The sequence below is a fragment of the Dermacentor variabilis genome, chromosome 3 (genome assembly GCF_050947875.1).
Source record: "Dermacentor variabilis isolate Ectoservices chromosome 3, ASM5094787v1, whole genome shotgun sequence".
Taxonomy (NCBI): domain Eukaryota; kingdom Metazoa; phylum Arthropoda; class Arachnida; order Ixodida; family Ixodidae; genus Dermacentor; species Dermacentor variabilis.
In genome coordinates, this window is record NC_134570.1 from 129,681,926 (window position 1) to 129,754,014 (window position 72,089).

The window sequence follows — 72,089 nt, forward strand, 5'->3', positions numbered from 1 at the left end:
AAAGATCTAGGCGTCGCGCACCGAAGGAGCAACTGGGAGCATGTGCTGCGCGGCGTTACTATGGGAACTGTTCGCAAAGTGTTCTGCCAGGGTGTGAGAACGGCCACTGCTGTGAAGAGTTTCCTTCGTTTTTTTATTTGCTCTCACTACATCTAGTCAACAATACCAGCCAACTTACAATTTTTTCTCTCTTAGTCCTCACTATTTCTTTTGCCTCGTGCACTCTCATTTATTTCTAGATAAATATTTACCCCTTCATAAATATGTAATACAAGCGATGCACACTTTTAAAGGAATATTAGCGTCCTCCGTCATTCACTTATGACCAGGTATTCATTTTCGTTCAAGCAGCAGGTCGCCATGCCGTGTTATAGATTTCAAGGCGTTCGAGCAGCTCCATGCACATGCTTCGCCTGCAGCCCAATTATTTCCGATTCAGCATGCTAAAAAAGGAAAAGCGAAGATAAAAAGAGCACTTTAGAAAGTGCGCTTTTACCAAGATAGCTTGTAAAGGTTGCTGCGAAGAAATTGGAGCGTATGTCTGGTTTATCAACCACAACTGTACTCAGTCATCCCGCCGCGTACTTTATTAGCGTGTCTGGGACTATTTCAGATCAGCCAACTGCCCCTTGTACTTGTCTATGGCTGGCTTGTAAATTTCCTCAAAGTAAGGGTCCTCGCGCTTGACTCGGTCGTAGTAGCTTGCCAGCTTGGGAAACTTCGAAATGTTGACAAACTTGTTCTGAAATGTAAAGCAATCAGACAATGAATAACTTGTCAGATCAACTGTATGGGCAGCAAAACTTGGCAACTCACACACGCAGCTCACAGGCACTGCTATCAATATTCAGTTGATGACAACCACGGCCAAACAAAGGCAAAGTAAATTATGTGCGACGTAAAAGAATTGCAGGCAAGAAAGACCGCAGTGTTGTGTCTGCTGAGGACAGCATTTTTTTAGCTACACAATAAATGACAAAACAGGCTGACTCGCTAAACAAGGTGGCATTGCCGTTTCATGGATTACAATCTGCAAGTAGCTAGGGCAATAGCAGGCACCTAAAACAAGCGAGGCAGCTATTAAACTGGAAAGGCTTGAGGATCAAGGGCGAATGTCTCTACAACCTTCGGTTTGCAGACGGCATTGTTCTGTTCAGCAACACAGCGGACGAGTTACAACAAATGATTGAGGACCTTAACAGCGTAAGTGTAAAAGTGAGGTTGAAGAAAAATATGCAGAAGAGAAATACAATGATCAATGGCCTGGCAAGGTGAGATGAGTTCAGGATCGCCTGGCAACCTCTAGGCTCTTTGAAGGAGTACGTTCCCCAATGTCAAAAGGTAAAGTAACAGGGCACTCTTATCAAGAGAAGGAAATTTACAATAGAATATATATATGGGTTGGAGTTCACACGGAAGACATCGTCAGATCCTGACAGGGAGCCTACCGCTATCTTTGAAAAGATAGATGTGCAATCAATGCATTGTGCTGGTGCTGACATTTGGGCAGAAACTTGGAGGTTGACAAAAAAGCTTGAGAACAAGTTAAGGACCGCGCGAAGAGCAGTGGAAGGAAGTCTGTTAGGCGTAACGTTGAAAGACAGGAAGTGAGCGGTTTGGGTCAGAGAACAAAAGGGGACAGCCAATATTGTAATTGACTAGAAGGGGGGAAAATGAAGCTGGATCAGGTGACGTATTCTGTAGTTTAGATAACCGGTCGACTATTAGGGCTACAGAACATGTGCCAAGAGTAGGGAAGCGGAGTCGAGGATGGCGCAATTCGCTGGCGCAATTTCGAATCTGTTGCCCAGGACAGGGGTAATCGGAGATCCCAGGAAGAGGCTTTCGTCCTGCAATGGACATAAAATAGGCTGACGTAGATGACAAAGATGATGGTAACGGGAATGGTAGATGCAGATTTCGCTGCCTCTTGATCCTAAGTGTTAGGGAAAACGCAGGCGCCAAACCACAGTCGAAGTGTCGAGATTGTGGCCTACGGCACAGACCAATCTCATTCTCTGGGGACAAAGTTTAGCATAGTTCTTACCGCAGAAGTGGGTTTTCTGGATGTTTCTGGCTGAATTCGGTTTCAAGGAAAATACGTCATCACCCGGCATGTCTTATTGCAGGACTAGTGTTGCCAAAAGCATGGCATTGGAACTGCACAAAGGTCCCGTAATTTTCCTCGCCATGTTAACATGCTGCGAAGTGGATGTCGTAAAATTGAGGCCCCCTTTGAGTAGTGCCAAGACGCAGAAAATATGCAGATAGAATGTGAACTATGTCGTTTTGCGTGATGGAAAGATCAGATTACTCGTGTTCTCTTGGATCGTCCTGCATTCGTAAACTCACAATATAAAGGTAAAACGCAGTATTTCAGTTGTTCTTATTCATTGTAAGTATATTAGCAAAGTAAAAACCTAATCGACAATGACAGTAAGTTCACTCTTATTTCTAACCAATATCGACCCTGAAAAAACATGAGATGTTAAGGGAAATGATTTCCGCTAGATTTGTTCATAATATAGCATTAAAAATTGCCTACGTTATCTAAAATTTACTCCCAAGCTGTAGCGACAATTTTAGCGATATGCCAAGTAAGTTGGCGTAAATTACCGACTTTTATCTCACCGTAGCGAGATGTTTCAAAGAATGTGGTAATACTGCACAGGATGGCACAGATATATTGAGTTCGTGTATGAGTGTAACCATCTGTACTACCCTTGCAGATGTGCCGGTCACCAGCTGCCTTTTCTACAAGCCTAAACAAGAAAACAACAAAGACTACCTAAATATCTTCACTGTAAGAAAGGCTATAGGCCTTCAAGTTCGTCATTGTTTTACTAAACCTAATTTATTTATTACATTGCTCCTGCCGTTTCAAAGCAAGTAGCCAGTTTTGGCTCTTTCCTATCGCTCGTTTTTGGTAACTGAAGAGACGCGCTCGTCGCCGAACGCTAATTCTGGCTCCCAAGTACCTGGCAGCATTGCCGAAGGCGCGATGCGTATACAAAGGTAACATGCTTACGCAGCGGCATATAGTTCCGGGCGTGATTTTCTGATTATTGCCGGGGTTAGATAGCTTACTTTTATTGTGAAAGCAATACTGCTCGCACTTTCGGCCCATCGGTGCTCGTGGCGCCTCCTTACACAGCTGCGCGTCACGTGACCGTGTGACGTCACGCCAGACCGAGAGACGGGGCCCCAGCTCGCGGCATCGATAATGGAGGCGAAGCCTTGCGCGCCGCTTCTGCGGCGCTACCGAGAGAGGGTGGTCGCTGGTGTGACGTCACGCTAGGAGGATAAATGGGGCTACAGCTCGGCTCCTTGCAGTGGTCGTCGCGCTGCCTTGCGCTATGTCGGATGATTTATAGCCATAAGTTTACCAAAGGGCAACCATGTCCACACCATCAGCCGAACCAAGGCCCAGCCAAGGGTATTGCTTTCGCAACCTTCCTGGCTTAACCAAGCTAAGCCTTCAGCCAATTTTTTTGTTTGGTAAATGATAGGTTACAGCAACACATGACACGTTAGGTCATTTGCGCACGCAAGTCATTTACTGCGCGTTAATATATAGGGCTATTTTTATCTGCGCTTTTTTGAAGCGTGGGAGACGAGTGTAGTGCAGGACAGAGTCTATGACGTAATGTGTGGAACTTGGCTGATTTGGCTGTAGCAAATCAGAACGTACTGCGCGTCGACTTCTGCACAGGGAAACGGAAAGCACCCGAATTCGTACTTTGCCTGACTTCTCACTTGCTGGCTGTGCATGTGCCCCTGCCTGTTGTTGCAAGTGCCGTTTCAGTCATTTAGATCGTTATGATGAGTATGTTCTCGCAATGGCACAGGATTGAGCCGACTCGGAGAAAGAAGAGCCTCCGGAGATATGTGTGGTACAAGGAATGAACCCGGGAGTGGCGTCATTGTGAGAAGAGAGGCGAAGAGAAGGCAGCAGCGGTGGAAGGAGCAGCCTGTTGGACGATAGGATAAGACACTCGCCTATGGCTGGTATTCCTAAAATTACGACTCTAGGCCTGAGGTGATGTATGTCTGCAGGGCTTCCAGCGAAGCATCAACCACAACATCTATGCTCGTGGCCTACCTACCTGGCCTACACTCATACCCAGTACTCCCACGTTTTCTGGCTCCCTGTCATGGCCTCCCTAACCTTGAGTACTTATCAACATGACAGCACTGACACAGCACAGACCACCCACTTCGATCCGTTTTCGCGCTTGTTACTGGCTCTCCGCGCTGGCCGCAAGAAATTAAAATCCGCCATGGTTTAGTCTCATCTCACGCTATGGGCAATGCATTGGCTGTGTTTTGTCGTAAATATTGAAATCAGCATTTTTGTTTTGATGCAGCTAGGACTACAGAGGAGCCGCTGAGCCATAAAGTTGTTTGACTTCCACTTCGCAGATGGCGCCACAGCATTAGCACTGGTGATGTGTTGGCAATGCGAAACGCTATGAAGGCCTAAATATTCACTGCATCGTTAATTTTGTACTCCACTCTAGTATGGTAAGCAAGGCGCCGCTGCTGCATTCATGCAAGCGCAACTTAGGGTTACAGCACCAGAACATTTCTCACGGAAATCCACGGACTTTGGAGTATGTACCGACAGGATGGCAAGCAGACGCTGGGCAGACGACGCCATGAAAATAAACACATCTTGAGGAGAATTCACCCTTCCTATTGGCTAAGGAGTCCTGCAGCTTAAATAGCGCTGCAAGAACACACTGAGAATATAGCTCCTTAAGACTCATGTGCTGTTGCATGAGAGCTTTGTGGTTACTCGCAGTGAGATGCTGCGCTTTTCGCGTTTTTCAAAATCTAAATATTTTTTTGCCTTCTTATCCGCGCTCTCGAAATGTATTCTTCTTCCGTGGCTAATAAATATTTGATTGTAATTATTTTCTACGCGATCTCTTACTACTTTCAGTATTTCCATGACATTCAGCCACGGCAGCTTCTACTGCGGCTGCAACAGACGCCGTGGAAACCTCGGCTGGTTCAAAAGAGCAAATGTTGGTTCTTTTTTTCCGTGGAGGCATAATGAATGCAAGAACTTTAACACTCTATATTCACACGAACAATGATAAAATAGAATTTAAAAACAAGGTTCAGCTCAATAGGTTGTTGTGTAATAGAGAAATTTGAATTTGATGTGAAGTTCAATTTGTCGCTAGCAATACGTTTGGTACGCAGACCTGCATTCCTTTAGCAGTTTGATCCTGTTAGACTGTTCAGAACTACACGCATTCAACATATTTGACAGCAGTTGTCTGCTGTAAGGAATTAACACGGCACGAATTAATAAGAAAGCCGCACTGTTATTTAGTCCTGTAAAGATTACGTGAGATACGGAAATTTCAGAGAATTACTGGAAAAAAATCCCGAACTTTCTATACTTGCATGCGCCCGTTCCTTAAAACTTACTTTCTTTGAATGAAATTGAGACATAGCAAAGCTATAAACTACGTTATAAGAACGCCTAAAGCTGGAAACGCTGGCCAGCCTTTCTGAGTCACCTTAACCCTGTTTATAACCATTATACCAAAGCTCCTAAAGTAACTTATGCGTACTTGAAACTTGAACACATAGGCTTTCAGAAAATATATATATATATATATATATATATATATATATATATATATATATATATATATATATATATATATATATATATATATATATATATATATATATATATATATATATATATATATGCCTAGAAATATCTATGTGTTTCTCAGTTTGCCTTTTTACATGTCTATTACGATAGTCGATCGTAATACCTACAGTTATTTCTCAATCCTATAGTCGGACGGTTGATGGCTCAATTCCACGCTGGTCTTTCATATATCGATAATCGTAAAATAAGCTACTGACTACGTTAACCTGAAATACGGCACGTGACATTTCCAACAACTGATTACCTCTAGTGCAAGAAATCCCTTTGAAATTTCGATTCGTCGGTTGCCAACGTAAATCGTTTCTGTATTAAGCAGCTCTGTATCAACAGGGTCCTAGAGATTGCTTTCGATTGAGGTGGTCATGACCCGGCGAAGCATTACCTCGAGTACCAGAGGGATGCGTCCGGCCAATGCCATATCGGCGACGGTGAAAGTGTCGCCAACCGCGAACTTGTCATCACCAATAAGGTGTTCCAGCCCTCTGGCGAAATTCTCTTCCAATGCTGTAATCTCTTCGGTCGTCGGCTTCGTCTTCCGACGTATTATAGGGTGCTGCACAAAAAAAAAAGTGGCAGTTTCGCCCGCAAGATGAAGCATCGATTGCGAGATCAAATTAGTGCACAGCTATAAGAAGTAAGAATAGTAGTTACATCGGCTATATAAACTCGAAAGCGCTCACTTACTGAGTTAACTAGCACATGGTATGAGCACGCGAGCAAACACGAACAGATCACATTGAAGGAGCGCGCACACTCGTTGTCAAAACGCTGGTGTGAGAAACGTGATAGGACCAGCAAGCGAAGTAACCTTCGTGTGGTCTATCGCTTCAACACAAGAGCGGCGAGCACACAGTGCGCACAAAACTATGAGCCGTCTGCAGACAATCTTCAAAATACGGCGGGCGTGGCCGCCCCTTCCCTTCCTCCCACGCTGCCTTCCCACTTGCCTCCATATTCGAGGCCAGCTCCAGCGCTGGAAAGCTGGCGCCACCGTCGGTGTGACGTAGCATGAGGGATCGCGTGGACACAGCGGCCGCGTCGGCTGCTTCGGAAGCGCCGAAGCCAGCTGAAAACGACAGTTTAATATCCCACCTGCGCGGCAGTTCTGATCAAATGGTGAGACTTTCAAGGCTTGTGTGCCCGCTTGACAACAATTGAAAGCACTATAATAGGTAGTGACTGCCTTTGGAAGCGTGCAGCATGGCAGGCTAACGTTTGGTGGCGCAGTGCCGGACGTACGCAAAAGAGACCGGTGCCAGCCCTATTCACACCTGGCAGCAGGACAGGAAGAACCGGCGTGAAGCTTGGCTCGTGAAACAGAACCGGCAAGCAGCCGTCGTCTACAACTCGGTTATGCAGCAAGCACAGACGCTAGGAAGATTTCTGCTACGGCGCCGGGACTGCCATGTTCTGTGAATAGGAGAAAACGCGCAGTGAGATGCTCGCCCATGCTCGCAACCCGGCTAATGTCATAACTGATGCTAGATACTGGCAAATTCACTGTGTGGCGAAGAGGAAGTTGAAGAAGGCGCTCTTGAGTCGGCTGTGCGCGCGATCAGCGTTCGCCTACTGCCAGTGCGACTAGACTGTGCCTATTACCTTATAATAAATAATCTTATTACATTTGGTGGAAGGTGCTGCACTCCCCGACCTCACCCTGGAGCTTCGCAGCCGAACTTTAACATCTGCTCCAACCGCTACTATGAACGACGCTCCCAACAATCCGCTTGGCGCATCTGCCGCTCCTGTCATGTGCGGCGCCGTGCAACGGCAGCGGGACCCTCCTGTTTTTAGCGGATCAGGTGAGACTGACGTAGAAGAATGGCTCTCTACCTACTAGCGCGTCGGTGAACACAAGTGGGATGACCCGACGAAGCTCCGTAGCGTCATCTTCTATCTTGCTGACGTTGCGAACCTCTGGTTCCACAATCACGAACGGCAACTGCAAACCTGGTCCGCTTTCAAAACTGCATTCGCGGAAGTCTTCGGTCGCCCAGCCTTGCGAAAACTCCGTGCTGAACAGCGCCTCCGCCAGCGCGCTCAACAGCCCGGCGAGACTTATACTAGTTACATAGAGGATGTCGTTGATATTTGCGCCTGCGTCGATTCCACCTTGACTGAAGAGGACAAGGTGAAGCACATCCTCAAGGGCATCGAGGACGACGTATTTCAAATGCTCCTGGAGCGGAACCCTACTTCTGTCGCAGCTGTCGTCACTCTTTGCCAGAGCTTCGATGAGCTGCGTCGACAAAGGGTCCTTGCGCGCAGCGCTCTCGCACCTGGCGACTCTTTCGCGGGCCTCACGCTTCGCTCAAACACCACGCCAGCAGCATCGCTCCCTGTTGCGATTAAGGATTTCATTCGTGAGAAGGTGGCGCGCCAATTGTCTATGCTACCTCTCGACGATGGACCTCCCCAGCCTGACACATCTCTAGCTGCTCCCATTAGGCGGGCCATTCGCGAGGAACTTGCTGGGTCTTTACCTTTCGCCCAACCCGGCCCTCGCGTGGCTGCACCTCTGACCTATGCAGAAGTCGCCGCGCGACCTGCGCCGCCGACGTTCTCGTTTCCGGCGCCAATGCGACTTCAAGCTGCACCTCCTCCTCCGTCGCCTCCCATTCCATCTCGACGCCCAGTTCAGACCCCTTGGCGCACCCGCGACAACCGGCCCATATGCTTCGCTTGCGGTGTCGCCGGCCACGTTGCGCGCTTCTGCCATCGTCGCATGCCACCTGCTAACGCTACTGTCGCACCGCCTGGATATGCCTATTCCCACGATACTACCGGGCATGCGATGCTTCCCGACCACGAGTTTTCGCCGCCTCCTCGACGCCCTGACGGCACCCATCGTTCGCCATCACCACGTCGTCGCTCACTTTCCCCCTTACGTCGCCGCCAGTCACCTAGCGAGGGAAACTAGTTGCTGCAGTTCCGCAGGCACGAACTGCAAGCTTCGCGACTTCTACAAGGCCTGCACAGTCGCCACGCAATCTATTGGACGTTTTGGTCGAAGGAACCGCCGCAATTGTCCTTATTGATACTGGGGCTGCAGTTTCTGTTATCGACGAAAAGCTTTGTCGCAGCCTCCATAAGGTCACAACGCCGTTAGCTGGTATGCTTCTAAGCACCGCGACTGCGCAGCATATCGCCCCGCTTGCTCAATGTACTGCCAGGGTGGTCATCGACGGCATTGTCTATGTTGTTGAATTTCTCGTGTTGTCATCATGTTCGCATGACGTTATTCTCTGCTGGGACTTCTTGTCTCACCATCGTACCATCATCGACTGTGCCCGGGCCGAAGTGGCGCTCTTCCCGCTTGCCGATGCCCCGCTTCCTGACCCCTCTGAACAAAAAGCCTCCAAGCTCACTATTGTGTCCGATACGGACATACCACCCGACATGTGTGTGCTTGTGCCCGTCTCTTGCTCTACCGCGCCAGACGCTACAGTACTTTTTACACCATCGCCGATTTTTCTACGTCGCAAGGCCCTACCTCTCCCAATTGCCATCCTCACCACTGTGTCTCGATTATCCTCAACGCTTCTGTGTAACCCGTCTCACTACCATGTGACGTTACTGCGCGGCGAATCACTCGGTCGTGTTCAGCCCCTTGACCCGCTTCAGATTCTCGATGTTTCCGACGACACGGCCTGTTATGAACTCGACGCCCTCACTTCTCCCGTGCCGTGCACATCATCATCATCATTGCCGTCGTCGTCGTCAGACGTTCTTGAATCTGTCGTAGACGCCGATCTGCCGCCTCCATATCGCCAACAATTCCTCGCGCTTCTTCAGAATTTTCGCTCGTCGTTTGACTGTGACCAACTACCTCTGGGGCGTACGGCAACCGTCACTCACAGCGTACACACTGGTTCCCATCCTCCTTTACGCCAGCGACCATACCGCGTGTCGGCAGCCGAGCGAGAGATCATTAACGAGCAGGTCGACGACATGCTGCACCGTGGCGTCATTCGCCCTTCCCACAGTCCTTGGGCGTCTCCTGTAGTATTAGTTCGCAAGAAGGACGGGTGAATACGCTTCTGTGTGGATTACCGTCGACTCAATAAGATCACTCGTAAAGATGTCTATCCGCTGCCTCGGATAGATGACGCCCTCGACTCCTTGCAAGGCGCGGAGTACTTCTCATCTTTGGATCTTCGCTCCGGCTATTGGCAAGTGCCGATGGCAGATGATGACTGTGAGAAGACAGCTTTCATCACGCCCGATGGCTTGTACGAATTTACCGTAATGCTATTCGGGCTCTGCAACGCGCCCGCTACTTTCGAACGTATGATGGGCACCATCCTTCGCAACTACAAGTGGAAAACATGTCTGTGCTACCTTGATGATATCGTGGTGTTTTCGCCAGATTTCCCGACGCACCTCGTTCGCTTGCGTGAGATACTGACCTGCCTTACCTCTGCTGGCCTCCAACTTAACATCAAAAAGGGTCGTTTTGCGGCTCGCAAGTTAACAATATTAGGTCACGTTGTATCGAAGGACGGTGTGCTTCCTGACCCAGCCAAGCTTCGCGCGGTCGCAGAACTTCCGACGCCCTCTAATCTTAAGGCGCTCCGCAGCTTTATAGGGCTCTTCTCTTACTTTCGGCGTTTTGTGCGCAATTTTGCGACTATCATCGCACCACTGACCAATTTGCTTACCGCTACCACCGGCATCTCCGCGTGGTCAACTTCCTGTGACGAAGCCTTCCAGCAAGTACGTCGCCTACTTACTTCGCCACCGATTCTTCGATACTACGATCCCACAGCGCCTACTGAGGTACATACGGACGCCAGCGGGATCGGACTTGGTGCAGTCCTCGCACAACGGAAAGACGGCTATGACGAGTACGTCGTCGCATATGCGAGCCGCACTTTAAAGAAGGCAGAAGCCAACTACTCAGTAACAGAAAAGGAGTGCTTGGCCATTATTTGGGCGCTCGTCAAATTTCGTCCATACCTATATGGTCGCCCTTTTGACATTGTCACCGACCACCATTCACTTTGCTGGCTGTCGTCGTTGAAGGATGTGTCAGGTCGCCTAGGCCGATGGGCACTCCGCTTACAAGAATATGATATCCGCGTTGTCTACCGATCGGGCAGAAAGCACTCTGACGCCGATGCGCTTTCCCGATCGCCGCTACCTTGTGATGTGGCTTCAGTGTCTCCGCTCTTCGCATCCATGTCAGCCTTCAACGTCGCTGATACGCCGGACGAGCAGCGTAAGGATCCCCTGCTTTCAACTATGCTGAATTTCCTCCACGACCCATCCGCCACACCCTCTTCTCGAACACTTCGTCGCCAAGCCGCTCACTTTACTGTCCGCGACAACGTTCTTTACCGCAGAAATTATTTGCCTGATGGTCGCAAATGGCTCCTGGTGATACCACGACACATGCGTTCTGACATATGCACTTATTTTCATGCTGCTCCTCAAATGGTCACGCCGGTGTTCTGAAAACGTATACTCGGCTAAGGCAGCGGTTCTACTGGCACGGCATGTATCACTTCGTGCGCCAGTACGTACGCGCTTGAACGGCGTGCCAACGGCGTAAAATTTCACAGCGCCCTCCTGGTGAGCTACAGCCGCTGCCCTGCCCGGCTCGGCCCTTCGATCGCGTCGGCATAGACCTATATGGGCCACTTCCCTGCAGCTCCTCGGGTAACCGATGGATAATTGTAGGTGTCGACCACTTGACGCGCTACGCCGAGACTGCCGCACTCCCGGCGGCCTCTGCGCGCGAAGTTGCGTTCTTCATCTTGCGGAACTTCGTTCTTCGACATGGAGCACCACGCGAAGTGCTCAGCGAGAGGGGACGTGTCTACTCGTCCGAAGTCATCCAAGCGCTTCTCGCTGCATGCAGCATCGTTCACCGCAAGTCTACAACCTACCACCCGCAAACGAACGGCTTGACAGAGAGGTTCAACCACATGCTCGGTGACATGTTGACTATGTACATCGCCTCGGATGACAGTAACTGGGACACTGTTTTGCCGTTCGTCACGTATGCCTATAATACGGCCACACAAGCTACCACTGGCTTTTCGCGCTTTTTTCTGCTGTATGGACGAGAGCCCCCGTGTACTATGGACACAATGCTCCCATACCGACCCGACGCTTCCGAATGCACGCCTGTGTCTGAAGCCGCCAAATACGCCGAGGACTGTAGGCAGCTCGCGCGAACCCTTACGACGGCTGCTAAAGGTCGTCAAAAGCTGCGGCGTGACAGTGGCGCGCTTACACCAGTTTTCCCGGCTGCTTCCCTTGTTTGGTTGTGGGTCCCGCCTCACAGCCCTGGCCTTTCGACCAAACTCCTTGCACGCTATGATGGCCCCTACCGCGTCATAGACCGTACTTCCGCTGTCACCTATGTTGTAGAACCTGTGACACCTTCACCAGACCATAGGCATCGCGGGCGTGACACGGTTCATGTCAACCGACTTAAGCCGTACTATGACCCCCTCATCCTGCCTACGCCGTAAGTCGCCAGGATGGCTCCTCTTCTCTCCCGCGGGCCATTGTGGTGAAGAGGAAGACGAAGCAGCCGCTCTTGTGTCGGCTGTGCGCGCGATCAGCGTTCGCCTACTGCCAGTGCGACTAGACTGTGCCTAGTGCCTTATAATAAATAATCTTATTACAACTGGAATTGAAAGGAAGCGGTAACAAGCACATTAAAAGAGCATCGCATATGGTCATGTTTGTGTTATGAATTAAAGCACTAGATTACGATACAGAAGCCGCGAGAAATCGCGCGCTGCAGAATACCGGTAAACATTCAGTGCGACGCAACTTGAGAAATAATATTGAAACGTCCTAGAATTCAGAAAAAATAAATAAAAATTGCGACGTCGCGAGAGCACATCACAACCGCGGTAGGCATCAAAGTCTCTAAACGAAATAATTTTTGAACAGCTCTGATAACATCCACGCAACAATGGTCGCTTGTGTACTCTCAAATGCTCATGTTCTGCGGCCTAAACCTCACGGCACGGTGCAACAACGGGCTCGCAGCCAAAGCGAAGCAATGTTCGCGGACATGCATGCCCGGTCGGTCCCTAAGAGACCTCTCTAAGAGTAAGAGACTTCCCCCGTTTTGATAGTACTTACAGAAATGTCCAGGAGGCCTGCCACTTGGTAGTTTTACTGAGCGTCGTAAGCCAAACCTATCAGGAGCATGCCGCGTGATCCCTCCTACTACGCAAAAGAGGCGCTTCCGACAGATGGCGACTCCGTAAGCTCTCGCCCCCAATATGGCGTGAGAGAGAGAGAGAGAATCAACTTTTGTGCTGAGCCCTTAGTGACGGTTGGTGCGCGCTGGCACCAGATGGGGTGGAACCTTCTTCACAGGTCCCATATGCGTCCAGCAGTTCCTGGCCCCTAGCCGCCAGCGCGAGCTGGGTCGGTAGGTCGGGGCTGGACAACAAGCTCTCCCATCGCTCGGGGGGGTTGGGACTGGGGGGCGTGAGAGATTGAGCTGCAATCATCAGTTCCCCTTGCGCCCGGTCGCGAAATGTTCATTTGCAACCGTTGCACATGCCCGCCCCCATCTCTCTACTCCCACCCCCATGGCCTTTCGCGCGAAGGAAAACGGCACGGTTGCTCTCTGCTTCCTTCGTTCGCGCAAGCCAGATTGAGCCTCAATCGGCAGCTTCCCTCGCATGTTTCACTCGCATACCGCATACAACGCGCGGCGACAGTTTTATCACCCTTGGACTTCATACAGAACATCACGGCGATGGCGACAGCAAAATTGCGCTTGGAGCGTCTATATTGAATCTTGTGCTTGTTTGTCTTTATCCGCTGGCCGTGTTTCCCCGTCTTACAAAAGCTATCGCTCAGCGCAGGCCGCGCCTGCATGTATCGGAAGTTTCTCGAATGTTATCTATGGATCTATACGCTGTCTGTTGTCACTGAACCTTGTGTAATCTGATAGCATGTGTGCGCGACGCGAATTGCATAGTACTTCCTTGAAGACACGCGGGCACCAGCGATTGCTCTGGAACCTTCAATGACTCATGTATGAAAGCCGACGTGCTTGACCCACTGAACACATTTTCGACAACCGCCGACTGTGTTCGCCGCTGTCATTGTTTGAGCGGCGCATGTTTTGGATGGCACAGGTTCGTCGGAAAAAACGCAGATTTCGTAACTTGCAGTTTGCTGCTTTCTTCACCACCACTAATATGCGACAACATAACTGCTATCACAATAACAATGAATGCTAATTTCGCTTTATTTACAAGAAATTATATTATAGGCGAGGGAACAGAGCGCCGGCTGCCGTAAGCTCCAGCAGAGAGAAACGTTCGATACTCGCACTTGTATAATCCACTGCGGATTATTCCTTAAGTGAAACGACTAGGTTAGAATTATTTATGGCTAACTTCCTTCGGAGTAGAGTAATTTTGAAATTTAGGATGTGTTTCTGACGCATTTCTTGCCCATGTAAAGAAGACACCTCGTGAGCAACGCAATATACGCATGAAGATATGCACTTGTCCAAATCTTCTTTCTGCCTCAATTCAATGAGAAAGAAATATTATAATTCTAGCAATCTTTATTTCCGCAACAGTCTCCAGATGGCTATAAACGAAGAAGCGGTAACTTATCGAGCTCCTGAACCTTACACTGTTCGACAATTGTGCCAATAAGGACAAGGAGAATATGAAAATTAACAATAAAGACTACACACAGGATTGCAACTACTCATAACGAGTTAGCAGAAAGACAACGTGCTTTAAGCAGAAAGCACGACACAATAAAATAAAATAATTAAATAAATAAATATACACACCATAGAATCAGGAAAATTACAACCACGAGTGGGGATTCAACGTCCAAACACCCTTGCTGTGCAATTACTGTGTCTGACAATATTGAATATGGGCGCATTCGTTAGACAAGCAGCTTCCGTTCACCACTTTATTAATTTCAGGTTGCTAGTGGGCGTTATGTGTGAAACATACACCGTAGAGAATTTAGGGTAATCGCGCACTTCAACATTTCAGGCAAGTAAAAAGTCATAAGTGTCTATTTCCCAGCGGTTTGCACGAAGTAATTGCTAGAGCACGTCATGTGGTCGCAGTAGGCTACGGCTGTCAACCTACTACTTCATGTACTATCACGTTCAATATGACTTGCAACACGAGAATCCATTTTGCGTATTTTATTTATAGTCACCCCAATAGTGCCATACAGTGCCCGTATGGCATTATGGCAGCGCTTAAACGAAAAATTGCTAAACTACGTTCCGATTATTGGTAGCACACTGTTTAAGCGAGAAATGGCACTGGCCATTTTTTGTTGATGCGAAAGCGTCAAATGCCTCATTGAGTGAAAAAATGAATGCAATTCTCCTCATCGAGAAAGCTGTCGGAAGAGCGGAGCAGTGATTCTCCAGTGTATCCTATGTGTGGAGCTCGGGGTTTTTTCTCTTCGTTGACGCTTGGCTTCAGCTTCACGTTCTCGCACAGACGAATTGGTTCTCCGGCGTCGCTGTTTTTTATGAGCAAACGCCCGCCATGGCCAAACGCCAAAGGCGGTAAAGACCGGCTTTTTGTTCGCAGGTTCTATTCAGAGAGGCTGTAGCGCCCTCTCTTGACTAGTTTCGGTATTAGCCTGGCTGCTGTGGCGCCTCTCTTGATTAGTTTTGGTATCAGCCTGAGTGCGTGAGGCCCAACGACATTTGACGGACGGCATCCTGGGCGCCTAAAGTTCTCCGCCCTTAAGAGTCGTCTTTTGTCGTCTGTAGCAGCGAAATTTCACTAAAACTTACACTGCCATTGGCTACAACGCCACGGCATGAGCACGCCTCGATGTAGTTCCCGTTGGCTGCGACGCTGCATCAAAAACTCGCCTCGGCGGAAAGTGTACGACACCTTTCTTGCTTTTCAACGCTTTGTGGAGGTCTGATTCTGGCAGAAGGACTGATAATTCAAGGCCGAATCGCTGCTTTTGGGTAATCGAAAATCAATACCTTCTTGAAGCGGCAAGCTCCTCTGAGGTTAGGTGTTCTTTAGCGGTGGGCAGACCGCGTCAGGCTGCGACAAACCTCAGTTTCCATGCTGTGACCCTTCGCACCCACAACCAGCTACTGTGTCTTGAGAAGTCGAAGGGAGCGTGCACCAATGCAGCTCAATCATGTAGCGTAATGATGTCCACTTCTAAGCACTCGTCTTGTGCAAGGGGGAGATTGGAAGCCTAGTGCTTGGGCCATTCTTCCCGTCTGGGTAAGCCAACCGCTCCTAAGCACTAAATTTCACTGTCGATCATGGACCAGACTGAAGTGCCCTGAGAAACTAGGCCGTCTAGATTTTCTTTTACATAACAGTGGTTGCACTGAGAAAGAGTGCGTACTATCTGCTGCTCGTTGCTAGGCTGCTGATTTCTGTGACCCTGTTTATGACAAACTATTGCCACCTTGTAGCAACATCTCGGATCCAACCAAGAGCCACCGTTTAATCGGTCCGAAACTAGCATTTCAATCAATGGATTGCCTGAGTGACAGCTATGTACTCCGCAAGTCAGGTTCCAAATAAAGCTTTGGTAACCGGTAAAGCCATGGAAGTGCTAGCTGTTTTGGTGGAGCGATTCCGGCTTTCGCCGTGAGAACCTTTACAGCTACCTCTTCATGGTTGTTACTCAGGTAAGTCACAGCACCATAAGCTGCGTTGCTTGCGTCCATAAAATCGTGAAGCTCATATGAGTGCAAGGCGCTAGTTAGTAAACAAAGCACGGGCACATAAAGAGTCCTAATATCACGCACTTTTTGCACCACGTATGCTCCACTCCAGGTCAAGTTGTGTCAGAATTTTGCGACTCCAATTCTCTCCCAATTGCCAAATGCTTTGAAAGAGCATCTTGGCGCGTAACAGAAAGGGAGATTCAAGGGATAGATGGTGGAACATACGAGCGGAGGCGCGCACGATGGACCGTTTCGTTCACTGAATTCCTTCTAGACATTCAATAACCGAATCCGCGTTTAAACTTCGGTTGTCTGATCTGGTGTTCCACAGTACTCCAAGCATCATCGTTTGCTCCTGCTGTTTCATGAGTCTTTTCATGTTCGTGTAGTTAGTCGCCCACTTTTGCAACTCTGCGAATATTTTTGTAGTCTGCTCGTATAGTACACAGGAGGCCTGCGCAGAAGGTACCCTGGTGACGATGTCACGCACATAAAAGCAACTCGCTACCTTCTCAGCTATTTGAGTGTGGTTTCCGGATACGCACTAAGTAACCAGCGCACCTAACGGCACGCTGGTTATGAGGTAATCGTGAACCTGATGCATGTCATATATTCATCTTGGCTTTTATTTTTCGAAGCAGAAAATTCTTAGGGCACCCCTGACGGACGGTTTGATTCCAATCTGGAAGCAGATGTTCTGAACCTCATCCACGACTTTGAACTGGCGCACGCTAAAGCGGAGCAACGCCTTCAACATTTTCTTGCTGAGGTTAAGGCCTTTTTCCAGGAGGTTTTTCAGCGAAGTCTTTCCAGTGCCATCGTAGGTGACTCTGAGTTTTGTCGGGGGAACAATTCCCTGATTACTTCACGTTGGAGTCATACAGTTCTTTGTGATAGCCACATCCTCCATGACGCGAATTGGTTCTGCATGACCATCCTTAAGATACTCTCTGACTGCTGCACCGTAGCTAAGCAGGACGTCTTTGTTCTGAGATAGCCGATGAAGGAATCCGCGAAACCGTTTGATAGCTACCGCACGATCGTCGTGCAGGTGTGCTTGTAAGTCGTTTCAAGGCAGACAAACTTCATATCTGTTCTTGCGCAAGTCAATGGTTTCGTAGAAAGCCTTCAAAAACTTCCTTGTCATGGGGCGAAGCCTCAAAAGCCTCAGCAATCCCTAAGCTTTCAAGCTACCAATCCTTATGCAGTTCTAAGGACACGGAGACAGGTGTCTTCTAAATACAGAGACGTTTTTTTTGTGTGTGTGAGGGTGAACTGGCTCATCGTTGTTTCTTGGTCCTTGAAATGTCCAGCCTAGTACAGCTTCAATTCAAACGAGACCTTTCTATTTACCATCGCAAGCGACGTCCTTTCCCACAATCTTCGACAACTGGTCTGACCGAATAATTAAGCGAACAATTTCTTCTTGGTGAACGTTCGAGAAGTAAAGAGCATCAGATAATCGTCGGCCACGATTGCATTGGCCTTTGATTAATTTATGGTCTTTTGAACCTTCAACAAGGATTTCGCATATGTGTGCTATTTCTAGTGCTTCGGTCACGGGATGAACACTGTCGAACTTAATTGGTCAGTTTCCTTCCACTAGTCTTCGACGAGTACTTCGCCCGACACCTTTATTCCCAAGAACGTTGACGGTAAGGTCAATATTTCCTAACACATTGAGGCCCCTCTTTCTTGAGACATATTCCAGCATGCAAGTTCGCTGTACACCGTTATCCAGCATACATCTGATGTAGCAATCACCCTTGGCGCCCTTTATCCAATAGCCAAGCTCTGAACGTTCGCAGAAGTATGGTGCCTATGCTGCTTCGCTCATTTCCGCCTGACGCAGCATACATGGAAGGACTGCTCGCTGTCAGTTCTGGTGGCGTATTTACGTGAGCACATTTAGCGCCGACTCTGGAACGCATCCAAGAAGCGTGTCTTCCTTGACGATTCTAGCAGCTCGTCTTACCTGTAAAGACCCTTGTTCGGTGTCCCTTGGTTGTACACCTGAAACAGCAGCCAGCCATCGACAGAAACGTTTTCTTCGAAGTTATCAATCGTTGCGTTACAATATTATGCTGAATGTTCCTTCTTGCAAAAGACGGGCGCCTCGTCCCTCGTCATGGTGAGCATAATAGCCATAGTTGCTTTTGCGCCATAAAACCCTACGTAACAACTAAGGTTCGTCATGTCATCGTGATTGAGGATTGTGCTGACACAGAAAGAGCTACAGAAGATTATTTTCCTTGAGATTACCGATCAGTGTGTCAATCCTGCGCTGAATATTCCTTCTGCCCAAAGACGCGCACCTCCTGCTTCGTCCTGGGGAGCATCATAGATGCAGTAGTTTTTGCGCCATAAAACCCTACATAACTAACTATGCTCCGTCATGACGTCGTTATTGAGGACTGTTCTGAAGCAGAAAAAGCTACAGAAGATGTTTTTTTTCCAAAATTACCAATCGTTGCGCTACAATGCTGCGTTGAACGTTCCTTCTGGCAAAAGAAGCGCGCCTCCTCCTTCGTCATGGTGAGCACAATAGCCGTAGTTGCTTTTGCGCCATAAAACCCTACATAACCAGCTAGGGTTCGTCATGTCATTGCGCTGATGCAGAAAGAGCTACAGTAGATGCTTTGTCTTGACATTACCGATCGGTGCGCCACAATCCTGTGTTGAATGTTCCTTCTGGAAAAAGACGCGCCTACTCCCTCGCAATGGTGAGAATAACACCCGTGTTGATTTTGTGCCTTAAAACCCTACATAACTAACTAGGGTTCCTCATGTATTGGTTATTGAGAATTGTGCTGATGCAGAAAAAGCTACAGAAGATTATTTTTCTTGACATTACCAATCGGTGCGTCACAATCCTGGCTTGAATATTCCTTCTGACAAAAGACGCGTGCCTTTTCTCTCGTCATGATGACAATCATAGCCGTACTTGTTTCCACGCCACAAGATATACCTTACTATGCTTTGTCATAACATCGTTTTTGAGGATTGTGCTTATGCATAAAAAGCTACAGAAGATTCTTTTTCTTGACATTACCAATCGGTGACATTACCAGTCCTGCGTTGAATGTTCCTTCTGGCCAAAGACGCGCGCCCCTTCCCTCGTCATGATGAGTGTCATAGCAGTAATGGCTTTTATGCCATAAACCCCTACATAACTAATCCTTCGTCATGGCCTCATTACTGTGGACAGCAGGTGACGGCGTTGGCTGCCTCTTACGGCTGCCGGAAGGCTACTGTTCACCGGCGTAGGAGATACGTTGCTGGTATGTCGACTGCTCCCTGCACTCAAGCCCGAGAAGAGGGTATTGGATCAATTGTTAAAGTTCTCGTGCGAACTCGGCTGATCACTTGGACTTAAGGTCTCGAGTTGATGCCACCGGCATTATTGCATGATTATATTTTGTGGAATTGATTTGTTCAGCAAATAGCATAGCCTTGCGGCGCAAACCACATATTGGGCAAACGGGTGCACTTTCCAAAAATTGCCATTTCAAATAAATGGGTGTATTAGTTCCCTTAAACACTCTTTAGTGGGGTACAGGCATTGAAGTACAGACACGAGAAGCCACCCTTAAAGTTGCAATTTTCCTTTGTATGTAGAATCGTATACAATAAAAGAAAGTGCAAAAAATTGTTCACTTTTGGCGACAAAACTAAACCAAATAATCAGATAATAAAATGAAAATCATCGAAATTCATTTTTGCATCTAGTTGAAACTAAAATACTGCGCAATTGTAGTCATTTTAATAATAACAGTCTTTAGTCAAATTAACTCCCACCTGTCACTGATATAACAACACACTAAACCAGCCCTGGTTAGTCAAGCGTCGATGTTGGTTATGAAAATATCTATCAATGTTTCGGACTGTGCAGGTGCCTTGATTGCATTCGAGAACCGTTAGAAAGCAGAAACACCTAAAGGCTGTCCAGGCGACTGTTCTCGCAAAGTAGGTCTATGTTGAAGTCGTTCCATAAAATATTGTCGCATTTATGGTCATTAACTAATTAGAACAACCGGTCTAAGCACTCGAAGAAGCATTTGCTTTCATCATTCGGTGGTCAGTAGTAAAATGCTGCATGGTTGCAGATTATACTCAATAGTTTACTGGAATTGTTTGCAAAAGTAATGTTGGGTGCTAGTCCACATTCTACAGTTTATTTTATCAGGAAGGTAAACCACCTCCTCATGGAGTTTATTGTTGCGAAGCTGCCCTAATACTAGTCGTATTAGCAGTTAGCGTACCTGTAAAATATAACGCCTGGCCTGTCGAAAATATATTCGACTGCAGAACTTCGCTCAAAAGGTATTCAGCTTACGTTGATAAGACTACAAAGAGATCACGCTCAGAAGATTTGAAAACCTGATGGTTATCCACAAAATGCAGGTGAAAACTGAGTACTCACGACGGTGTCTATCATTGCATTGTGGATTGTAGTGGCAACTGCTGAGAGAATTTGGTCTATGCGAGTGCGAGTCTTGATGCAAGCCGGGTAGAGCTCCGACTCGGGGGAGTACTTCCGGAGAAAATAGTAGACGATGGCATTGCTGTATAGAAATAGGCAAATAATGGTCGTCTTTGTTTGTATGTATGTTTTCAGTTCAAACCAATTTTGTTTAACCATTGAAGCATATTCGACTGTTAGCTCGAACGCCAATATGTTTCATGAACATTCAAGGCCGGATATTTCTAAAATGATGCTACTCTTAACATTGCCGCTCAGCAAACTTGACTTCTTAAGTCCTCGGCTTCTGATTAGAATATATAAGTTGTGCCTTGCCGTTATAATAAATGATTTCGGCAGAACCCATCTCGTGATGAGGGTCGACCTTAAAGGGATTAGCATTGAAGCAAGGTAGTGACACACCGTACTTCCGCCGCTAAGGCGTATGTGCTGCATATGCAGCCAAGGTCCTCTTTCGCGCTTCCCGTTCGACAGGCTGCCCCATCTAACAGCACAGCCTTGAAGTAGATACCTGGTGTGTATGTGTATAGACATATTTATACAATCACGTGCAAATGTCTCTGACGCGGTTTTGATTCACGAGAAATATTTTTTTGTCATTTGCGCATACCCAAAGCATCAAAGAGGTTAATGAAAAAGCGGCATATTATCATCAGCAGCAGCCTATCTGCATGTTTACTAAAGGAAGGACGCTTCACCGAGCGACATGCAATTGGTCTTGTCTTGAGGTAGCTGATTTTTTATCGCATCTGGAAATTTCTTCATTTCATCACCCCACATAAATAATTTACTGGCATCCTCAGCTGCGCTTTAGTTCCCACAGCACCCATTCTGTAAATCTAATCCTCCTTTGATTATCTGCCCTACGCATTACAAGTCCTGCCCAGCTCCATTTGTTTGCCTTGATGTGAACTACAATATCCGCTATCCCCGTTTGCTCTCTCATCAGCAACGCTGTATTTTTTTCTTACACCGTTACGACTGAGATTTTTCGTTCCGTCGCTATTTGCCCCAATATGTTAGCAGCGGTAAATTAAAGAATTGCACACTTTTCCTTTCAGCGACACTGGTAAACTCGTGGTCCGAATTTGGTAATGCTTTCCGTATGCACTACAGCTCATTTTCCGTCTGCTGTAAATTTTCTTTTCATCATCAGGATCCCATCTGAGTAATTTAGCCAGATAAATGTACTCCTGCACGCACATTACAGGCTGACTGGTGATCATGAATTCTTGTTCCCTTATGAGTCTGTTAAATATAACCTTTGAATTCTGCATAATAATTTTCTGGAAATACTAGTAATCCATAAAAATGAAGACACTAAAAAATTTAACTCTAGGTCCATTAGCTTGCTTTAAGTGCTGTATAATATATTCACCAAGATGACTTCTATTAGATTCATGATAATACGACTTCAACAAACCAAGAGAACAAGTTGGCCTAAAGTAGGGATGTTGTACATTAGATCTCTTTCGGGTAATCAACCAGGTAAACGAGAAATTTGCGGAGTGCAGTAAGGTTCCCGGTATGCCTTTTAAGATTACGAAAACACATTTGATTCCATAGAGATACCAGCAGTCATGGAAGCATTATCTGATCGAAGATTACAGAAGGTATACGTGAATATGTCGAGAAATATCTACAAAGATTCTACAGCTATCTAGCTTTCTCATAAGTAGAGTAGAAAATTACTTATAATGAAAGTGGTCCTGGCAACTAGACCCAATATCTTCAATGTTTTTCACGACATGCTCAGATTTCGGCTATCAAACTCATGTATCAGGTTCTAGGAACCTGTTTAACTCAGCACAGGAGCCCTACCTATAAGACCATGTGCTCAGTGAACAAACTTCGCTTGGGTCGAGGAAACTGGCTAGAGAAGGACATACATAGAGCAATAGATATCGGCAAATGCAAAAAATTTCTAAGACTAATATTCTTCTAATTCAGTGACATATATATTTTGATAGTCATGGAAGCTAACGCCGTTGTTTTATAAATGCACCTGTAAGGGTGGAAGACCACAATTTCTCGCAGTTGATTTCATAAATACTTTTCTAAACACACAAAAAGAGGAAAACAGGTGCTTTGAGGCAACTGAAAGGCAGTCCCCATTATGGCTAAGAAAACTATCGGGATTATGGAAAAAGTAAAATACTTAAGTTCTCCTTAGACTAACCATGCATCTAGGAGACTGAGTTCAAACGGCATTTTCTGTCATGAATGAATTATGTTCTTAGACAGCTTCTCAGTTGATGCGAAGACATTAGGCACAATTTTGAGGCGGTAGAATTGTCGAAGTGCATCAGAGCCACCAACAACAATTTCCGGATTGTGTTTGCAACATGGCTTTCCCGTGCGATTCAAACAAAAACGAAGAACATGGTCAGGCGGCCATGGCAGGTTTCAAAATATATGTTCTGAAATGCCTAATAATTAGTGACACTGCGTCTTCAAAAGAACGTTAACGAGGAATGTAGCCATAATTTCATATATGTTTTCACTGACTGCTGCACAAACATTTCTATGAGCCCCCTGGTGGTATGTTGCCCTGCGCACTAGCCGTGGGTGTGTCGACCTAGCAGCTCGGAAGATGTCTGGAAAAGAAGTATTGTAAAATAACTGAACATTGGCCTTGTGCTCTGTGATCCCTTTATGTTGTCGTTTAACTTGCATTTAAATATAAAGCATCGACTTGCAAACGCCACCCCCTTATTAGCCCGTGAAGCAACAGCGCCCATTTGGCGCGAACAAAACTTAATAATATATGGGGTTTTAGGTGCCAAAACCACTTTCTGATTATGAGGCACGCCGTAGTGGAGGACTCCGGAAATTTAGACCACCTGGGGTTCTTTAACGTGCACCTAAATCTAAGTACACGGGTGTTTTCGCATTTCGCCCCCATCGAAATGCGGCCGCCGTAACCGGGATTCGATCCCGCGACCTCGTGCTCAGCAGCCTAACACCATAGCCACTGAACAACCACGGTGGGTGCGAACAAAACTTAGAGAGTAGGGAAATGGAAGCGTTGGGAACCAAGTGCTTGGCTTTTACTCCTGTTCGGTTTTCGTAGTTGTCCGAAGTCACGCTGTTAAATTGTTAATGATGAACAACTAAATGGGAGGTCCCATTTTTATCAAAATTAAGCCACCACTTCTCCTGCACGTGATGCACCTCGATGCTGCACAAGCAGCCACGACCAGGCTAGACCCTGAAATAGGTATTATGCAGCCTCCACGGTATCCACATGCGATAACCACTTCACATTCTCCCAATTTCTTTTTCAGTTCAATTTGAGGGTTTTTGATTGCCTCAATGCTGATAACGCTTGCAGTGCGCTTGCGTCTGCTGCCTGGGCTTCTCATCGCGCGGGGTACCCCTGTGAACATAGCCTTGTCCGTTATTTAGCCTCTAAGATATTCCCTTGCAGATAAGGCGATTGCTTGAAAATCAATATGAACGCCGTATACCATTCGTGTTGTTCACCCAGTTCTGTGGCAAAAAAAAAGATCAGATATTTTTTGCGCCTTTCCTTGTGGATGGTTTTAGGTAAATAGCGATATTACTGTTTTTCATTGCGTGGGTATGCTTGGAAACTTGTTATTTCGAATAATGATAGCCTTTGGAGCAAAGACGTCAATTTTCTTAGACAGCTTCATGCAATAATTGGTGCGACGTGTTGGTCTTTGTTAATCTCGACGTGCATTACCCGCTCTTCTGACTGACATTTGAACAAGTCTAGGCTAATACACCTCTATCATTCGGTTCTATTTGCGAAATAATTTCAGTTGGTGAATATGTCTCGTTAGGGGTGACAACATATGCCCTGACTGAAACTGCGGCACAGAAAGTGTCGAGCCCATTTACTTGAAAGTGATTGGCAAAAAAACATTAGCAAGGAGGACTAATAGCCTATATTGTGATGCTGAACCACCTCAACCTCGTAGGCAGCGATGACGTAGATACCGGAAAATCGCTTAGATGTAGTAGTATATTTCACATCATATATATATATATATATATATATATATATATATATATATATATATATATATATATATATGTCTTCGTTTGTTTCACTCCGGATAGAAAGACTTCAGCATGGTATCTACATATTGGTTCAAGCTTTACCTTTCATAGAGAATAAATCCTTCATCATCAATCGCAGGAACTTTGTGGAATGGATTTATCTGGAATACGGACAAAGTAAGTGTGAGTCAGCGCAATTATCCCAACATCCTTCTCAAAACACATGCATCAAAGTGTTTAGTGACGTACAAGCTTCCTAAAGAAACCATTCATAATAATTATCAACATCGTCCACAATACCTAGCGCAGACATGTGCTATGTATGTGGCAGATTCATAAGTTATATTTTCAGTATTTGTTTATTCTGCCAAGCTTTTAGGGGAACATTCCTCGAGCGCAAAGGCTCTGGTGTTCTTTTTATAGGCCACGCCTAGAAGAAACCACCAATGAAGTCATTGAGATATTTGATAGTGAAAACTGCAACAGCGCCTAAGTACAGGAACACCAGAACACAGTATAAATACATGACCTGCAAGCACTTCATAATAACGCCTGCAAATTTCAACGATAGCGCTTCGTTCAGAAGGCATACACTCCATCTCAACTATGTGCGCCTTGAAGAATTCTTAGTCCTGCTCCTATTGCCAAAAAGTCGGCAGAATGAATTTAATGCCAACGTTGACAACGTCCATTATATATGACACGCTAATACTTAACGTGGTTAACTTGTTGGAGCAGGTGCTTGCTCGAAAGCACACAAAAACAACATACTTCATCTCGAAAATATTATGTGCCTACGTTTTAGCTTATTGAAAAAAAAATCTAATGTAATACAAAGTGAAGAACTGGTGAAGTGGAGAAGGAGAAAATCTTGGAAATTTTGTTTCGATTCTCTCAGCTTGCAACACAGAAATTCAGATGCCGTACTTCGGTGGGAACCGATCATATACGGGCAGCGCGCAATTTGTTAATGTCTAACTACGTATATTTCTTGCATTACGGCAGACCTTGAGGTATTCATCGCTGAACTGCTCCTTCTTGGCAGCGTCCAAATTCTTCAGCTTCAACTCAATGCCCAAATGCTTGGCAAGTGTACGCACAAAGTTGCAGGGTCGACTCCCATTTAGGTTGTATAGAGTAATGGTCATGACTGGAATCAAGGGTTTGTGCGACGCTCCTTCCGCCACACACCGACAGTGAATGGTGCGAGAGAATGATGGCGAAGGATATATAAAGGCCACAAGCCCAGGGATGCAGCCAGCGACGCACCTGGATGGCTTTACTAACAACGACATTGAAAACAGCGTACGTGTGCAACAGAGATGGAAAAATGGCGGGGCGGGCGTTCACTGGCAGCAGTGCTTGCAAAATGTGCAGGTGCTTAGGACAGAAACGTTGCAGTCCTGCAGTATGAAAAGTATTTTTATATATATTTAGATAAACTGAGCATAGGCCTCTGCGCATGCAGAGGAAACGGAAAACATTGAGCCCTAGCGAGAAAAAAAATATTGCTTTGAAGTGCAGTTTGGTCCTCATCACAGGAGTAACTCTAAAGACTCATATTCGGCAGCATTTGGTCCGAAAAGCGCTCTTACGTTTTGTGAAAGATAATAATTGCTGAAATTTCACAAAGCCGATTATTAAGTTTACTTCTGGCTGGTGCTCTCGTGAGTACCGGTCGTGACCACACGCTTATCTTCATGCGTGGGTCTTTCTACCAAGCAAACTGATGGCATCCGTGCTACAATTTTTCCCAAATACCATAACTGGCACAGTAGTTCTACTAATGCTTTCAAAAAAAAGCACTAGTTAGTCACATTTATGACAATGTTGCCATGTAGCCCGTGTGGTCAGGTGCAGCCGCCAAGCTGGAAAAGCCGTTTACCGCGCTGCACAATTGCCCTCTTGCCCGCTTATTTTGCACTATTTATGTTTGTACATGCTTGGTGGTTCTCTTGTAAAAATATTAGGCTATATACCCTTACTTAATGTTACGTATTTCTCTCCAATAATAGGGCATACCCTGTGCAACAGAATTTCCCGGAAAGTGTCTTGTAGTTGCCGAGCAACAAATAAAGCATGCGGCTTATTTTAAAGCGACGTTGCGTACAACATAGGATAGTATAATACGCGTTCATTCGTGGTCGTGCTTACCTTTTTATGTAATTTAGACTACATTAAAGCGGAACTCAAAATGACATAGTAAAGTGCCTCATTTGGACCCAGGAGTTTCGTACTGACGAAAGGCAAAAAATTGCCAATTATTCATTGGAAACTGCCCATCTGGTTTTAATTTACTGTGCTGAAAAAAGAAGGACGTTATTGCGCTCTGCTATAAATATCACTTCCTTTCTATTCAGAAGGGTACGTGTTCGGGTGCAAAAAGCTCCTGAAGGATTATCCGCAGCCCTCGTGTGGAAATTATTGCTTCAGACTCACCACAACATCTCTTTCTCTGCTATGAAACGGTTACTTGCAAAGGTGCTGTAACATATAAGATATTGTCAAAGGAATCGTGCTCATGATCAGGAAGATCTGCAACATTACTTTCAACGCTCTTCTGAGAGCAGAAAACAAAAGCATCAATAAAGTCTTGTATTCATATGGTATTCACGCAACTATAGTGGCAACTGCACTTGTCTTCCGCATCGATAGAGCCGTCTTCCTCCTCAGCGAGTGCTTCTTGCCGTTGCCCTCAAGGCGCAATTACTGTTGCCACAATCGCACATTACTTAGCCTCTAGTTTCCAGCAACTTGCTGACGGACGGAATTATTCAATGTGAATACGATTCTTGGCGTCGTCCCAGACCTATTTTAGTCGCGGTTGTCAAGTTATCTAGCTCATTAGTCTTTTGATGGCGGTACATATATATGGCCCAGAAATGTTGATTTTCTCTTTTTATGCACAATACACACCGAGAATAAGTATGACTAAGGAAAAAATATGTTTCATAATGCTTTCCAACAATAGGGGAAACCCTAGTCAGGAAACTGGAAGTCTGCTTCGGAACAAGCCCCATGAGGCTTCGTTTAATCTTGTCACAAGAAGCTAACAAACGAAGACACCTAGGAAAACACAATGGAAATCACTTGTTCTTCCTAATTCAAATAAAAAAATGATAAATTAATGGAATTGAAAGTGGATGAAAAAAACAACTTGCCGTTGGTGGGGAACGAACCTACGCCATTCCGTTACGCGTGCGACGCTCTAACCAATTGAGCTACCGCAGCGGGATTTGCGCGTTCGCTTTTCGGGTATTAATGGTTTGCTACTAGAACTAACCTTGGGAGTGTTAGCCAATGCCACCTCTCGCAAACCTTAGTGGTGGATGTGGAATGTCCTTTCTGCTGCAGGCGTCACGAGTACGTGAACATTTTGGGTTAAGGCAACAGGTCAGTAAGCCCAGACTGGTTACCTGAAGGCATCAAGGTTACCGGATTCAAGAGACTAGTTACGTAATGAACTAGAATTAACGGTGTTAACCGAGGGGCCCGATTTTTATTAATCATATCGAAAGAAGCCAACAAACAAAGACACCAGGGACAACACAGGCGAAATTACTTGTACTTACTAATCGAAATAAAGAAATCTTAAATTAATGGAATTGAATGTGGATGAACAAACAACTTGCTGCAGGTGGGGAATGATCCCACGTCTTCGCAGTAAAGATTTTCCAGATCCGCCACCAAGTTTTCCGAGTGGTGGCGCTGGCTAGCACTCCCAAGGTTAGTTCTAGTAGCAAAACATAAGTACCCAAGGAAGTTGATGGGGAAACCTTGCCGTGGTAGCTCACTTGGTTGGAGCATCGCACGCGTAATGCGACCCCATGGGATCGCCCCCCCCCCCTGCGGCAAGTTTTTTTTCATCCTCTTTCAATTCCACTAATTTATAATTTCTTTACTTCAATAACTAAATAGAAGTAATTTCCCCTGTGTTGTCCTTAGTATGTTTGTATGATGGGTTCTTATGATGTAATTGAAAAAACGCCGTTAACCCCGTTTCTTCTGAGGCTTCGTTTGAAGTTTGTGCCGACATCTCTGGTCGTGTCTGAACCACAGGTGTACATTTCATTTGCTTAACATCACATGTGCGGCGAAATTGTAGCCAGATAGCTTGCATCACTTTGCCTCTTCTAACCTTGCTTTCAAGACTGTGTGTCACGCTCCAAACTTTTCTTGCTCTTACAGTGTTGCTGCTCTAAACTAAAGAACGTACGGCAGAACCCATCTCATGGTGACTTTCGAAGGCAACGCGCATAACATTATCATCGCAGTATTATTATGCCCTTGCAAAACAGTGGTAATCCGTATTTCTGAAGTCATGTTTATTTAAAATATCTAGCGGTCATTCTGAGACTCCTGTTGCTTCAGATATGTGGCGATGTGCACTGTCTGCGGCATCAGCCCATTTAAGTATGACACTTACTTTTAAAGGTAACCCATCAGCATCAAGACGAGGGTATGAACGTATGACGATGACGCCATAACCACAATGGAATAAGTTCGACATAACAATAAAGGCTGTATGACGGCATGACGACAATGAGATGAGGATTCTGAAACAATGATGATGGTACAATGACCACCGAATGCGGACGACTGAATGAGCACAACGAGATGATCACGCGTTCATGACGACGATTGCGTAACGACCACGGCTCAACAACTACCTTATGACGAAGATCAAATGACGACAATGGCACCACCATGACGGCATGGCGACAATCGCGGGACAACACGTGCATGACAGTATCTGGTGCCGACGCCATGACACAAGAAGGCACGACAGCGGTAAAATTACAAGATTTATTGATGACATCATTACAATAATACGATGAAGACGAAATGACATCGATGGATAGTCGAATGCGGTACGATGATGACGGCTTGACAACAATGCGTTCTTGTTTTTGAAGTCATGGTAAAACAACAGCGTGACGACGACAGCGTTGTGAGAATGGCGCGGTGACGACTGAGTGACGACGATTGTACAAAGATGGCAGCATGATGACCCGGCCCAGAACCCGAAGGCATCACGCCAATGGTACGACATCGAATGCACGGCGATGATGGTAGGATGCGGCCATGAAGACAACGGCGGACCATGGAATGGAGACAACGGGCTGACGACAGATGTTTAATTATGGCATAACGACGTCTGTATCACGATGACTGTACGATGTTGAAGCCGTGATGTCCGCGCCATGACGAGAGCTGGTAGTCGAAGCTGCAGTGACAAGGATGGCACGATTGTAATGGCGCCCCGATGACATTATGACAACAAATGCATGACGACTATATGACGCCGAGGGCGTGATGACGTCGACATGACGAGAGGCTGATGACACAGCTGTAGTGACAACGAAGTAGTGACTGCGATGGCATCGCGACCATAAGGAATGCCTTGTGTCGCAAGCAACGAGGCAACTTAGGTCACTAAATCGGCGTAGAAGGCATTTGACAAAGACATGACGAGACACAGATGACTAAGCTGAAATTACGGCGATGGAACAACCACCACGATGCACGACCCCAATCACTTACCTTGTCGCTCAAGCTGGTAGTGCACTTGGCCCACTCAGGTAGGTGTAAGAAAATAGATAGATAGATAGATAGATAGATAGATAGATAGATAGATAGATAGATAGATAGATAGATAGATAGACAGACAGACAGACAGACAGACAGACAGACAGACAGACAGACAGACAGACAGACAGACAGACAGACAGACAGACAGACAGACAGATAGATAGATAGATAGATAGATAGATAGATAGATAGATAGATAGATAGATAGATAGATAGATAGATAGATAGATAGATAGATAGATAGATAGATAGATAGATAGATTCACAATGCATGAAGGAGGCTAATAATACTGATCGCATGAAAACTACGCTTGCTGCGTGTCATTCAGTGTTAGGGGAAGACACATAGGTAGAAACTTCGTATTCTAGACCAAACTCCGCAAAACACTTCTTTTTCTGGTATGTTGCTTGTAGCCAACACTCGTCCATAGAGAATTCGCCATCTAACCCAGAAACAACTTGGGCTTCTTAGTATGTGCCAGGTTATATATAACAATCACAATTTGTTATTGCAAATGCATGCTCACAGCGCGATCACAACGGCCTCCTTTCTCCGTCCTCTGAGTAAACGCTTCAAAGTCTAATAAAATTTCACGTCCGAGTGCTCACCCAGGGAACGCAGATGTCGAGTAAGTTCTCGAATATATAAATCGACTGCATGCGTAGATCGTGTGGCGCAGTGCCTCCTACACATTGTAGACTGCATTTTATCAACGCAAAGAAACGTGACATATTTCTTCATCTTTTTTCGTGTACTATGCGAAAAGGTGTTTGTCGCTAACTAGCCCCGATGTATGGCTGGGTCCATTAATAATTATGCGCCGAACAATTTTTTTTATTCTTGATAAGCACAATGCAAGTTCACGAGCTGTTTTATTGAACCTGCCCTAGGCAACCAGGTGCCACAAATATTTCGCAAGTGATTTTAAAGGTGGCTTCATGGGGATTCATGTTATTTCAGTCAAAATCATTGTACGCAGTACTGCCACACTCCATTGCGCAATTCTTCTTAATATGCGTTTGTTGTGCCTAATACACGCATGTTTGAGTTGTTCCACATTTGCTTGCCACACAGACGCTTGCAGCAATCTGAAATAAACAAAATAAACAAGTGGAAATTTGACTCAGAAGAAGTTTTTATTTATCTAGCAATTTTCCACTGCGGCAGGAAGCGACGCGGCCCAAACATGAGGATTTACCCATGGTGATCTTCTAAGCTGTTGTCGGGCAAAGAAGCTTTATTACACTAAACAAAACTCATCGGTGCTAAAAATGAGTGGTTTTTATCGTATAAATCATGCAGAGCAGTTCACGGCAGCATGAGTTAATGAAGCACATAAAAACTTAAGACAGCCAGAAAAAGGTTCTGGCAGTAGAAAAACTTCACACGCAGCGCTGTTGGCTAAACACAGATGTAAAGTAAGGTAGAAGACTTTTCGCACAATTAGCCGAATCCTAGTAGAAAACAGTTAATTTTCCCTAAATTAGAAGCATCTAAAGAGAAATTGTCCTTCCTTTTGGTACCTCTTTATTAACATCAAATAGTGAAGGCAGTACTGCGACTGTTTTGTCGCTGTTGTGCTGCAATTCATGTATTGGCCATGCGTATAGTGTAGACGTTCCAGACGTTTCACCCCCTAAGCGAGTTGTTGGAAGAGTTATGATTTTAATTAAATACGGTAAGTTTAAAGCACCAAAGCTAGCTAGGATGTGTTTATGTGGCCCACTGAAGTGGGAGGTACTGGATAATCTGGGCACTTGACGTTCAATAAGGTGCCCCTAAATTCGCGTAAGCGAGCATTTATATCCCTTTAACCACTACCGAAATGAGGCCGCCGCTTTCGCTATCGTACGCGCGACCTCTAGCGCAGCAGTGCGACGTTACAGCTAGTAAGCGACCGCGGAGGATAATTGTTGGGACTGTGAAATGCTGCGAAACTAGACGAGCGGGAAACCTGGCCAGACCAGGCCTGCGATGCAACGAAGATCACGCGAGCAACAATACTAGCGCCCGAGATATTTGGCCCGGTGAAGAACAAGCACCGGCAGAGAGCAGCCTCCGCAAACTACCAACTGATAGATGAGGACCAGCAGGTGCGAGCTCTTGGCAATGACTCCTCAAACTGCGACGTGAAATTACTAACCAAATAGTTCTCTCTATAGACGGGACACTCTACTCAATGAGCTATTTCTGCAGCCTCCTCACTCAACGTATCCGGTCGCTAGTGCTCGCATTTCACTATGTGCAGCCTGCTATTGAATCGTATACACTTCGTTGCTATTCATGAGCATGAAACGCGTTTTTACTTCAGCACACTGCTGCGCATCGTATTCCACCATATGGTGACAAGGGCACGAGACCGGCATTTGCTATTTTAGGTGCAACGCGGTTTTGAGTGAAACTGTGTAATTTAATATGACAACAAATTGGTAAGGAAAGGTTAAATCTAAAATAATAATCACATGACACAGTGAAAAAATGACATCGCTTTGTTCGATCATCATTACGATAAATATTACAATCTCCCACAGTTTCGCAATGTACAGTAGCAAACCAGCTTATCTTCATTTTAACACTCCTACCGCTCCCATCCCTCTTCTGGCTCAGTCTCAGTTCCTCTGGGGAAGAGGGACGAATAGTGGCTACTTCAGCCGGTCCCAGAGTTGCTTGGTTTGAGCAGTGACAGGCCCGAAGATCTCTTGGTAGTAGGGGAGCGTATTCCTCACAAGTTCATAGTAGGCTGTAAGCTTGGGGTATTTTGCTTTGTCGAAACAAGGAAACTGAAAGGAAAAAATGCATCGACAGGCATTAGTTAAGCAAGAGGCCCTTGACTAGCACTGAACTACGCATGAACAACTGAGCATATGTAATTGTATGGATTGGTGTCATCACATAATTCTCATCGGCTCTAAATGTTTACTCCCTTAACTTCCTTCTTCTGTGGAACAATAACAATTTGTATATTCGCAATTATGTGGTGGACTTTATGTCTGCTGATGTTGATTATGCATGCCCACAATCCTTGCGAGAACAATGTCCCTGGCTTATCTCATCGTAAAGTGTTATACCGTGTTCTCCTGTCAGATTTCCGCCAGACTAAACAATGCAAAGTGCTGCTTCACCCCTATGACCACGCACGAAGGTACCATTTGTTTTGTGCAACGACATCTTCTCTGGGTTGGGTTGCCGGTCTGAAAAGTGCACAGTTATATAATCATTTTTGCTTAAGACAAAGTCCTGTTTATATTGGACTCCGTGAATCTTTCTCCTGACAAGTCTGAATATTTTCTTTGCTGACTTCATGCACACCATGCTTTTTCTGCCTTTCTCATTCTAGAATGCAGGCTATTTTTCGTGTTCAGAAATGTGCATAATTCAGCCAGGCTGTCCTAATTTCCGGGGCTCCACATTATCGTGCTCTCTTGACTCATTATAGACTCCTGTGTTGCATTGGACAGCTTGCTTGTTTCCTTTCTTAGTGTTCTGCCGCTGACTTCCACTGCCTCCTCTGAAATTATCATCGTTAAGGTTTCATAGAATAACTCTACATTATGGTGATCCTTATGTTCGTTCGAGGAAGCTCGCTCACATGGGATCGAATAAATTGTTCTTCTCGGCAATCACTTCACCGAATTAGTAGTAAGTCTAGTGACGGTTAGAAACAGATGTTTTTATTTAGACAATATACTTTTTATATAAATTACCCAAAATCGCAACATTATGACAAGCTAATCTATCAAGTTTACAACTTTGTAATTCAACAATGAAAAGTGCTATCACACTTCTATAAACTGCACCTAATGTAACATCTAACGCAGACAAAATTCGCATATCACTCCATGCTCAGGAAAATGCCGCTATTTGCGAGTAGGAATATTACATAACCCATGTGTACATTTAGCTATAAATTTATACATGAAATTTGTCCGCGTTAGATGCACTAACATATGTACCTTACAGAACTTCGAATAATGTTTTGATGGAGAATTACGAGTTTGCAGACATCGTGCTTCAACTTTTTTTACCCTACCAATTTTAGACGTTTGTGCAAGACATTTGAGGTTCTACGTGAGAACTTACGATCATTGCCGGTTACCCTGCTATCTCAAATGCAACAATATTTTCAAGAATCGGCCTAGCCAGGTGTGGTCTCGTGAAAGTGTTCCTGTGCTTTGTATATATTTCAATTGGTTGCATATTATTAGGACACGAGCTAAACTTTCTTTAGGCCTTATATTTTTTCGTGATTGACAGCCCACAAACTCCGTGTGTCTCCATGTCGCTACCAGATGGACGGCTTTCTGACTGCTTTCTTCCCTTTTCTACTCAAGCTGAGAATATCTCTACGCATTATTAACTTGTAGTAGGTGATGTACAAATTTACGCCAGAGTGGTGGCGAACCAGAGGCAAATCTTCAAGCCTATGCTTTTTGCTGGTTGCATGCGGCGGAAACAATGCGCGAGCCAAAAAACGCGTCACAGACGTCATGGTTTTAGGCACCGTCTTTAGCTATGCACATGCTAACGAATCTAGTGCTTGTATCCTTAAGAGGCTAAAAACATAAGTAGATTTCAGTATATCCTGCAACACTCAACCCTTTCGCTGCGACAGCTAAGACGCCTATACCTTCGTTCTCGACGCACACAGTGCGACCTGTTGTATCCTTCGACGGCTACACTATAGGTTGTGTTCATAACTTGGCGGACTTCACGTGTTTCCAACTCTTGCAATGACTTCCTGCGCATACAGCCTGCCAAAGCATTGCATTTGCGATCTCTTTCCGTTTATTAGAGAAAGCGGTTATTCGGGACTCAATTTGTACACCACCTACTGTCCGCCGTAGTATCCGACATTAATTCACAGATGCCAGGACCACCTGATTCTGCGTGGTTCAAGAAACAGCCAACAAATGGCAAAGTGCGGATATTGTGCGATAGTTTCGCGGTTCACGCAGCTGCCTCCAAACTTCACGTGGCTGCATCAGAAGCCAGTTCGATGCCCAGTGTCGTTCGTGGTATAAGTTTGATTTCTCGTCGCCATTTCTAGAAACTGAAGCCGACGCCGTGGCCTGGAGGCACAACATCGTCATCGTCAGCGTATTTTATGTCCACTACAGGACGGAGGCCTCTCCCTGCGATCTCCAATTGCCCCTCTCCTGCGCTAACCAATTGCAAGTAGCGCCTGCGAATTTCGGAATTTCATCACCTCACCTAGTTTTCTGCTTTCCTCGACTGCGCTTCCCTTCTCTTGGCATCCATTCTTTAACCCAAACGGTGCACTGGTTATCTAACCTACGCATTGCATGGCCTGCCCATCTCCATTTCTTTATTTTAATGTTAATTAGAATATCGGCAATCCATCATTGCTCTCTGATGCACGCCTCTCTCTCCGTGTCTCTTAACGTTACGCCTAACATTTTCCGTTCCAGCGTTGTTTGCACCGTCCTTAACTCGTTCTCGAGCTTCATTGTCAAACTGCAAATTTCTGCTCCATGCATTATACCGGTAGAATGCATTTATTCTACAACGTTCTTTTCAATGATACTGGTAAGCTTCTATTCAGAATCTGACAATATCTGCTGCATGCACTCGAACCCATTTTTATTCTTCTGTAAATTTCATTCTGATAATCAGCTTCCACTGTCAGTAATTGACCTAGGTAAACGTACTTAATCATAGTTTCTAGACACTGACAGGAGATCCTGAACTCTTGTTCCCTTGCCCGGTTATTGATCATTATCTTTGCCTTCTGCATATTAATATTCAGCCTCCCTCTTATACTCTCTCTGTTAAGGTCCTCAATCATTTGTTGTAACTCGTCCCCAGTGTTGCTGAAAATGGCAATATCTTGTTCAAATATAAGGCTGATGATATATTCGCCTTTGATTCTTACTCCTAAGCCTCCCCAGTTTAATAGCTTGAATATATCTTCGAAGCACGCAGTGAATAGCATTGGAGAGATTGTGTATCCTTGTCTGATCCCTTTCTTTATAGGAACCTTCTTGCTTTTCTTCTGGAGCATTAACGTAGGTGTGGGATGTCTAGATAGTTTGCAAGATATTTATGTAAGCGTCCTGTACTCCTTGATTGCGTAATGCCTCTATGACTGCTGGTAACTCTATTGAATCAAATGCTTTTTCCTAATCTATCAAAGCCACATAGAGAAGTTGATTGTACTCTGCAGATTTCTCGATTACCTGATCATGAGATGGATATTATCCATTGTTGAGTGTCCCTTCCAGAAGCGAGCCTGTTCCCTTGATTGGCTAAAGTCCAGCGTTGCCTTTATTCTATTGCAAATTGTCTTGGTGAATTTCATTTCATTAATGTCTTCGTTTTCGTGGTTTAGTATAATGTTGGCATTCTGCCAGTTTTCTGGGACCCTTGAAGTCCATATACAGTTCGTATAATGGAACGCTAGTTCTTGAAGCACTACGAGGCCTGTTAGAAAATTATCCAACTTTTGGCCGAAGAAAAGAAAACTGGCATAACTCGAGCGTTTGAAACCTATTCACCCTCAAAGTAGTCGCTTTGGGACTCCACACTCTTCTCCCAGCGGTGCTGCCATAGTTGGAAGCATTCCGAGAAGGCCTCTTTTGCAATGAGGTTTAGCTTAGCTGCCTTTGTAGCCATCATATCCTCTCTTGTCTGAAACCGCGCTCCTTTCAATAGTCTCTTAATTTTGGAAAACAGCCAGAAGTCGCAGGGGGCCATATCAGGAGAGTAAAGCGCCTGTTGAACTACAGAAGTCAGGTTTTTCGCCAAAAAATTCTGAATCGAGGGCGAGGAATGTGCAGGAGCATTGTCGTGATGGATTCACCAATTTCCTGTTGACCACAGCTCCGGTCTCTTGCGCCGCATAACATCCCGTACGCGACGAAGGACATCCCTGTCGTACTCTTTGGTGGTTGTTTGACCCTATGGTGCGCACTCGTGGTGTACCACACCACGGGAGTAAAAGAAAGCAGTCAGCATCACTTTGACGTTGCTGTGCACATGGCGGGCCTTCTTTGGTATTGGTGACGTGGAATGCTTCCACTGTGATGACTGGGATTTGCTTTTCGAGTCATACCCGTAAACCCAAGACTCGTCACCAGTGATTATGGTGTTCGGGAAGTCGGCATCACTGTTTGTAGAATTCAGCATGTCTTCTGAGACTTCAACACGAAGTTGCTTTTGCTACACCGTGAGCACATTCGGCACGAATTTCGCCGCAACTTTCTTCATGGCCAAATCATTGGTAATAATGGAATGTGCAAAAAAATGCTGATGTCCAACTCTTCCGCAATTTCTCGGATAGTCACACGACGGTCCCGCATCACCACTGCGTTCACTTCGGCAATAACCTGATCATTTCGACATGTTGATGGCCGACCGGAGCGTGGCTCACTCTCCACTGATGCGCGGACTTTTTTAAACCTGTTGTAACTCTCCTTAATCTGTGTGCTCCTTGTAGCATCGACACCGAAAGCCTCTTAATCTCTCGAATGGTTTCCACTTGGCTGTCCCCCAGTTTCTGGCAAAATTTGATGCAGGAGCTGTGCTCCAGTCGCTCCGCCATTTTCCTTGCAATAAAAAACCGACGAGAGCACTGCGCACTACCCCACTCAAACGCTGCGGACGCTGCCCACTCAGACACTATCGGCAGGCGGGAAAAAATTCGCGCATGCGTACGAAGGTTCAATATCGGCTGATGCAAGCGCGCTTGTTTCATATTCATCAGGCGTTCGCCATAAAAATAAATAAGGTCGGATACTTTTCTAAGAGACCTCGTATGTCTGCTCCATCTTTGATTAAATCGACTGTTAAACCATCTTCTCCTGGCGCTTCATGTCTTGCAAGGAACTTCTAAATTTATCGTTAGTTATAGAAGGAGCCTATGTAACCTATTCGTTACTACTTCTAGCTGGAGGTATTTCTTTAATGCGAGGGTAAATGCCTCAGCGCATACAGGGGTCTGGGAACGGGGTGAATAAGGATCATTAAATGAATAAACAGATTTGCGGATCTAATGAAGTCCAAGAGGTTTGATAACGTGGTCCCTGCATCCAAGCAGCGTAATCGCTTATATTATGGGGCGAATGTCCCACTGTTGCGAGCTGCCGAAGCCTCGTCGGTTTCAGTGCAGGGCAAACCCATCGTGGCTGCTGTGGGTACTCCACAATGACGGCGTAAAATATGCGTGCACAGAGTAAGCCTAAATTTCAGATTTAATCATTATTTTCACATAGTGTAGCCTCCAAGGCTGTGCTAGCAGCCGGGACCGTAATATATATTTGCGCGTTTCAACAAAGATTGAAACTGGTGCTCTGAAATATATATTTCTGGAAATATATAATTCGTCAATTTTTACGCTTCTTATATGCATCGCAGTAAGTGAAACCGCGCTTCCAACTGCTTCTACCGCGCCTAGTTCGCATCAATCAGTAAAATGATCTTTTGGTACGTACATAAAATCGCCTCCAGTGCATATCTACGCGTGCACCAATTTCCTACTACATGTCAAAGTAACTTCGTTTTTTTATAATTCTGCGAAGCATCGTCACAATTCAATGACCTGCTTTACAGTTCACCCGCCGTGGTTGCTCAGTGGCTATGGTGTTGGGCTGCTGAGCACGAGGTCGCGGGATCGAATACCGGCCACGGCGGCCGCATTTCGATGGGGGCGAAATGCGAAAATACCCGTGTACTTAGATTTAGGTGCACGTTAAAGAACCCCAGGTGGTCGAAATCTCCGAAGTCCTCGACTACGGCGTGCCTCATAATCAGAAAGTGGTTTTGGCACGTAAAAACCCATAATTTAATTTAATTGTGCTTTACAGTTCAGTTGCAGCACTCTTGGACTTTTTTATGCACGTCACCGCAAAAAGGTACGTGGCTTTGACATTAAACAAAGTATAGGGAAGACATTGAGGCGATACAGAAGTAGGTGTAAAAAGATGACTTCGCTGACATTACCTTAGATTGGTACAAAAGACGCGACACGTGCTTTCAACATAATGAGAGTATATAGAAAAAGATGAAAGCACCGATTACCAATTTTTAGAAATAAATATTTCAGAGTCTGCAGCGGTGGCATAGAGGTAGAACACCCGCTTCGCGTGCAAGAGGTCCGTGGTTCAAATCCCGGTGCCGGCAATTTTCCAACGGATTAAAAAAAATCCGCGTGTTGATAAAATTGCACAAACAGGCCTGGAGTGTGGCCTGATCCCGGTGACCAGAACCGGTAACGCACTCTCTCACCAGAGCAGGATTGGCCACCCTGGTGCAGTACTTGGCCACAACCTCCTATATGAACACAACAATCAAACCCCGGCCCTCAGTCCCCAGCAGCTGCGAAGCAACTGACCACGGCGGCGGTCAGACCTGCGACGCAGCAGAGGGTGCTAAGAATCACTGGCTCCGGACAGGCCGCCATTGGAATATGAACCTGGCAACGCTTAACGCTAGAACGTTATCTAGTGAGGCGAGTCTAGCAGTGCTATTGGAGGAATTAGAGGGCAGTAAATAGGATATAATAGGGCTCAGTGAAGTTAGGAGGCCGAAAGAAGCCTATACAGTGCTAAAAAGCGGGCACGTCCTGTGTTACCGGGGCTTAGCGGAGAGAAGACAACTAGGAGTCGGATTCATGATTAATAAGAATATAGCTGGTAACATACAGGAACTCTATAGCATTAACGAGATGGTGGCAGGTCTTGTTGTGAAACTTAATAAGAGGTACAAAATAAAGATTGTACAGGTCTACGGCCCTACATCCAGTCATGATGACCAGGAAGTCGAAAGCTTCTATGAAGACGTGGAATCGGTGGTGGGGAGAGTGAAAACTAAATACACTATACTAATGGGCGACTTTAATGCCAAGGTAGGCAAGAAGCAGGCTGGAGACAAGGCAGTGGGGGAATATGGCATAGGCACTAGGAATAGCAGGGGAGAGTTATTGGTAGAGTTTGCGGAACAGAATAATATGAGGATAATGAATACCTTCTTCCGCAAGCGGGACAGCTGAAAGTGGACCTGGAGGAGCCCGAACGGCGAGACTAGAAATGAAATAGACTTCATACTCTGCGCTAACGCTGGCATCATACAAGATGTGGATGTGCTCGGCAAGGTGCGCTGCAATGACCACAGCATGGTAAGAACTCGAAGTAGCCTAGACCTGAGGAGGGAACGGAAGAAACTGGTACATAAGAAGCCGATTAATGAGTTAGCGGTAAGAGGGAAAATAGAGGAATTCCAGATCAAGCTACAGAACAGGTATTCGGCTTTAACTCCGGAAGAGGAGCCTAGTGTTGAAGCAATGAACGACAATCTTGTGGGCATCATTAAGGAGTGTGCAATAGAAGTCGGTGGTAACGCCGTTATACAGGAAACCAGTAAACTATCGCAGGAGACGAAAGATCTGATCAAGAAACGCCAATGTATGAAAGCATCTAACCCTACAGCTAGAATAGAACTGCCAGAACTTTCGAAGTTAATCAACAAGCGTAAGACAGCTGACATAAGGAAGTATAATATGGATAGAATTGAACATGCTCTCAAGAACGGAAGAAGCCTAAAAACAGTGAAGAAGAAACTAGGAATTGGCAAGAATGAGATGTATGCGTTAAGAGACAAAGCCGGCAATATCATTAATAATATGGATGAGATAGTTCAAGTGGCTGAGGATTTCTATAGAGATTTATACAGTACCAGTGGCACCCTCGACGATAATGGAAGAGACATTAGTCCAGAGTAATTCGAAATCCCAAAGGTAACGCCGGAAGAAGTAAAGAAAGCCTTGGGAGATATGCAAAGGCGGAAGGCAGCTGGGGAGGATCAGATAACAACACATTTGTTGAAGGATGGTGGACAGATTGTTCTAGAGAAACTGGCCACCCTGTATACGCAATGCCTTATGACCTCGAGCGTACCGGAATCTTGGAAGAACGGTAACATAATCCTAATCCATAAGAAAGGGGACGCCAAAGACTTGAAAAATTATACACCGATCAGCTTACTGTCCGTTGCCTACAAACTATTTACTAAGGTAATCGCAAATAGAATCAGCAACACCTTAGACTTCTGTCAAGCAAAGGACCAGGCAGGATTCCGTAAAAGCTACTCAACAATAGATCATATTCACACTATCAATCAGGTGATAGAGAAATGTGCGGAATATAACCAACCCTTATATATAGCTTTCATTGATTACGAAAAAGCGTTTGATTCTGTCGAAACCTCAGCAGTCATAGAGGCATTACGGAATGAGGGTGTAGACGAGCCGTATATAAAAATACTGAAAGATATCTATAGCGGCTCCACAGCCACCGTAGTCCTCCATAAAGCAAGCAACAAAATCCCAATAAAGAAAGGCGTCAGGCAGGGAGATACGATATCTCCAATCCTATTCACAGCGTGTTTACAGGAGGTATTCAGAGACCTGGATTGGGAAGAATTGGGGATAAAAGTTAATGGAGAATAACTTAGTAACTTGCGATTCGCTGATGATATTGCCTTGCTTAGTAACTCAGGGGACCAATTGCAATGCATGCTCACTGAACTGGAGAGGCAAAGCAGAAGAGTGGGTCTAATAATTAATCTGCAGAAAACTAAAGTAATGCTTAACAGTCTCGGAAGAGAACAGCAATTTACAATAGGAAGCGAGGCACTGGAAGTCGTAAGGGAATACATCTACTTATGGCAGGTAGTGACGGCGGATCCGGATCATGAGACGGAAATAATCAGAAGAATAAGAATGGGCTGGGGTGCGTTTGGCAGGCATTCTGAGATCATGAACAGCAGGTTGCCATTATCCCTCAAGAGAAAAGTATATAATAGCTGTGTCTTACCAGTACTGACCTACGGGGCAGAAACCTGGAGGCTTACGAAAAGGGTTCTACTCAAATTGAGGACGACGCAACGAGCTATGGAAAGAAGAATGATAGGTGTAACGTTAAGGGATAAGAAAAGAGCAGATTGGGTGAAGGAACAAACGCGAGTTAATGACATCTTAGTTGAAATCAAGAAAAAGAAATGGGCATGGGCAGGACATGTAATGAGGAGGGAAGATAACAGATGGTCATTAAGGGTTACGGACTGGATCCCAAGGGAAGGGAAGCGTAGCAGGGGGCGCGAGAAAGTTAGGTGGGCGGATGAGATTAAGAAGTTTGCAGGCATGGCATGGCCACAATTAGTACATGACCGGGGTTGTTGGAGAAGTATGGGAGAGGCCTTTGCCCTGCAGTGGGCGTAACCAGGCTGATGATGATGATGATGATGATGATGATGATTTCAGAGCATTAGTCTCAGTCGTCATTGAACAACCCGCGTAAGAGGAAATTTTTCTTTTAACATTTTACGAGAATTCAGTAGACGGTAAATATAAGGTATGACCAGGTAAAGTGCTCCAGAGTTATGCTTATGATGTGGAAAACAGTTGGAAAACATTTCACTGTAGTTATTTATCAAAAGGACATATATTAAGCGCATGCATGGTCGCGTGTTGTGAGTGCAGGTATAGCAGGTGTGATGTAATTGCTGAGTAGAGGGAGTTGTGGAGAGTTAATCATGACATTCATAAAAAAACCTTAGAAAATACTACACGTGAAAAAGAATTGTGAGAATGACGAGCTCGAGGTTTATAAAAATGGGAACTAGATCAGATGTCCCAGCAACAATAAATGAAGCGTACGGCTTTTTTTCTACTGATTCAATTTTGCCGATATCAGAATTTTCTCAATATCAGGTTCTAGACATCTCTGGCATACAGCTGATAACCGAACCAATGACTGTTTCATAGGTCAGGAACCCGCGTAGTAAGGAGTCGGCGCAAGAGGCGTTGGACATTACTGCTGTCGTAAAACGAGGCGACGGCACATGCATACGCTTACCTCGAGACAGACGGTCACGTGCCCTATTAGGCAGAGGTCAGCAGCAGTGAGCTTGTCACCCACGGCGAACTTGCTGTCTCCGATGAGGTTCTCAAGGTTCTTGACCACGTTTTCTTCGAAGGCTTTCACCTCCTCTGCGCTTGGTTTGGTACTCTTAAAGTAGCGGGGACGCTGTGTAGAAGAAGGAAAAATACATTAGTACGATGTATTTACGCACTAATAGAACTTACTATTTCACTCTTACATTTCATTTAAATGTCTCACAGGCGCAGAATCGCATTGCGCATGAGGCTATGTACAGAAAATGTACATCGATTAATGAGCGAAAACGTAGGGGTGTAAAAACGCGGAAGAAAGCCCTACTCTGAACTATAAACCATTATCACTAAAAAACAGGCAAGGAAAAGGAGTTAGTTTTTAATAGTTGCCTAACATTTTCTGAGAAAAGAACTGGTAAGAGCACAAAATTGACAAGGTTTTCAAGTTCCACGCCTACTAAAACAAAAACGGCGGCACATTTGAGTACAAAAAATATTTAATACCGGGCAGGAAACGTTTCTCAGTATACAAGGATGTACACTTAAGGAGTCGATGGACGCAAAATTTCATCTCTTAATGCAACTTCACGCGATACTTAGGAAAGATGCAAGTCCCAATCACATCGAAATTTATCATGGTCGGTCTTGGAAGCGGCGTCGTCAGATTTTGTAGAATAAACCACCTGTAGACAGTCCGAGGTGGAATATAATCGGATGCAGCGTGGCGCAAACTTCATTTAGCATCTTGCCTTTGAGCGGTAAAATTAACGTAGAAGGCGGCTTTAGGCACATATTCATGATTACCATTGACCACCTTCATAAACCTACTTATTTCTACTGCAGAACAAAGGCATTTCTCAGTGACTTTCCATTACCCCTGACTTCCATACTATGTCGGTGCAGTGGAACAACGATTCATACTAAGGTTTACACGTATAAATGCAGAAAACAGAATGTTGTCTGCGGCGTGTTTCACATGCCTTGTGCCAAACATTAAAGAAACGATGCGGACTATACGAACGCAACTTCGCTGCTCTTTCTGTGAAATCAGAATACTTTCGCAGTAAGCCTCATTTCGTAACAGCAAAGAATTAACTAGCTGTGCCTTGCTAGCTATTGGCGTATACGCAAACTGTTCAGTACAATATTCGAGAGATTGTTTGGAAACATCGTGACGCTTTGATTCAATGATGATGTTTCGTCTGTCTGTGACGTTCCCGGGCACCAAAAACGCACACAGAGCTGAGAAAACCGTATGTGGCAGCTATGTGCTAGCAGCGTAATCAGCACATTTAAACGGGCTTCAAACGAACGACCATGATCATGGCTTCTACTTTTATCACGTTCCCGTCTGAACAAATCGTACTGCGAAATATTGATATAGAGAATTATCTGTAATCTGCAATAGTTTTCCTGTGGACAGAATGCATAAAGGCTGATCAGATTTCGGTGGCCGATAGCAGTATGGCCTGAACTACCACAGCACCATCGCTTCGTGACAATCGTTGTCGGTTACCACCTATTCATGCGTCTCGCCTTCAGGGAAACCCCTTCTTCATTGATAATTTCTGTAAGGGTACAAATCTACCACATGCTGCACTTTTATTCATGGAAACAAAAGAACAGTATATTTTCCGATGCTCATAACTTTCTGTTTTGCGTTCGTACGGTTGCTTTGAAAATGCTTAAAACTAATTGTCGACTAATCACTAATGCTCATCTATTACGGAGAGAGACAGAACCAACTTTATTTGACGAAGGGATTCAGGCACGTAGGTTCCGGGGACCCAGCACGAACCCACTGCACTACACATTTGTAAGTTCATAAAGTTCCATGACGTGGGCGGCCCGGTCAGTGGCGATCTTCTGCCTGACCGGGTCCGTCGAGCGCAGGAGGGTCTCCCATTCCTCCCAAGTTGTCAGGAGCTCCGGGTCCCGTGGTGAATGGTCCGCCGGGCATTCAAAGATAAGGTGGCTAAGGGTAGCATGGGGGTGGATGAATCGAGCACAGGCGGGGGTGTATGCTCTCGCGTGGATGCGGTAGAGGGAATAGGGGGAACTGAGAATGCGGGCCTGAAAGCGGCGCCATTATATTTTGTGATAGCTGCCAAGGGATTGGTAGGGTGGGAGTATAGCTGGCGTTCACCGTGATAGGCCTGGGTCAGCTCTATCGATGAAGGAGTGCACGCACTCCCCGGAAGAGCCCGACTCCGTACCCGCCGCTGCCTGGTTGATGAGACCGCGGGCATGGTCATTGGCGACTTCGTTGCCGGGGTTCCCAGAGTGCGCCATTCTACATGGCGGGGTGGGTTGACGGACGACGGGCTTAGAATGCTGAAAGTGGTCTCGTGGACTCGTTCTCGTGCTAAATTTAGGAGAACGGTTTTTAAGTTGGTGGGGACGTCCCGGATGACAGTGTCTGTGTGGGAAAGCGTAGTGGCCGCTTCTTGAGATGATTCCGGGGTGGATGCATCAGGAAAATGGAGAGTTGCGATGGGTTGGAGTCTATTCTCAATGACCGTACCTGCCGCGTCTTCGCCCGCACAGGCTTCGCCCACGCACATGGCGTGAGGTTTGGAACCGCAGTATTTGTGGGGAGCTTTTGCACGGGCTTTGCGGCGGACCGAATGATAGGTGGCGTGGGTGTTCTGAGAGAGTGGTTTTAATGTGAGCTGAGTGTGCATGAGGCGGGGGACTGGTAGGAGTGTCGAGTCGGCTTCTGGTATGCGAATTTGCAGAGTGTCTAGTGTGTAATGTCCTGTGAAAGATTGAGTTAAGCGAGTGTATTCTGCTTCTATGTGCTCCTCTATGAGTTTGTCTGTGGTGAGTAGCTTGAGTAGCTCGAAAGGGGCATTGCGCCACCTTGAATTGGCTGTATACAACCGGGTATATGGAATGAGTTGTATAGGTTTGGGACAAGTTAGCTGAAACAAACATTTTGTGTGTGAGCCCGGCCCACGCACAGAACGACGCACGCACGCACGCACGCACGCACGCACACACACACACACACGCACACACACACACACACACACACACACACACACACACACACACACGCGCGCGCGCGCGCGCACGCACGCACGCACGCACACACACACACACACACACACACACACACACACACACACACACACACACACACCGAGACATTAACGCGTGCGCAAAAAGTGGTTTCTATAGATTTACATCTGCATTAGGCCCTCAATAGATGGAGTTTATTTTATTAGCCCAATTTTCATCCCGAATATATGCTATATACCAATATTTCAAGCAGAGTGTCAATAAATGTAGATTATTGCTGTATTTCAACGAAGTGATTACATACGAAAAAGGCCCCAAGCTGCGGGTGTATGTTGCTGCTGGCGGCTGCCAGCACCTGGTCGATGCGAGTGCGCGTCTCAATGCACGCGGGGTACAGCTCCGACTCAGGAGAATACTTCCGCAGCAGGTAGTAGGCGATGGCGTTGCTGCACAGATCGAGCGAAACAAACGAATCTGACGTAGCGCCACGTATCCTTCAACGGAGTGACCATTAGTTCAGGAAAATAGCCACTGCTACAAGCCTCCATCGCCTGTTCATTCACTTTCGTTCCCATTTACCCCCTTCCCCAGCTTTAAAGCTCATAAGGTCAGGCTGAGCTGCTAGACGTTTTTCATACATAGAACTCGTGCTCTTTCGCCTGCTACAATTAAAGATTTAGCAGCAATGACGACTTGGGCGGCGACAAAAAGGCGCGGACAGCCCTTACGCGGGCCACGTGCGCCACGCTTCAGTTTCTTGCACAGCTGTCATTCTCTTACTTCTTTCCGCCACTGTGTCGGCCATTGGAAATTTTCGCCCTGTGCAAAGAAAACTAGCCCCGTTCTATGGCTTTTGGACTACCATACTGTCTACCGTCATATGCAGAGAAGTTAGTAACGCCCATTGCGACAACCTTACTGGCATAGCCGTAAACCGCTCCCCCTTTCCTCCTTCCTTTACGCAATCTGCGTTTTTGGCGGTAGAGCGCCGTCTTTGCTGTATTTATGTATACCTTGCATGCTCCAGCTCACAAATTAAAATTCGACAAACTTCTGAGCTGAAGGCACCGGTAAATCATTCTGACACCGAATAATGGCTGAAAGGCTTTCTACGGCAGAGAATATATAGGTTTGTACAATACTAGCCGGGGCATCTTACGTTGTACGTCACGTTAAAGTCATTATTACGAGCCCATAAATTGGTTAGGACAAATCTACGGCGCCATAGGGGATAATAATCACATAGATGAACATTTCTGCAGGCTGCGCCTTTTGGTTCTTTGTCGCCCGAACATTACGCCCTGATATTTTCACAGAAAGCATGCACACGGCATCCGGACAAAGCCGCTTTAGAATATGACCACCAAAACCGCGATGTGAGTTTTTCGATTGAAGCAGGTATAGGCGATGCCCGACTGTGTCGAACTGGCGGGAACCTGCTGCGGTGTTTAGCCTCTATGATTTTACGGTGCTAATCGTCAGGTCCCGGGATGAAATCCCGCCGGCGCCGCCGCATTTTGACGGAAGCGGGGGGGGGGGGGGGAGAGGGGGGGGCGTGAGGGGTGCGAGATGCAAAACAACACGCAACACCACCGTCTCCTGCATCAGGGGCAAGTTGAAGATGCCCTGGTGGCCAAAATCAAAGGGGAGTGCCCCACTACGGCATGCCTCATAAGCAAATCGTGATGTTGGCACGTCAGACCCCAGAATTCAATTGAACTGGCGGGAAGACGAGTGCAATTTCTAGCGACTGCATAAGCCCGTGTGCAGTGCACCGTGCCTTCATAAAAGCCACAGTGAAGCGCGTGAGCGGAGCATGACGGGAAATCGAGGACATCGAAATGTGTGGTAGATTTAGCGATGCCTCGTAATACATTGTGGTTGCTGAATTGTGCCGGTATAGCGCGAAGCCGTTACAGGCAAACGTACACGAGCTCTTCGATGCAGACAAGCGCTCGTGTTTGTCGGTCTTTGTCCAGGACGTACAGATCTAGGCAGACTGACGTTGAACAAATCACACAGTAATATTCCTCTGACAATTAGCTTTGTTGGCCGGAAAATGTTCGAATTCTGGTGGAGCCATATGATCGTCTCATCTCGAGCCTCTGGTGGATTCACCTGTCGGCGAATGTGGTTAATGGAGGCGGAATCTATGGCAAGAAGAACGATCGATGACTCATACCTCTCATAGACAATGAAGCCATCGTCGTCAATAGCAGGTACCTTGTGAAAAGGGTTGACCTGCAAAACAACAAATATTACGATGCCTTATCTCAAACAGAGCTAGGCAGTGTGTGAGTCCAACAAAAGAAGAAAAGAAATGTGATGAAAGCTGCTTTCAGTAAAGAGAAATAATCACGAATTGGTTCATCATCATCATCATCAGCAGCAGCAGCAGCAGCAGCAGCAGCAGCAGCAGCAGCAGCAGCAGCAGCGGCAGCAGCAGCCTGGTTACGCTCACTGCAGGGCAAAGGCCTCTCCCATACTTCTACAACTACCCCGGTCATGTACTAATTTTGGCCATGTCGTCCCTGCAAACTTCTTAATCTCATTCGCCCACCTAACTTTCTGCCGCCCCCTGCTGCGCTTCCCGTTCCTTGGAATCCAGTCCGTAATCCTTAATGACCGTCGGTTATGTTCCCTCCCCATTGCATGTCTTGCTCATGCCCCCCTATCTTTTTCTTGATTTCAACTAAGATGTCATTAATTCGAGTTTCTTCTCTCACCCAATGTGCTTATCCCTTAACGTTACACCTATCATTCTTCTTTCCATAGCTCGTTGCGTCGTCCTCAACTTAAGTAGAACCCTTTTCGTAAGGCTCCAGGCTTCTGCCCCGTACGCGAGTACTCGGTGCAGAAACGGGCAATCGGTTCGTGCCTCCTTAATCTACAAAATTTCAGAAAACAATTTATGATACAATGATGTTTAGCTCAAGAACTTCGTAGCCTTCTCTTGACGTCTGCATTAAATGTGCTTTAAAGAAACCTTGTTTAGCTTGTCGCGTAGTTGAACCCCCTTAGCCGTTTTGTTTTATGAAGAAATGTCTTACCCAGCGTTGTAATTTTTATTGCTGTTTGTTAGTATTGTTCTCCTAAAAAACAGACTTCCAGACAAAAAAGTGTCATCGACTCATGGAATAAATAAAGATAGGTTACTAAAGTTTATAGCACGCCATAGTATATGTGCACCAACCACGTGCTGGGTATCACCAGAATGATAAGAGAAATTAGAAATTTGTTCGTTTATCTGTACCTGTATCTGAGCATGCTAAGAGTGCGTTATTTTACTAAGAAAACTTTCACACGTTGTGGTAAAGCTCAAAAAAAGGAATCACGTAGAGGCGGATCGGCTATAATCAAAACCAGCTCATCCCCTACAAAACACTCCATATATTATAAAAATTCAGCTGGTGAGCTCAAAGTCCTCTTCTTACAGGTCTGAGAATAAAACTGACACCGTACATTCTTCGCCGTACATCTGTTCACGCCAATTTCACTCCTAATACGCGCATTTTGCTCTGTGCTTTTCTCTTCGTCTTCTACATCTGAGGAGCTGGCAATATCATCCATCATCACGTTTTTGTTTGCCTCCTGAAAGAATGTACAAATCGAGTCCGAACCATGATCGTCGCATGAAGAAGAGAACAAAGAAATACTTTTTTTTTTCATTAAGATCGGCCTGGGATAAACACGTTGCCTCCTTGAGCTGCCATTTTTAACATGAAGGCTGCCACATCAAAAATGCACTCCAGGTGTTGAAGAAAAAAAAATATATCACTGGGCACGTATTTACATCTGCCGACTGAAACACAAATTAAGCCGTGCACGAATGTCTCTCGTCCAAAGCTCCCAAAGGGAAACACATCAAAGATGTGCTGCACTCGTCCTAAACACTTTGGGGGCGCATGCATTCTCGATGCGAATTTTGGATATTGACACCTGAATCGTTTCAAACGAGCCCTGCTTGTCGAAGCCCCTTGGGCAAGCAGGACTCATCCAAAACGGTGAAGGGGCTAATTTATCGTTATTAAACACTGCCACGTTTATGGCTGGGTTGCACATAGGTATTTCGTTTGCAAATGAATGTAAGCCTGCGAGTGCATGCGTCCTCAAGCCAGCCTGGCTGGCTAGCACAATATCATTAAACCGCCTGAAATCATGGTGCAAGCGCCGCTTGCGACAACGGCTCAAGGTCGCGCCGCACTTTCCTCGTCTGCCGACTACAGCGCCGCGGCTGATTCAACGGAGGAACGTAGAAAAGCCTCTCGAGAGATGCACACTGAAGCACTCGGCAGACACGCAAACCGCGGGGAAACGCTCGAGTGTCCACGCTTACTCTGTCGAGAACACGAAGCCTCTGAGAAGGGATCAAGGACGTCGCGTCGCGAACGAAGCTTCTGAGGCCTGCCGGTGCCGATTGCAAGCTTTCGCCGTGGATCGCGTACTCTGAACTGTCCTTACCTCACACTGCTGTATTGGGTATAGCTGCACTCGTTTCTAAACACGCGTCTTCTGGGGTTCCGTCACACACTGTGCTGCACATTAAATTGGAAATATCGTTTTATGCTGAGTACGAGAATGTCAGGCGGCTGAAAAAATGAGCAGGGAGGAATCACTGGCGGAGAAGGAAGAGACAAAAATAATGCGCCAGGTTATAAAAGAAGCAATGTCAGGTACAATGATTATGCCAAACCTTGTTCCTGTCGTATATAGATAAGTATTATATACATGGAGCAATGCACGGTTAAGAAAATTAACGACTTCTAACTTTATCACAAAATATGACTCATTCAGTTCCTTATTCGACAATAAAGGCAATTCTATGTAGTTAACAAATGTCTGAACATTTCCACAGATGTGTTTTGGGTGGAAGGTGGCCTTAGTTACCTTCGCGTCAAGAAAGGAAATATTTTCTGACGAAGACGACTGAGCGTGCGTGAAAGCGCGTTCAATGTTTCTACAATGCGCTAAGGAAACATAGCGAGGCACAGTTTCAGCGTGTATACACGAGGGTGCAGTAAAGAGACCATGTATACTAACCTTGAGGAACTGTTCGGTGCGGTGTTCTCCTTTGGCGAAATCGAGGTTGTTGAGGTTCAGCTCGACGCCGATGTGTTTCGCCAAGCAGCGGATGAAGCCACACGGTGGACTGCCGACTAGATTGTACAGCACGACAGGCATGGTTATCGCCGACGAAGAAGCGGCACCTTTCTGGCTGCCGCTTACAGAGAACGAAAGACCGCGACTGAGAGATTGCTGGTTTCGTGTCTGGCGAGTAGTAGCAGTGGCGAGGAGGGCGGAAGAAGGAGCGTCATTAAGGCCGGGGCCTCCAGCCGGTGCCGCAACGGCAGGTGTACCGCCACGGCGTCGCATTAGTGGAGGTACGTGCACCGCAGCAAAATAAAAGAACAGATGGGGATTGTGGGTCGCACAGTCTGCACTGAACCCGCAGCGGAAAGCTAGGGAGGCTTCGCGTACGCACCAAACGCGACACACAGTGACAACGTACAACGTCATATATTTAGGTCTTCAGTGTGCTTTCGATTTCGCTTCTTTTGACTTAACATATTTTTGATTATTTATTTGTACGTTATCCATGCGCATCAGAATTCAAGTAAATACTGCCGTTAGGTTTCAACGTGTGCGCTTGTACGCTATGCGAAACCGGATAAGTGCTTTCCATCCAGTCCCGAAGACTCTGTTACCAGCTGCGTATGTAGATCTGACGCAATGAAACCTTTGTGAGCACGCAGTCGGTTTCAGCGCAGTGCTTGTATTACCTCCTGTTATTGCATAGCAGCGGCCTTATCTCCATTGAGAGCGTGCGCAGTCACCGTAGTGGAATTAGTGGAAGAAAAATGAAACAATGAACCTAGGAAAGTTCGAATAACGCGGTTTTAAAAATCTTTTGTCAATTTCATTGCACCAATAGTCGCGGAGCTATGCAAATTTTTTCGACAACTTTCGGTTCACATTTTGTTCCCACCATTGACTTATGAACGCCGTACTTACAGCGGAGCGCCTCTTTCAGTTTCGAAGCGTGTTGTCGGAATATTCTTGAAATTAGATTTTTTTTTAAAGCTGTTGCCAAAGGTCTGTCGGTGTTGCCGCAACTTTTAGTTGGTGCATCAATTTAGTTTGGCACATGGGAACTAAAATTGGGACTTCCCAGTATCTTGCTCCGACGCTCACAATATGCGTCGGCCTATTTTGTTTCGTAGAGGAACCCAGTTTTAAGGCAGAGCGTTTTCTTCCGGAAGTCAATGAACTTTCTGCAGAACCTTTTTTTGTGCTGGGGTCTGTAAATTTACTGCAGAACCTGTAACGCAACTATTGTGAATACAGCCACGCGAATAAAAAAGGACCAGAAAACGCATCTGCCAGGATGTTGCAAGTATCCGCCTCCAGCATGCACAACGACATAAATTTGGTATTGCTTTCTGAAAACATAATTCACGCAGTTATGGAAGAAGCTACAGTTCTGACGCGGGCGAGTTGGGTAGTTTTCACGTTTGAAAAGCGCAAACCGGACCAGAACGTCGAAAGAAGCGCACCCGTCAGCACCTTTCCTGTGCACTTCTTGAGCGTTCTTGTCACGTTTTTTTTTTTTTTCAAGTATGAACCTGAACGCCAACACAATCTTGCCTGATCTTTGAAATTAATATCCCAAAACTGATGCCACTTTCAGGATTTCCCCGTAAGTGAAGAAGTCTGCTTACGTTAAAAAATTCATTTTACGTTATTTTAAACATTCTTTTAAATCAAGGTTCTCGGACACTTAAACTTGCACGCACGACATCTGAAACCTGTCCTTTGTAATGGGTGCAAGTTTATTTGTCCGACCATCTTGCTTTCATCTCTTCTTCCGTCACAATTACAATCGCACAAAAATCGTGCCCCACTTCAGCTCTCTGTGAAATTCCTGCTATAATGAACAATAATATGTATGTCAACTGAATCTGAAAGGTGCTGTACCAAGGCACAGAGCACTTATCGCAAGCTGCCTTGAAATTGCTTACAAAGCGCGTGCTTGAACTTCAAGCGAATTTGCTTTTCGAATAAGAAAATCGGGGTTATTTGTTTGCTTTTAAGGAATATATCCTAAAGATGTCTGTTGTAAAAAAGCTTCTGCAAACTGTTTTGTTGCTGCTTTTGTAAGATGAGGGTGGCGAGGCGAGCCAAGCTGCCGAAATGCACCTCTTTTTTTCGTTCTCCTCACCTCTAGGGTGCCTTTCAATGTGTAGTGATGTGCTCAAACAAACCAAATTAAAGCAAATTTAAAATGAAAATGTCAATCCTCGGCGTCATGCTCATCAAATGATGATGATATTATGTGGTGTTTAATAATGCAAGGGCCAGGTCGGGTGAAAGAGCGTCTCACATCCTCATTAGGAGACGTAAAATATGTGGCGCAGGTTCTATGTTGGAAGCTAACATCGTACTTTTTTTCAATCTGCAATGAAACGCGGCAGAAATGCCAAACCCGTATTGAGCGGAAGCATTTGACGGCAACGTATACACTTGATTTTATTCATGTGTATGCGATGAAAGTGGCAAACAGACCGCCCTTGTACCATGGAGAGCTGAAATCTTTTATCTCGCATATTCGTCTTGATACATATGTGCTTAAATATGAATTTTCACAGTAGCGAGAGCCTAGCAATTTTAACAAGCGCATTACGTGATGCTTTTAGGCTGTTGACATTCTTCAGAGAAGAGCTTATGCAACAGCTCGGCAATCAGACAGACGCACACAGACAAAAGGCTGTGGCTAAAGGTGTGTGCGGCGCTTCCTTCAACTTTTGTTACAAGCACGTTAGACGGATCCGGCAGTGTTTTTATGGGCGTAAGTCCGACATATTTTATTGTTTTTTGCACAATATAGCATAAACACCGTGTAGCATAGCATAGTTCAGACTATGCCCGCTGAACCGCTAAACACATGTTTCGCTCGCGTCAGTGCTCAATCTGTGTCTCTAGTGGTGCGGCCTGAGTTGGGGGGCACTGCCCATGTAGATCGTCTTGCTTATAACTGCTGCAACAACCACCGCATCGGTTTCGGTAGTGTCGAGGAGCGCTTTCATGACAAAAAAAACACACAACAAAGCAATCCATTCGGTGCCTGGTGATGTCATTACCTGGCCTTATCGCCCAGTTGAAGGTGCAACTACGCTCCACTAGTGATCCACATACAGTATTGGTGGAAAAGCGTCCATGGCGGAAGATTTCTCAATTACGAAGGTGTAGAAGTGGAAAGTACGATCCAAAATTAGTAGACACTTTAGCTAACCGAAGCAGAGCAGCCTAACTCTTCCCCAAACAGTCACCTCCACCGAACGCTCTATCAGTCACCTTCATTTCCCATTTGCGCGAAGAGACGCGAGTGGCCCTTGTTGTACCACTTGCTTTGTCGCTCGAAGCAGTTCCTTCTTGACGATTATTCTGGAAACTTCTTTATTTATACTGCTATACCGACCACAAATAAAATCTAAGAATTTGTAGGGCGAGTTAGGAGTCGTATGAGATGTCGTAGTTTGGCACATGTTTAAAAGCCTTTCCTGCCTTGCCCGTACAAACAGAATTGTATTTTGAAGCTGTTTCGTCCACTTGAAGTAGCGAATGCTCTATAGATGGGCCCTGCGCAGATGTAATTTAGAATAAACTATTAGCAGCTCACTTGCATGGTAACAGGTGTCAACACTGTTCAAGGCTTGGTCGTCTAACGAAATATGCAGCGGCTCTTTTTGATCAATACGTTATGGATATTAGGTTAGAGTAGGACGTAAGTAATGTTCACAAGAGATTGTTCATAGAAACACACAAGTCGACAATAATCATGTGTTATAAAAATCAACAGTTGGAAGTGATACCTTAAATTACAAATGCAGAAATGACAAAGAGTCGCCCATCTTGTCAGAGTCGCATTGGAACCTTCGATTACTGCATTGAGTACCTGAATTGCTTACGAATTCACTCATTGTTTCTTTTTCATTCCTTTTTTTGTGCACCAGCTTGCCTCGCGTGACGAAAACCATATTCAACATTTAGGTAATCTCACAAGGCAATATGAAGGGAAGCAGTGCGTCCTCCTGAAACTGGTACAGCGACACATAGAAAGGAAGAAACAAGACGAGCGGCGTTCTCTTCTTTCATCTGGCCGGCTCCGCTTGTTTGTTCCTTTGAATGTCGCGACTTACCAGTTTTAGAATACCATACCAATTCGCGCAATCCTCTGACACAGTGCGCCCTCACTTCTGCCCAACAGCCTCACGGATCGGACCGTTTAATTAGTTTATTGCATCTTTCTTACATGCGCTACAGAGGTCATAAAAATTAACGGAATAAAAACAGAGCGAAAACTGCGCAATAAGCGTACTCATCTGCATGCCCCGAATGTGAATAATCCTGGGGCTCGATCGGAGATTGTTGTTCGAAACGGGCGTTCAGTTTGCGTTCAGTTTCGCTTCGCGCGATTGGCCTAATCCACGCCGACGAGCGTAGCTGTCGACGTCGGCGCGGTGTAGTCCAGTCGTGTGAGACGAAACTGAACGGAAATTTCTGAACGCGTTTCGAACAGCGATCTCCAATTGCCTATTCTATCGGGCATTCAACTCGTGATCACTACGAGGCAATCACAGTCGCAGTCGAGGCAAATCCATACATGATATTTGACAGCCGTGGCGAGTCTTGGCCAGTAGTACTTTGGTGTACTCTGTGCAGAGTCCGCGCGCAGCTTCAGTGGCCAGAAGGGACCTTGTTGTAGCATGGTTGAAGTATATCACTCAGAAGGGGTGTAGGGACGATCAGTGAATAGCTGCACCCGACGTGTGAAAAGTTCCTTTTGTATAGACAGCATCTTTGCGTAAACAAATCGTAGAGTGTAATCTTGAAAAAATTCTAGGCGCCTTGGTTGTTCATCTGTCTAAAAATTATTAAGGGCTACCAACTTGGGGTCATCACTTTGTTTGTGTGGAACAGCAGCGGCATCAAGAACACCGATAAATGGCGTCTAGTCTTGATTTAATGAAGTGGTCGACTCTGTCGGTTACCGCGACAAGCACTCAGTATTGGTATGCCTTTCCCCCGACTTCAATATGCCCGTCATCTCGAACTTCTGTAGCCTCAGGCTCCAGCGCGCTAATAGCCCGGAAGGATTTTTCACGTCTGTCAGCCAGCATAGTGAATTATCATTGATGATAACTTTGAAAGGGCGGTCGTACAACTACGGGCGAAATTTCATACCCAACCATATCACGGTCAGGCATTCCTTCTCAGTTGTCCAGTAATTCTCTTCCGTGGGCTAAAGCGCTCTGCTTGCAATTGCAATAAACCTTTCAGCGCCATTCTGCAATAGCACAAGCGCAGCTCCCAGACCAACATTGCTGGCATCAGTGTGAAGCATCGTCGGATCTGCTTCGTCAAAGTGGGCAAAGTGGCCAAGCTCATTAAATGCAATTTTTTGTGCTTCGCCCCATACAAATGCCTCCTCTTCCCTATAGGGAGGTGAGCTAATGGCGACTCAATGCGTAAATATCTCCAATAAAGTTACGGTTATACGCGCAGAGGCGCAGAAAGTGCCTAACAGCTTCCTCATCGGATGGTATAGAAAACTTTGTGACGACGGTAATTTTATCATGATCGGGACGAACACTAGCATAACTGAAGGCGTGACCAAGAAAGTGTAATTCCACAAAGCGAAAGAGCTATTTCATTGGCTTCAGCATGAGTCTCGCTGACCGGATAGCTTGCAGAGTCCCTTTGAGTCTTTGGAGGGGCTAAGTAAGCGCAGAAAAAAACACACAATGACGCTACTTAGATAAATGAAGCAGGTTTACCATTTGAGCCCCAACAGCACAATATCCATGATCTTTGAAAAGTAGCGGGCGCAGAGCACAAAGGACAAACGTTTAAATTAGCCTAGTCCATCTGGCGTCACAAAAGCGGTTTTGTCAGGCTCTCTCAACTCCAGTTGCGAATATTTACTTTTCAAGTTCATTGATGAGATATAACGAGAGTGTCGAAGACGCTCCAGGGAATCATTCATGCGTGGGAACGCGTAGGCAATTTTCTTTCGAACCTGATTCTGCTTGCGGTAGTCGACATAGAAACGCAGGCTACCATCCTTGACTCAAGCTAAAAGCATTCCGGCTACTTGCTTGTGTATCGCTTCATGTTCCTTTGCAGACACAAGATAAGGGTTCTGGTGAATTAGTCTGGCCGTGTTTTCAGTGATTATTCGGCGCTTCGTTCAGGCCGTGCAACCGGCTCTTGATGTTGACGCAAACAGTCCTGTAAATCGGCTCGTACTGCGAAAGTTTTTGTTGTTCTTGCTGCGTCAAGATAGTGCTGACATCAAGAGCAGGAGCCAGATTTTGTGTAGATGTTTCTGCGAGCATTGAGAAGCAGCCTTGAAAACCGTCAACACCGTCGAAATAGAACCCAGCCATGCTCCTCGGAAGGGGCCGTGGCTCCGTGCTGAAAATGGTCAGCGACAAGTCCATGTGCCCAAGAACAATGCTGACATTACCTCTAGCGACTGAAATACTGTGAGTAAATAGCACCGGGGTTATTCGGTATGCAACTCCTTCCGCGTCACATGGCGCGTCACAAGCCACAGAAACAAGGGTTCACGACCGAGGCGTAACTCAGACGTAATGAGATGCGTGGTGATCACAAGCAATGAACTGGAGCATTGTAATGGTAAAATGTTACCAAACGGTTCTGGTTGGTGTTCACAGTGCCATATTCCCTCATAAAGTGCGTTCTGATGATCAAGCCTTTACATTATGCGACTATAATGACGAAAGTTGTGACGAAAGATGCACCACTTATGCTCAATCTCACCGTGCATCTGCTAATCGGAATTAGAAACTGGCCGCCTGCATTCCTTACATGGAGCCCTGTCCCGAGGTACTTACTTTCTCGAGACGAAAGGCGAGATCGTCACTTATTATGGAGAAGTCGCGACTGGTGTTGGCATAAGCTGTCACTTGTCCTTCAACAAAAATAATCAGGACCACGCTTTCAACTTCGTCGGTGTTACGGTTCGTCGGCTTCAAAGCCTCCTGAGGCGGAAGTAAGCGGCTTTTTTATCGTTCTGACGGCTTCCAACCTTACCCCTGAAATTATCGCCTTGATTTTCCCCGGTGTGGGCTAGGCGACCTCCTTCACCTGAGTTCAGTGAAAGTGTGGCGTATTCGTGCAGGTGATTGTGGAGGAGACAGAGAGCGCAACCGAAGGCCCATGTCGGCCCCATGATTCGGCAGCGACGCTTCTTCGTTGGCTCGGCGATCATTAAAGTTAGAGTGCTTGCTGGAGGCCCTTGAAAATTAACTTCTTGGCAAAGCGAGTAGTCGCCTTGGCACGCCAACCGTCAGACCACCAGAGAAGAGCGCGAAACGGTGCGTCCAGGTGAGAGCAATAGCGGGAAATGGGTGGCGGACACCGCCGCAATTGACACAGAGTGATCGCCTATCTACAGAGCACCATTCGTTTTTTTTTCGAAACTGCGGACGTATGGGGGGGGGGGGTCTTCCTGAGGCGACCAAGGTGCAGCAGTCGATGGCCGGGGGTACGGAGCTATCGACATAACAGGTGGTGGACGTAGGACAGCGGCGGCGTAGCTTATGGAATGCGGCTCGAGAGTAAGGTTGGGAGACGAGAACGCTTGCATAATTTCGTCATGTATTACTTCGGCGACAGACGCTGCTGGTAGTTCCACTGTAGGGGTCGCGAGCTTCTGAATTTCTCGCAATCTCCCTAATCTGATCACGCAGAACGCTCTGAGTGGCACCAGTTATGGCGGCGGCGTTGACCTGGTTCCTGCTGAACAAGCGATCGTACTGCCTGCATCGTTGAGGGAGTGGTTGCTCACTCAATATCAGTTGCTTCCTTCATAAGATCAGCCATAATACTTGATAGATTGCTCACCAGTCCGGCGAACAACTGCTCTTTTAAGCCACGCACGAAGTGACGTAAATTCTCATTATCCGTCATATCTGGGTCGGCTCTACGACACAGACAGGCCATTTTGTCAGCGAACATTGCAAAGGTTTCGTGAGGTTTGTAAACCCGTAACTCAATTAGCCACTGGGCTCAGTTCCGACGGTCGACACTCGCAAAGGTCTCGAGGAGCGGCTGGCGGAAATCACTCCCCATCCATAGATTGGGTTCTCGGTTTTCGTGCCACGTACGAGTGCTATCGTCAAAAGTAAAATAGATATTGGTGAGCTTTCTTTTAGAACTCCTGTCATTGATCTTGGCGACGCGCTCAAACTGGTCAAACCCGTCTTTGACGTCTTCAAAGGCACCACCGTGAAAACGATCCGGAATCCGTGGATGAAGAAGAGTTACCTGTAGCAGGCTGGATGATCAGATGCTTTCGGGATCCTCTCCGCCGGCCATGGGCGGTGATGGGTTCCTGTACGCGGATGAGCTCCGGTGCAAGGCCTTTCAACCGACGACGAAAACGATGTTCAGGGGTCGCAATGGGCGACAATGTGTCCGGGCTGGATGAATGGTTCCCAGGAGGGATCCGGAGCATCGGGTGGTCGTACTCGCACCTCCACGGGTGTCATAGTGCAACAATAATAAGACAAGGACACATATTGCAAAACCAGCTTCCTTAAGTAATTGAGCGTAAGGACTTCTAATCTTTATATTCTATCTCTGCTCGGCCGGCGCACCAGACGAAGCCTACGGAGCTAGCTCCCGTCCCTGTCTTTGTCGTTGACATTCAACAGACTTGCCCATACTCGTATAGTTGATTTAGGCAATGTTGGTGCATCGTATTTATCTTCGTTTGTTGCATGTTATCATGGCGAGGGTGTCCTGTGGTAAGCGCATTAATTTTCGAGACGGTATCTAATGCGGTAATAATTTCTCTTTCCATCATTCAGTGGGACAACGTACAAGCACCTATTTGCCCAACGTTTCAACAACGTGACATTTGATATGACATTTTAAATTTAACATTTCCTTACAACAGTTGTGAAATAATGCTTTTCTGTAGATCAATGCTTGAGTCATTGGTGATGAAGCAGATGCACTGCTTTTGGCTTCTTTCTTTTCAGGCTCGAGTCAATTTCAAAATTCTGGCTGAGAATGAATGACCTCAATCCCAGCCTACAACAAGTACAAGCGGTGTCACGAGTGAAATGTCGCAGTGCCACTTACACAATTTCGAGAAATTTGTTTCCCTGTATAATTGCAGCGCTGCTGTATCGGGCACTTGGTGGGTATAGATCCACGAGTCATAATGTAAAGAGCTATGTGTGTGTGTGGGGGGGGGGGGGGAGGGGACGTTATCGTTGCGATGTCGTTATCGGTAGATGCAACATCGGTGTTTCCGGCGTTGTTTTTCACGAGCCACGTGATCATGCACGCATTATTTATTGTAAATACGCACTATGTTGGAGGCTTATACGGTATCATTGACATTTACTACTTCTTTCAGGCACAGGTCTTCTTTTCACGAGCATGACAGTAAAGAATTTCACGCCGGCGCACCAGCTTGTCAAGAACAATTTCTTTACAATGCACACCATGTCATCGTCGTCCGCTACAATACTGCTTGTTGAGGCCTCCGAATTACATCCCTAGAAATATGTGTCGAGCGCGGAAATTAGCAATAATTACCTTACGCGCGGCTCCTAAATGCGTATTCCCGCAACAACGGCATATAAAATGCTAATGGTGCAGGTGACGGAGGATTTGGTTCGGTACGCCTGATGGCAATGGTGAATGGGGTTGACAAGTCAGTCTGTCAAGCACGAAAACACATTGACGATGACAGCGCAGCAGTCAGCTTAATGAAGTGCAAGGAAAGCCGGACGGCTGCAAAATGCAAGTGCACTTTCGACCACTCAACTGCTGTCGGCCTAAAAAGGAGTTTCTTCGTTGGTTATAATGACAATTTGCTGCACATAATAACCGCGATCAATCGAAAACACGCACCGAGGGCGCGCAGATTTCGGCTCAAAGCAAGTATCTTGATTTGCCACAAAAATCGCAGGGTCTGAAAAATATCCAATGACCAGTCAGGTTAGTCAGCCTGGTACCGAGCATGGACCGTGTTCAGGCGGCACCATACTCGCACCGCAGGCTGCACCGTGGTCGTACTGCTGAAAGATAAATTGACTGAGCCCTCAACGGGAAAAGATAGGAAGGAAGATGAAATGGACTATGCATTCCCAGAGATTTGCCAGCAGTGGACTGGCTTTTTGTATGCGATGACGCACAGGGTAGAAGAGGATGGAAGGGTTTACTCTGCGGAACGAGCGCAGCATCCGGTGCCACAATCACTGCGATTTGCGACCGCATTAGCTGGCTTACTAGTAGGTGTGTGGAACACAAGGGGACCATAAACGTCGAATTATTTCTTTATAGAAAGCCTACTGCAAGGCCGAAACTTGCTACAGTTGGCGCTTGTGTCGTCATCGTCTCTTGCTTTAAAAAAATTATTCAGCTACCCCTCTCCCTCCCGCTCAACAGACAAATTCAAGGCCCTCCGCCCTGCCAAGGTGCGCCACCAGCGGAGCTGTAAACATCGCGGTAAAGAAACTTGTAAAAACTTTATTGCATAAGTCATTGTCACTTAGTTCGTGAGTTTCTGAGCCATTGGTTACGGGGTTATGAGCCATTGCTTACGGGAGTATGAGCCATTGCTTACGGTGGCATGAGCCATTGCTTACGCGGGTATGAGGCATTGATGATGACAGCAATGCACATGCGGTTCTGTAAATTGCATGCCGCATTAGAAATAATGTCAACACTGTTCGCTTCACTTTGCTGAGTGCTTGTCACCTCTGCCTGACTAGGCTATGAGCCACTGCATTTTTCCTTGCTTACGGGGGCATGAGCCATTGACAGTGATAGCTTTTGTGTCCGGACACAAAAATCTATTGTGCCCAAGCCATATACCGCTCCGCTGTCAAAAATAACTCAAAGCTGGAGCTCTCAACCAAAATTACAAACCAGCTAGCTACGCGATAAAGCTGAAAAATATTGCTACAAATATTTTAGGCCGGTACCCCTACACTAGCTTTATCACAGCAGAGATCGCAGCGCACTTTACTGCTCTTCATCACATTGGTGATGAACCGCCGCACAAATGGACAATATTCTGCGATTCGAAGGCGGCACTGCAGTCTCTACTGTCACCTTTACGACGCGGACCACACGAACAACTAATATTCCATATTACAGAGACATTACACCGTATAAGTGATGCAGGCAACGAAATAACCTTTCAGTGGCTTCCGAGTCACTGCGGGATTATCGGCAATGAACGGGAGGATCACGCTGCCCGCTCAGCCCATACTGAGGAGCGCCACGTCCCAATTCCTCTTTCTAGAACTGACGCGGCACGGAAGCTCCACCTACTTGCTCGGCAGTGCACCGCGTCGCAATGGAATGAGCCACATTTAAGAAATCCGCGACTGTACTCACTGGATCCAACATTAAGTCTTCGAGCGCCATCACAGCTTCGCCGTAGAGACGCCACGCTTTTATATCGACTTTGGTTGGCCGTTGCCTTTACTAAAGCCTATGCCTTCCGCATAGGGATGACCCACACCCCAACCTGTGACCACTGCGGCCATGAAGAATCAATTGGCCATATTTTGTGCACCTGCCCGCAGTACAGTCCACAGAGGGCATACCTTAGCCACGCACTTGACCAACTGGACGACCAATCGCTATCCGAAAAAAGAATTCTGCAACATCGAAAGGACCTACCGTCACAGAAGAAGGCCGTGCAAGCGCTTTTGCGCTTCTTGCGATCTACCGGCCTGTGTGAACGACTTTAACTGGAACGCCTTTTGTGTGTGTGTCTCCATGTGTGCGCGTTCGTTTTCTTTTTTTGCGTTTTCCTCTCTGTCATCTTTCTAACCCCTATCCCCCATCCCCAGTGTAGGGTCGCAAACCGGAGACTCATATCTGGTTAACCTCCCTGCCTTTCCATTTCATTCTCTCTCTCTCTCTTATCACAGCAGCGGTGGCTTATGAGAAGCCATTTCTAACTCTGGCACTGAAAAATGTATAGCGCAGGCATTGGAAGCAGGATAATGCATTTCTTCTTAGCAAGCATTCAACTTTCAAGTGTGCTTCAAGTAAAGATTAGCTAAGAAATGCGACATAATTTCTACAAATGGCGTACTGAATCTAAGTTACGGTAGTCATTTCGCACTGTCGACATCTGCCGCAAATACTAGATTGTGAATAAAACTTCAGTTGATTAATTGAACCCACTCAGCGGCAAAATTCTGGCAAGTCACAACATATGCAGGTACTAGGTGTTCGACATTGAAGATATGCACTCTTTGAAAGTTGCTTTCTTTACGTAGCTACGCCCGTCAGAGCGCAATACCCGGCGGTAGAGCAAGTTGACAAAATTGTTTGTCTGGGCTCGTTGAATGCTAAGGTAACTACTACTCGAAAGAAAGGTAAATTTTATTCAGCGTTTAATTGAAAGTTAACCTGTAACAAGCCCCTTAAAGTGTCGAAGTAAACAATACTTATACGAGGACACACACAAAAATTATGAGGAATAAGGAACACAGAAGGAACGAACACGCGATATATTCACATTAACCTGCGACGTTGCTCGTCCGTAAGTCATACTTTAGGCCGCGAGAACCACTGACTGTTCTGCTGTTGGGGAAAGCTGCTATTTCTATTCATGCTGGATTTTGACACATTGGTTATAATATTCAAAAGCATGCACAGACCTGATAGAAAGGGGAAACAATCTTGCATCAGGCAAACTCTTGCACAATGCACGTAGTTTGTAGAACATTTCTATTCTCATAAGCGTCAGTTTATATGCGAATCAAAAGTTAGTATATATAAATCTGTGTACCTTTTTCCGCTTATAATAATGTACATTTAGGTAGACCGACGAAAATATTTCAGAAAGTCCAATAAAGGGCTAAACATACACCGAATTTCCCGCACTAAATCCAACAGAGAAAAAAAAACGCAAAGAAAGCAGCCGCATGAGCTGATGTTTCCGGAAAGGGTGGCCAGCTCCTCGAAGATTCGGACACGGGTTTCGATGCAGTCTGGGTAGAACTTGCACGTGGGAGCGTACTTGCGTAGTAGGTAAAAAGCTATGGCGTTGCTGAAGACATGCGTATGCCAAACAAAGTGAAGTTATTGGCGCTCCGACGAGCCAAAGCACATTTAGCGAGCTACGGTTCATATCTAGCCTTTTTCACGCTTTCTTCCTGACATTCACAATCCATCAGTAAATGCTATTCCTTATGCTTCTGACCTCAATGTCTACCACAATGTCTGACCAGCCAGTTTCTGTAGATGCGTATTTTCAAGGCACAAACCTGTTGTACGATTCAGCAGAGTTGAAACATCCTTCCGGAAGGGAGGGGGGCTGCGAATCTGCATTGCATTCATCACACAAGCCACTCGTCTCGCACTGCAGGCCACGTTGCCTACCTACACATCAGTCTGTTTACTGCATTACGTGCAGTGCAGCCGCTAGGCGAAGGTAGCTTTGCGGCTTCGCGCTTCAAGACGTGTGCATGTCATTTTTTAAAACTTTCCTTGACCTTGCAGGTTTTCGCAGAACTGGTCTGCCAAGAAGGAAAACAAAGCGTCCTCGGAGCTACAGAAATTAAATGACATACGTTCCCGTACATTTTTACCAACAGTTGTAAGCCAGCTGTACATGCTGCTTCCCGGCATAATAGACGCAAGCCAATGAAGAGAACCATGGTCCGTATATAGAAAAAAGTCCTTACGGCTGATATATCTTTAAGAGTAGACGCCAGATACTCGTGATGTTCGACATATTATCAGCCAAGGCAGCTAGCCAATGACAAATGGCCCTAATGCGAAGAAAAATCTTAGCGAATTTTGCCCCAGATGCCCATATCTAGTAATCGGATATGATCACATGGTTCCTTTTTTAAGAATAACGTAAGTAATAGTTGATTATTGAATTTGAGTGCTACCTAAATGGCATCTTTTCTGCATATACCAGCGGTACGGGGAAGCAGGCCACGTAGCCAGTAAGGTACAGTTTAATACAAAGAATACCAGCTTGTAACTTTCACTATCACAGGCCGGTACGTTGTCGTTAACGCGTCAGACGTGCGCATAGCTTGTTGAACATTGTCACTTCAACCCTTAGCGCCGCATGTGCCTCGACAATCGCCATACAGGAGATCTACCGAAAAGAAAATTAGGACTAAATTCTACCCGGCTAGTCCTCCCGACAGCGGTTTCATCTGGAGAGCTCCACAAGTTGACGGAATCTCTCTAGCAGCAGGACGGACATGATAAAAAAATGTTTGAGTGGGAGCGTCCTTGGAGTGATGGCGATTTAAATTGTGTATATGATATCATTTCTGGAGAAAGGAAAAGAAATGAAAGAAAAATTACGGTAAAACTCTTCTTACGATGACTCAAGACGGTAATGGGAATTGCAATCGTGCATTGTAGTGACATGACCGAATTCCTGAAGTCATGTTTAATTAACACGTGTAGTAGTAATCTTGAGACGTTTGTTGCTTTGGCTGCAGCCACATACTCTGTTACAGTCTCACTTTGTAATGACACTCTCTTGCCAAACTCGTCCATGAACATGGAAACAAGGCGTCAACTGCATGATGCAGACACAGTAATGATAGGATCACGAAAAAAAGAAAGGCATCGCTTGAACGACACAGGCGTATAACGAATTAAATTATGACGATGGTGTACCGATGAGGTGACATGATGTAAGGATGATGAGATGACAATTACTTTGAGAAGGTGATGGCGTGACGACGAAGGTATTACGACATCGGAGGGAAGCCGAGATGACGACGATTCCATGGCCAAGACGGCATGAAGAGGATGGTAGGGGAACGGACGCAAGGTAGCTTCTGTGTAACGACAATGTAATGACAATGATGGCATAACTATGACGGCATAATCAAAACTGAACGATTAGAAGTCAGTTGATCCACGATGGTAGTATGACGGCGATGGCATGACGACAATGGGATGCCAATACTGAACTGATGGCGATGGTGCAACGACAGCGTGACGAAGATGGCATGACGACGATGAAGTGAAGACGACATGACAGCGGCACAACAACCATGGGATGACGATGAATGTACGAGGACAATGGCGTGACGGTGACGACAAGGCGAGCGACGGATGAAGAAAGTCAAGCGATGATCATGGCACGACCCCGATGGCATTACAACGGCAGCATAACCATGGAGGCTTGGCGTCGACTGTGTGAAGATACAGCATGACAAGGGTGGCGTAATCACTATTGAATGACGACAGTGTGATTACAATGCAAAGCCGAGCAAATATTGACGTCGATGAAATGATTCAGGCCGTATGACGACGATGACATTATGACAATGGAATGATATTGCTGAGGCGATGAAAATTATGGAACGAGAGCGTGAGGGTGACGGCATAACGATGTCTATGTGACGAAGATGGCGTGGTGGTGATGACGAGAGTCGGAGGACAAAGGTGGAATGATGACGATGCAACGACCACGAAGGCGTCACGACCCCTAACACATACCTAGGGGCCTAAAATGCTGGATCACTTTGACCTCTGGGTCGGTGAAAACGGCGCCACAAGGACAGCATAACGAGACCACGAAGCATACCACGAAGCCTAAATGACGAAGATTTAACGAACACCATGGCAATACTACGACGGTGCGACAACAAAGGCATTACAAATTTAGGATGATGACAGCATGACGACGGCATGACCAGTGTCGAATGACAAAGCTGCAATCACCGCGACGCAATGACCACGACGGCATCGCGACCACGAGTGCATACCTATTTGAGGCGCGACGACGAGGGCATCAAGAGAGTAAGATCACGGAGCTGGAATGATGACAACGAAACGTCCACGACGACAACACGACCAGTAGCGCTATAACGTAAAACTATTCCAAACTTTTCTGTTCCAATTCTGCAATCAGCCCACCGTGACTTGTCAAAAACTTTTTTGGACAACCCCCCGTTCACCTGTCTGACACGCGATGTCACGAAAACCGCGATAGCTCCCCATCTGATATGACATGTACACACTGATTATGCATAATTTGATCGAACAAAACAAAGATAGCTATTTCTGATTCGACGCCTCTTTGTCATTAGCCCTCGGCTGTAGGTGAAATGTTTGCGGGCTGCACCCACTTCACCTGCCCCTCACGCGACGTCACAAAACCGCAACACCTCACCGCGTCAATGTGACGCGTACGCGTTCAAGATACATTAATTCTCATAATTAATTGCCAAATAAATTCCAAAATTGTACCGATTCATAAGTGAGGCGATACTAACCTGCCATCTAACTACAGACCATTTTCGCTTACCAGCACATCATGTAAAATTTTGGAACACATTATTCTCAAACACTTAACCACATATTTCGAAGAATATATTCTAGTAGATGTTCAACACGGTTTTAGAAGAGGCTTATCGACAGTCACTCAGCTAACAGAGGTCGTACACGACCTTGCTTTAGGTATTAATAATCATAATCAAACTGACCTACTTTTACTAGATTTCAGTAAAGCGTTTGATTGTGTGTGCCACACTAAATTAACTGCCAAAATTACAGCTGCGATTGGCAATGGACCTATTACTGCATGGATAAAAAACTTTTTATCTCACCGATCCCAATTAGTCGTCATCGAAAACATCCCATCTGCTCCGGTGCCTGTCACATCAGGGGTCCCACAGGGTTCAGTAATAGGTCCGCTGTTATTTTTACTTGTTATCAATGACATTACAAATAACATTGATTGTGAAATCAAACTGTTTGCAGACGACTGCATAATATACAGAGAAATACGCAACCTCCAAGATCAAGTTCTGCTCAATAATGCACTAGCAAAAATAACAGAATGGTGTGATAACTGGCAAATGACCATTAATACAAACGAAACGGTTTGCATGACAGTAACGACAAAAAAGCACTCATTGCTTTTCGACTACACATTTAACGGCAGCCTCGTAACTAGAGTTCAACAGCATAAGTATCTTGGTTTAACAATAACGTCCGACCTTAATTGGACAGCACATATTAGCAACATTACTTCTTGTGCATTACGAAATCTCTTCTTTCTCAAAAGGTGCCTGCGGTTGGCACCAACTAACGTCAAACATTTAACTTACATTACATTTGTGAGACCTGTCCTTGAGTATGCTAATGTCGTATGGTTTCCGCACACTAAAACAAACATATCTAAACTGGAAAGGATCCAGAGAAAGGCAATTAGGTTTATCCACCGAAAATACCGGCGCAGTGATTCCCCCACTCTTCTTCTAACACAGTCAGGGCTTGCAACTTTGGCTGTACGAGCAAAACGAGCTCGTCTAGAATTTCTGCATCAAATATTACACAGCCGACTAAATATAAATCCCTCTGCATACGTTACCTTTTCTAAGTCCCGCGTACTTCGTCATAATCATGCATATACACTAGACGAGTTGCTTTGTATTAACGATACTTTTCAGTCTTCCTTTTTCCCCCGTGTTGTTCGCGAGTGGAATAGCCTAGATGCATCTGTAACTAACACAGTGTCGCAGCCTGATTTTGTTAAGTTATTAGAAAACGAAATAATTAATTAGGAAAGAATAGAATTAGGAAAGAACCCCCATTTTTCGAACTGTAGCTAAACATTTACCCCCTTTGTTTGTTTCTTTGTTTTTATAACACTGTAATAAACCTTACGTACATGTAACCTGAAGTGTACTATTTCTGAGTTTCTCTTGTTATTCATATTGTTAGTGTTGTAAAATTGTGCATTGAACCTGTTTTATGTATTTCCATTTACATGTTTTCATGTTCTTACCATTCGCTATATAAACCATGAAATGTATGTATAATCATATGCCCACCTGCTATGGTCTCGATATGAGACTGGCAGTATTGTAAATAATAAAAATTATTACATAATAATTATTACATTAATAATAACTAATAAATAAGACATAAAAATAATATATAAGTAATACATAATAATTAATACATAAATAATAACTCAATTTTCTTCGGAATTGCCGCAGGCTGGCCCGTTCCGAAAGGAAGAAAAGATGGCTACCACCGATCGCTCCGGCACTGGCTACTCGCCCCTGCCAGAGAGCATGGGTTTATTTGCGTGTAATAAAACTTTTTGCGTGGCCGTGAAAGGTTTTCGAGAGATTTCGTCACGTTTACGACCTCGTTCTGCCAACTCTTCTTTGCTGAGGATCCATTTTAGCGTAATTCTTAAACTTCCATTGCATGCCGCCGCGATTGTCGACGAGCCACCGCAAGCTAAGTAAGAGAAAGTGGACCAATCACAGACGCCGGCACCACTCTCTTCATCTGGTTATCGATATCCAGTGAAGTGGCTCGGCCCCATCGAATCCCTCTCCACTTGAGCGTGCTCCTCGCCTCTTTTGAGCCAATTAGATAAGACAAGCCGCTCAATGCAAGCAATTTTATTCGTTTTTGTAGCAAACAAAAGTGGCCTCCTATGAACGAGGGGAGCATTTGATTGGTTTGTTCAGACAACCCTGCGGGTGACCTCCCGATGCTTGCGTCGGCGGTTAAGCAAATTTGACGTCAGGGGATTAGAATAAAAGCATATTGGAATAGTTTTACGTTATGCGGCCCCAGGAGTGCATACTTGGTGGTCTAAGCAGCTAGGGAATTTGAATTAGGTTGGCGTAAGGTTAAGAAAAATAGACAATTATACGGATGGATTGACTAACGGATAGTCTCGAAACGGCTGAACAAGGCAAGAAATGCCATAAGCATTAAGGGCATACAACTTAATTCTATGGTTAGGTGTCATAACATTTTCTGACCTTTATATTGAAACTACTGCTTTCATTTAGGACGATGAGCCAAACGACAACAAGGTGAAAGCAGGAGCCAACGTTTCGACAAGTGGACTTTTCTTCAAGGAGACATATGCTTTCCCCGCCACAGTGTATATAGGTGGGGTTCTTCTAAAGGGGAACGGATGTAAGAAGGGTGGGTGCGGCAACGAGCGAAGGTGTGTTAGCAAAGGTGTGTTAGAATCTATTCGCTATGTTAAATTGCAAGATATCGGCAACAACACTTAGTTTGGTTTCTTAGCAGTTTTTCTCCTTCTTGCTTCCGCTTTCTTCCTTTATTTATTTATTTATTTATTTATTTATTCCACTTCAGTATTTCCGCTTCCTTTATTATTATTTTTTTTTCACGAACAAATCTTTCTAACGCTGCTTCTATTATCTCTGTCAGAGACACGATAGCCCACGACCACCAGTGAAACTGGTAATACGGGGCTGTGCAAGTCGTTGACTCGCCGGCTGACACACAGGCATTGACACATGATTGACAGGCGGCCGTGTGCGCGGTCTTGTGCACAGAATTCTTTTATTCTCAATTCGCCACCCTCGCGCTGACACGACTTCGCTCGTTGCCGCACATACCCTCCTTACGCCCTCTCTCCTTTAGCAGAAACCCACATATATATACTGTGGCGAGAAAAGTGTATGTCCACTGGTCGAAACATTGGCTGCCGCTTTCACCTTGTACTTATTTTGCTCATCGTCTTCAATTTCCATCTCCCGCCTTCCCCGTGTTCTCTCTGCTCTTATTTAAGAACGAGAATAAGGGGGTTAACCGGGTCTTTGTTTGTTGGCGTCTCATGATGCTCTCATTTAGGACAACGCGAAGACCTTCAAAAAATTTTTAGAAATTGCTTGTGGCAGATAGCACAATTCTAGTCCATGAGCAGTTTTACTCGAAAAGGTGAACATTATTTCACACAAAAAATGACGTTATCACAAAAAATCGCTAATTAAGTTTTTAACTAGGTACTTTGTGGTATATATTGCTATGCACACATTCTAGCCGGAGAGTTCAAAAGGCGGATCCTATTGGAACGATTTATCAGGATGACACCAGTTTCGAAATAATAATTCCCGAACTTTGCGGAGAAATGCATGGCGTTCCAGCTATTTTTGTGCTTCAATGCATCAACGACATTTTCTTTTTTTGCTATGAAATAAGTGCATTCTTACTGCACGTTTCACGGTGCATATCTTGTTAATGGTGTCATTCACACACTTCTTCTCAAGTGGATGTGGATTGCAGTCTCACACGCTAGAGTTTCTAAATTGCAATATGTGCTAAAAGGTAATTTGTACAGAACATATTTAGTTAATTTTTCTTAATTAGTCGATTATGCATTTCAAGTAGTTTTCGCTAGTGGTGTCCACCTCTACGAGTAGATCAGCTCACGGAGTAGATTATTGCTACCTGCCGCAGACCATTTATAACAATTTTGGAAGTATTCGCTGCTACACCTTATTTAGATCTATTCTATAGGTGAACGCAACTTCCTAGGGTTCGGCATCAATTTTATCATTCTAACACATATCCTAAATGAATACATAAACATTTATTATGATTCCCTTAATTAACTTCCGCTTCTACAGCTGCTGAACAGGCGAAATTGCCCTACATGCACCATACGAAGCCCTAAAAATTGGGGCACAACAAGGACACTCGGCTTAAAGAATAAATGAGAACGAATAGCTTCATACTCCATTTTTTTTTTGCATTCAATGCTGTGTAGCATTACGATCCGTGATTTCCGGTTGCTTTCTCGGTTCAGTTTTTGTTGCCGCAGCATTT

General features: G+C 45.7%; 2 protein-coding genes across 3 annotated transcripts; both read right to left on the minus strand.

Moving 5' to 3' along the window:
• Positions 1-550: 550 nt before the first annotated feature.
• Positions 551-26,072, minus strand: LOC142574178 (glutathione S-transferase D1-like). The gene is made up of 5 exons (XM_075683328.1): positions 25,902-26,072; positions 24,997-25,055; positions 20,806-20,947; positions 6,081-6,251; positions 551-742 (listed from the first exon to the last, which is right to left on the minus strand). The coding sequence occupies exons 1-5, from the start codon at positions 26,040-26,042 to the stop codon at positions 605-607; spliced, it is 651 nt and encodes a 216-aa protein (XP_075539443.1). The 5' UTR covers positions 26,043-26,072; the 3' UTR covers positions 551-604.
• Positions 26,073-31,335: 5,263 nt separating this feature from the next.
• On the minus strand, positions 31,336-51,683 carry LOC142576283 (glutathione S-transferase 1-1-like). Of its 2 annotated transcripts, XR_012826820.1 has the most exons (6): positions 51,459-51,683; positions 48,601-48,659; positions 46,723-46,864; positions 43,357-43,527; positions 33,070-33,267; positions 31,336-31,575 (listed from the first exon to the last, which is right to left on the minus strand). XR_012826820.1 is itself a non-coding variant. In XM_075686337.1 (5 exons), exons 1-5 carry the CDS (start codon positions 51,597-51,599, stop codon positions 33,130-33,132), a joined length of 651 nt encoding a protein of 216 aa, XP_075542452.1. In that variant the 5' UTR covers positions 51,600-51,683; the 3' UTR covers positions 31,591-33,129. The 2 variants fall into 2 exon arrangements, 1 of the variants encoding a protein (XP_075542452.1); XM_075686337.1 differs by lacking the exon at positions 31,336-31,575 and having other exon boundaries at positions 31,591-33,267.
• Between the last annotated feature and the right edge of the window lie 20,406 nt (positions 51,684-72,089).

Bases quoted from the DNA above. Each gene is read 5' to 3' on its own strand.
- LOC142576283 (XM_075686337.1), bottom strand. From the start codon at position 51,599: ATGCCTGTCGTGCTGTACAATCTAGTCGGCAGTCCACCGTGTGGCTTC. The intron at 48,660-51,458 runs GTTAGTATACAT...GTTGTTTTGCAG, and splicing joins GCACCGAACAGTTCCTCAAG to GTCAACCCTTTTCACAAGGT. The intron at 33,268-43,356 runs GTAAGCGTATGC...TTTTCCTTTCAG, and splicing joins ACGTGACCGTCTGTCTCGAG to TTTCCTTGTTTCGACAAAGC.
- LOC142574178 (XM_075683328.1), bottom strand. From the start codon at position 26,042: ATGACCATTACTCTATACAACCTAAATGGGAGTCGACCCTGCAACTTT. The intron at 25,056-25,901 runs GTCTGCCGTAAT...TCCGTATTCCAG, and splicing joins TCAGCGATGAATACCTCAAG to ATAAATCCATTCCACAAAGT. The intron at 20,948-24,996 runs GTAAAGCTTGAA...ATTTCTATACAG, and splicing joins GGATTTATTCTCTATGAAAG to CAATGCCATCGTCTACTATT.